This window comes from Eschscholzia californica, unplaced genomic scaffold, assembly GCF_041429995.1.
Source record: "Eschscholzia californica isolate CP2 unplaced genomic scaffold, dmEscCali1.0.p SCAF_3, whole genome shotgun sequence".
Lineage (NCBI taxonomy): Eukaryota > Viridiplantae > Streptophyta > Magnoliopsida > Ranunculales > Papaveraceae > Eschscholzia > Eschscholzia californica.
The window spans coordinates 30,122,091-30,194,179 of record NW_028238420.1 but is presented as its reverse complement, the minus strand read 5'-3'; the positions used below and the strand labels follow the sequence as shown (position 1 = coordinate 30,194,179).

At 37.1% G+C, this 72,089-nt stretch overlaps 2 protein-coding genes and 1 long non-coding RNA gene across 3 annotated transcripts; 2 read left to right on the top strand and 1 right to left on the bottom strand.

The window, feature by feature from the left end:
• Window positions 1-3,094: 3,094 nt before the first annotated feature.
• On the bottom strand, window positions 3,095-7,715 carry LOC147549451 (beta-1,2-xylosyltransferase-like). Its single transcript, XM_086670535.1, has 4 exons — window positions 7,469-7,715; window positions 5,866-6,639; window positions 4,902-5,051; window positions 3,095-4,198 (listed from the first exon to the last, which is right to left on the bottom strand). Exons 2-4 carry the CDS (start codon window positions 6,553-6,555, stop codon window positions 3,473-3,475), a joined length of 1,566 nt encoding a protein of 521 aa, XP_086526661.1. The 5' UTR covers window positions 6,556-6,639; window positions 7,469-7,715; the 3' UTR covers window positions 3,095-3,472.
• Window positions 7,716-36,343: 28,628 nt separating this feature from the next.
• On the top strand, window positions 36,344-36,898 carry LOC147549450 (uncharacterized). The gene is made up of 2 exons (XM_086668303.1): window positions 36,344-36,700; window positions 36,788-36,898. The coding sequence occupies exons 1-2, from the start codon at window positions 36,344-36,346 to the stop codon at window positions 36,896-36,898; spliced, it is 468 nt and encodes a 155-aa protein (XP_086524429.1).
• A 15,620-nt stretch (window positions 36,899-52,518) lies between these two features.
• LOC147549449 (uncharacterized) lies at window positions 52,519-59,649 on the top strand. The gene is made up of 2 exons (XR_015238383.1): window positions 52,519-52,689; window positions 59,414-59,649. It is a non-coding gene; the product is annotated as an uncharacterized LOC147549449 (long non-coding RNA).
• The last annotated feature ends 12,440 nt before the right edge of the window (window positions 59,650-72,089 follow it).

Genomic DNA, 72,089 nt, shown 5'->3' with positions numbered 1-72,089 from the left:
CGACATCTGTCGTTAGCAATACAACCCCTTCTTAGTTCGGAATGTTGTGTGTTGATCTGTGTGGTGCATTGCTCTCTGGTGTTAACCAGCAAAAGCATCCATTACCCTGAATGTGGCATGCTCGGCTCTCGAGCCGACCAGCTGATCTACTAAAGCTGAGGGAATACTACTATTTAGACAAGCCTGGTTCAGATCAGTATAGTCGACTTACATTCTCCATGTGTTTCCCTTTTTAGAGACTGGAGCCACGTTAGATGACCATTATTCACAGTACGGTTCTTCCATTACTTCTGAAGTCGAGTGTTTTCCCACTTGTTTGGCGATTTCAGCTTGTTATTTGAAGCCAAATTTTCTTTTTTCTGTTTAACAACTCTATGCTCAAGTTTCAGATTTAGTCTATGGCAGATCACAGAGGCGTCTATGTCTGGTGCCTCATTAGTGTTAAAGGAAAACAATGTGCCTATAGCTTCTAAGAACTCAGCTAACTCTTCTGCTCGACGTTTGTCAAGGTACTGTCAATGTGCATAACCTCTACCTAAGGGGTCCCAATCTGGACCAGTACTGTCATTTGTGTCGAGGTATTTAGCTCCACTGTCTATGTTACTCAAACCTCCATGCTTTTAGAGCTCGGTTCGACAATCTTTATTCTAACGGTCATCTTCCGTCTTGCCTCTAGTTCGGTTTCTTTTATCTCTTCTCCATGGTTTTGGTCAGCTTCTACATTTGAAATTCTTTTGTTGGTTTTATCTCAATTATCAGAGAGGTTCCTTCTTAAGCTCATTGATTGCCACATTAATTGAGATCATGTAACAGTACCGAGTTATCTTTTGATCACCTCTGATTGCCCCCACCAACTTAGCATCTGGAATTGGAAATTTTAACATCAAGTGACATATCAAAAATATAACACCTAAAGATAAAAGGAAATACAGTCCTAAAATGAAGTTTTAGGCCGGTACGTGGCACATTCACAACGATAATTTCCAGCATGACTTCCCTTTGTAGCTCATTTTCCCCTATCATAACAGAAAGCAAGATCATGCCTTCGACTCTGACTTGGTTTTCCCCGTACTCGAGCAGAGGTGAAGTATATGGCTTTAAGAATCTCACATCGATTTGCAACTTCTCACAACACATCTTTGACATAAGTTCGACCGAGCTACCACTATCTACTAGTATTCGTTAAATCTTCCAGTTTACTACAAACAGATATTACCAAAGAGGATCGCCATGGGGTGGGAGTGACTATTCCGAACAGATCATCATCGGTAAAGATGATAGGTGTTGTCTCAATTTTTGACCTTTTAAAAGGTGGAAAATAACGTTTTATCTCTTGAGCATATATCTTTCGTGCACTTTTGGTACATCCTCCTGATGTTGCCCCCCTCCCCCTAGAATAGTTAAGATGTATCCCCCTCTCGGGGACAAGACGTGGCCAGCGTTGCTTTTTTCGGATCCCCCTAATGAATTTCTGTCTTAGTATAATGTTTCAATTTGCTTTCATTTTTGAAAAAGAAATAAAAATTTCTCTGACGCATCGTGTTTCCAATAACTTGGGTGCTTTACATACAGTAGCTATACCACCCTAGTGATACTTGTAGGCCATGTTTGGTACAGAGGGAATTGTGTGGGAATGAAATGTTATTCCTCCGAATCACAATCCAAATTACTGTTTGGCTTGTGGGGATGAGGGGAATCTTTTTCCTCCGTGAATGAGATTCTCCTGAAAAGGGTAATAGCAAATCTAGAGAGGGGTGGGTTTGTGATTACCATTCCGAAATATTTATTTTAATATTTATGGATAAAATTATCCTTAATAAAATATTAGAATGACTAATATTAAAGTCGTCATTAATATAATATCATAACTAAAAAATTAAAAACTTATTCAGCTATGTCCACCACCAAAGCAATTCTCTCTCTCTCTCTCTCTCTCTCTCTCTCTCTCTCTCTCTCTCTCTCTCTCTCTCTCTCTCTCTTTCTCTCTCTCTCGTTCTTTATTTATTCCAGTCGATTTTGTACTGTTTTAAAAGAAGTTTCTTTTAAGCGAGAGCTTAATTGGGGAGATGAAGTTAATTTTTATATATCTCGGCATGAGGAGGATTTTGATTGAGTGAATAGATAATACTAATTAAAATATATAACAAATTTGACGTGTAATTATGTACTTTAAGTAAAAGGATATACCATAGTTTTTATAAAAATTTACATTCATATTCTTGTACAAATGAAACACCAAGTTAGAAATCTGTCAGGAATCAAATTCCTATTCCTGATCGAACCAAACATAACACTGAAATAATCAGATTCGCAAAAATCACGTTATGTTCCCGAGTGCCAAACATGGACGTAGGGTCTCTGGATCAATGTTCAGACAAAGATCATGCTCAAGAGTCCCCCATACAGGATATACTCTATATATTTAATGTATCCTGTGATGCGTCTAAATCTTCTTTTGAATCTCTCGGCAATTGCTCATTTGCATAATGGTGGGTTTTGTATAAAATCCAAGCAACAGGGCTTTCAAACGATCCTAATGGGGCTGCTTAAATTTTTTTCCCTCCATCCTCGCTTGAGTTTGTGATAATTCCACTTGGGCCCTTGTTTAATCATCAGCTTCTCCCTTATCCTTTTCAAAATGTGATTTTAGCCCTCAAAGCTTCTGTTAGTCATATTTTACTAGTTTGATTTTTCCAACTTCGTGTCTGTTCTCATCTTCATCTACCATTTCAGTGGACCTTCAATAACTGAGGTTCAGATTCTACTGACTATTTTATATCCCTCTCTCTTCTTTCTCATCTTTTCTTGAACAAATAATTTAACAGGATTCCCTTTTGTAGCCCCTTTGCTTCCCTTGCCAGGTTACGTGAAGGATTCTTCCCCTTCGCGACATTGAGGAAAAATCCGCCTCAGGACTATATTTATGAGAAATAAAGTTAGATAGCACTCAATAGTGAGGTTAATGCTGCAAGTTTTGAGGGTTTGTTAGGGTGTCGCTTCCATTCTTTCTTGGATAATAAAACCAACAATCGGATCACAGCCCTTTCACATGTCAAACAGACCAGATCGTACTCAAGACGATTCAACTTTCATATTGAATCTATAAAAAATTGACATTGATTATATAACAGTACGCTACATTTTTAACGTATAAATTGACTGTTGTTCTCATAAACTTATTTTGTTGCAGTAATATTCTCTGCTCAAAGCAAACCCTGTCTTCAGGTCCATAATCTTCTAGTCAACTTCAAAGATTTTTCAACTCCTCGTTGGCCTCAGATTCTTTTATGTACATTGATCTATAATGGGAAACTGCTCCCTTCCACAGTAGAATCACTTCTGCTTGTACTGAATCAATGATCATCGTGGAAAATACCCATTTTAGATGTTGAATGTCCCATTTCAATTTTCCAGTCATGTCAGGCTAGAAGCATCGAAAATCAGAAGAAAGAAACTGCTAACTATCTCAAGATTAATGGCATCCGAGGCTTTTCATTATGGCGCTAAGCTTGTCGATGACTACTTCGGGATGTGCATATGATCCATCAAGATTAATGGCATAATATTCTAACCCTCTCCACTGTGAGATCAATGCGAAATGAGGTCTTCTAAAGAAACTGCTAATTATCTCAAGAATTACAGTTTTTGGTTTTGCAGCAATTATGTGCGTAAGACCTGCACCATGAGCACCTATAATTACTGAAGCTTCTTGGATGGCAGATACTTGTTCTTTCATGGACATGTGAGCAAATAATCCATTAACAAGGGTTATGTTGCATTTCAAATTATCATCGATCCAATTCTTCAGAGAATTGAACACTTCTTGTTCATTACTTAACCTTGATTCTACTTTTCCACCATGACGCGGGTGAGCTAAATAATCTTCTCGACGGACAAAAAGAATGTTGTATTCTGATATCCGCTTTTCTTCTCTGTTTTTGTCTACTGGAAACCCAAAAGAAGCCCTTATCATTTCTCCGAATTCAGTTAACCGTGCAGTCTTCTGGTCATCTGCATTTTGTGAGAGGTTTTGTGCTTGGATTCCTCGACAGTTTATGACTTCTGATAACCCCTTAAACAATGCTGTCTCGTACCCCAACGGCGATAGAATTGCATGACGAAAACAAACTGAAGTGCTGAAGTTCTTCGCGTATTTCAGACTTGAGAATAGTGCCTCCCAGGTTTCTTCCAGTTGTGCCTGAATGAAATCATAGAAGAGAAATCAGGTACTTAGAGATTGTTATAGATCGGTTCTGGATTATGAGTTGATAATGAGTGGAACAGAGTAGATCTTTTGATAAAAACCTCAGATAGGGCAGTTTTCATACAGAACCCCATTCGAAGTAATGATCCTTAAGTTACACACCTTAAGAATCACCCACTCACCAGAAACAAATGCTGGGCAGTTTCACTTTCCAAAAAGTCAATGACGGATCTAATTCAATCAAATGGAAGTCTTTATAAAAACAAAATATGATGTGAAATTACTTTTGCTGCTTGAAATGAAAACATGTAGCAAAAGGACACAAGCTTCCACAGAACCAACGTTGCAGACACAGTTACCCAACAAAGATCGCAGTAAGATAAAATTAGTGGTGAAAAGAAAAAGTGACTCTGTCAAACTAATAGGTTAATAGAATCAAGTTGCCCAAGAACAAGACCGTTCTATAATTAGTTACCTTTAATGTATGAACTAATATATCACTTTGCCCTTCTGACCCATATAAACTAAAACATCTTAAGGGTCTTCTTTTCCATTTTAATGGAAATCAAACCACTAGTGAAAATAAAAACATCAACGGAAAAGAAAAAAAAAGGATTGATACTAGAAAAAAGAAGGGAGCTTACAATGTGACCGTCCACAAAGACCAAATGGGATAACAGAAGTTGAGCATACATACCTTACAGTGACCATCCACAAAGACCAAATGAGGTCTACTAGGTAGACCTGTTACTCTTGAAGCTACATATGCACTATACCAATCTGTGACGGTGTGGAAAAGGTTTGCATACTCGAAGCGTGTCACCAGAAGTGTGGGCTCCTCAATCCACTGGCATCATAAGTTATTTCAGAATGAAGGCATACCCACAGTGAAAAGTATAAGTTCAAAAAGACTGTATAATAAGGCAAATAAACGAAACAGGTTATCTCGACACTCAGAAGGTCAGTGCATAACTAAGATGCCTCAGAAGATTGATGATTAGCTACAACAAATTTACTCTATAAGTAGCTTTTTCGTAACTCACTCTCTTGGTTATGGTTAACCAATTGGGCATGCATGCCGTGAACTCGAAGTCCCACGCCTCGTCTCTTTTCCTTTCTTGTAAAACAGCATAAAGTTCGAGCTTCTACTAATTTTACGAAATGTCGAAGTCCTTGAATTTTTGTTATTAACATAAACAATGAAATGTTATCAAGAATAGCTAAACAATCGAAGTCCCACGCTACGCCGTCTTCCACTTATTTGTCCAATTTTGGCTACGCCTCGTTTCTTTTCTTTTCTTGTGAAACAACATAAAACTCGAGCTTCGATTAATGTTATTAAGTCCTTGAACTTAGTAACCAAGTTCACCGAGTTCGAGACAATCTTCAGCTTTTCTATTCTCCATAAACTTTTTGGCTGACTTCTTTAATGGTTTCCAATTTTTTTTTAAATTTTTTTAATAGGTTTCTCAAAACCTAATGATCTTTCATAAAATATTCAAAAACTCAGATAGGAGTATAATTTAATAACCAAATTAAAAACACATAGTACTTATATTAAATAACATTGAAACAATTAAAGAAATAATCAAATACCATTAATGACAAAAACTGATAAAAATCCAAACTTTAACAAATAGAGCATAAAAAAAAAATCTCACCTGTGAGCAATTAAATTCATTAGAACTCAAAGTTCGAATTGAATCAATCAAATTACGCATCGTGTGTTTTCCAATTGCACCTTGAGGAACAAAACGATCAAGAAATTCTTGATTCACAAGTTTCTTTCCAGTTTCATTTTGATCAACTTCAATTTCAAAAGCTCCTGAATCAAAAGCTGGTAATTCCTCTTCTTCATCTCTTCCTATAACTAACTGTAAATCTTCCCCACCATTTGACATTCTAATTCTATTAGGATTCATCTTTATACTTCCACCTTCACATATTGAACTCTCTAGGGTTTCACTATAAAAACAACGAAACCACCCACCACCGCTACCATCACCATAATTCGATCTTCTTTTAGTATGAATTTTACGAGATCGAAGTAGATCAGTACGTCGATTGAATCCATTCCCAAAATACCCTTCACATGAATGTGTACGGACATTAGGGTTTAATGACCAAGGAAGGAAAGAAGGAAGAATTGGCCATGGTTTTCTTCTATTTAAGGAAGATGGTAATCTTTCCTGTGAGGGTTTTTTGTGGGGAAATGAGTTGGTGTTGTTGAGTTGGGAATTGAAGAGGAAGTGATTAAGATTTTCCTGGAAAGATAAATAAATGTAAATAGAGATTGAATTGATAATGACGAGAGATATGGTGATTTTCAAGAATGCTTTTCTTCGCCTCATACTTTCTCTCTCTAGAAAAAGTGAAAAAAAAAACTTGGTCTTCTTGTGGTGGTGGTGATGCCAAGAAAGGGTTGAGGAAAGAAACTGAAAGGGGGAATTTGACATACACCCCCACTATTATATGAATATTAGGACTACACCCCCACTTTTTCAAAACTTTTGATATACACCCTCACTTGGACGGAAACCGTCAACTCAGAGTTAAGTTGGGTGTGTGCGAAACACACGCGCCAACCATGACGATTTTACCCTTTTGTAGTTGTTGAAATATTTTGAGCGATTTTGACATACACCCCCACTATTATATGAATTTTTGGACTACACCCCCATTTTTTGAAAAAAACAAAATTTTTCAATTTGCCCTCCAACGATCATCTTTTACCGTTTGTCTTATAAACTTATTTATCTTAGACAAGCTAAAAGGTCAAAGCGAAAGAACTATTTGAGATATCAAACTATAGAAAAGATGGGAGGAACTATTTGGGATATCAAGCGAAAGAACTTATTTATCTTATATGGGAGGAACTTATTTATCTCATTTGACATATAAGATAAATAAGTTCTTTCGCTTTGATCTTTTAGCTTGTCTAAGATAAATAAGTTTATAAGAAAAAAGATAAAAGATGATCGTTGGAGGGCAAATTGAAAAATTTTATTTTTTCAAAAAATGGGGGTGTAGTCCAAAAATTCATATAATAGTGGGGGTGTGTATGTCAAAATCGCTCAAAATATTTCAACATCTACAAAAGGGTAAAATCGTCATGGTTGGCGCGTGTGTTTCACACACACCCAACTTAACTCTGAGTTGACGGTTTCCGTCCAGGTGGGGGTGTATATCAAAAGTTTTCAAAAAGTGGGGGTGTAGTCCTAATATTCATATAATAGTGGGGGTGTATGTCAAATTCTCCCAAACTGAAACCCAGAATTTAATTTTGTTTATTAAAGTTTGAACCCCTAAAGTTGGTCTTGCTATGGTGGTTGTGCTCCTACATCAAGGTGGAGCGGAGGTCACCTTTCATCAGGTCTGTAGGACAGTTTTGTTGGGCTCATAGACCTTGGCCGGCGCTTTGGGGAAAGCTAAATAGTTTCGGGGGTATGAAATTTTAAAAGGAATATGTAAAATTTTGAAAAGTTTCCGGGAAAACATATTTTATGGGGAATATGGTTCAAAATAAAAAATCTCCCACCTCACCTCTCTCTCTCTCCACCTCATCTTCTCTCTCCCTACCATTCTCTCTCTCTCTTCTCCGATTAGGTCGTCGGCCGGAAAATTTCCGGCCGGCGACCTAATCGGAGAAGAGAAAGAGAGAATGGTAGGGAGAGAGAGAGAGAGGTGAGGTGGGGGATTTTTTTTTTCCTTCTAACAACTTACAAAATAAAATTGTCAAACAAAGTTGACCAATTTTTGACCAAGTCTTCACACCCCGGAAATTATTTTGCTTTCTCCAAAGCGCTGGCCTAGACATTTTATCCTCTCGCACATTTAGTAATTGACTCCTATTTATTTAGCAATATCAGGATTACATTCCGTATCGATCTTGATTTTTTAGGGGTCCTAGGCGAACGTATTGACTGGGACGTCCAGTGGCACATATTAGTTTTTGTCTTTGTGATAATTTTGTATTTTAAATTTCTTATTTGTTATGGTGTGCTTCTTTTTTTGTTAAAAGTAATTATGGTGTGTTTAGCACTGTAACTTTAATTGGTTTCATTAAACTACATATTATGACAGTTTAAAACATTTGTTCTTTTAGTGCCCCCTTTAAAGAGAAAAAATAATATTTAAAACAATAATGTATTTCACAAGAGTCGAACCCTAAACCTTAGGTTTTTAAAGAAATTACTTTGCCAACTCTACTGCAAAAGGAACCACATGTGCATAAAAAATGCATATAATAATGCTATCTATATATAAATATATATTGGGACCTCTTAAATCCGGGGCCCTGGGTCGCCTAGGCTCAGGGCCAGCCCTGACTACACCCCTAAAACGATTATCGTTTAGGCGTTAACCCCCAAAGACTATTCTCCGTCAAATATCTGTTATATGAGAGGCGTGCGAGTCACATGCTTCATCTCGGACGAAAATACCTCCGTCCCTCTAAACCAACCAAAAAGCAAAGAATTTACTTTGAAAGCTCAAAGCCATCAACTCCAAATGGTCCGGAATACTCTCTACCATTATCATTACGAATGCACTTCAGCTTCTTACCTATCTGTCTCTCAACCGATGCCACAAACTGCTTGAAATATCCCAAAACCTGATCTTTGGGCTTCACAAGATAAACCCACAACTTTCTAGAGTGATCATCAATGAACGTGACAAAATATGATGCACCACCAAGAGATTTTATCTTCGTTGGATCACATACATCTGAATGCACCAGATCAAGTATCCCGGGTTTTCTAGAAGATCCAGAAGACTTGAACGAGACTCTGTGTTGTTTCTCTGCAAAACAATGTTCACACTTTTGTAATTGCAAACCAAAAATACCTGTAATGACATCCCTCTTGGATAACGCAGACAATCCCTTCTCACTGATGTGGCCGAGTCTCTTATGCCATAACTCCATGGCATCACCATTCTCCACTGCCATAACAACATACATGGAGACCTTAGTTTTCATCCAGTAAAACGATGAAAACTTATCACCTCGAGCCACCACCACAGAACCCCGTGAAAGTTTCCACTTACCCCCTCCGAATAAGTTATAAAAACCTTCATCATCAGTCTCCCTGTAGAAATCAAATTCTATCAAATGTCTCAGACATGCTTAACTCCTTTAAGAAACAACCTAGTACCAATACTAGTCTGCAAGCAAATATCACCAATGCCAACAACCTCAGCTAAACTATCATTACCCATCTTCATGGAACCATAACTACTCAAAGTATAGGAATAGAACAAATCCCGTTGCGATGTAGCATGAGTAGTCGCTCTACTATCAATAAACCAACTGGATTCATGGCATGCAACATTAATACCATCACCCTCACAGAGTTTAAGAAACTCATCTTCAGTAACAGTTACTCTCTCTTCATTATCTTCTTGCTTCTTTCCTTACTCTCTTTCTGCAACAACCAGTAATTCTTCCTTAAGTGTCATTTCTTATGACATTAATGGCACTCTACATTAGCAAATTTATTAGATTTGCTTCTGCTTTTGTTCTTCTTCGACTCTCTTACTGAACTTCTCCCCCGCGACTCAGTAACCAGCACATCTGAACTCGAAGAAATAGGATTTGACTGCCTCCTAGTTTCCTCATTCAAGACACTGTTCTTCACTAAATCTATTGAGATAACTCCTTCGCAAGTAGAGTTACAAAGAGACATCCTGAACACCTCCCAATAATCTGGTGACGTACCAAGAAGCCATAAACTGTGAATCTCCTCATCAAAGTTTATTCCCATTTCAGATAGTTTATTGAGTAACATCTGGAACACATTCAAGTGATCAGTCATGGGAGTTCCCTCTCGATACCTTAACTCGAGCAATTTTTTCATCATATACATCTTATTATTTCCTGTCTTTCGAGCAAACAACTACTCTAGCTTCAACCACAACGAACGAGAATTAGTCTCATTCTCAATATGATGCAACACGTTATCATCTACCCATTGCCTCATCAAACCACACACTTGGCGATGTAGCAATGTCCACTGATCATCAGTCTTCTCATCGAGTTTCTTTTAATAAAACACCGGAGCGTGAAATTCCTTCACAAATAGCAAGTCTTCCATCTTACCCTTCCATAGATGATAATTAGCACCATTTAAACTTATCATTCTCCCCATATTTTCCATCACTAACACAAATAAACCAATAACCAAAGTTATCACAATCCAAAGAACTCTCTAACCTAGAGCTCTGATACCACTTGTTGGGAAAAAGGGGTCGAGTCGACGCAACGGAATATAAAGTTTTCCCCTTTGTGTTAGTTACGAGGATAATATAGAAGAATAGTGGGAGCAATAAACAAAGAACTGAAACTAAATAAGACAACGAATTTTAACGTCGAAAACCTCCTCAAGATGAGAAGTAAAAAACCACGGGACTCGTAGTCCAACCAAATCAACTATAATAAGCAAAGTAGTTACAGACTACGTCTACCCGAGACTCAGACTCCAAAAAGAAATCGATCTCAAACACTAAGAAACACAGACAAACCCTCACAAGCAAGAACAAAACAACCCAGAAATTTGCAGTCCAAAACGATCCTAAATTCACTAGGATTCCGGCCACCAATCAACGATCCCACCATACAAATACTATATGGATATGTCAAGAACAGTTCTGCCAAATTGCAGCTTAATCGGAGAAGAACTCACCATCAGATTTTCCGAACAACGAAGACTGTGCGTGTTGAAACAGATCATCCCTGCTTTTCTCAGCAACCTTCTTCTCTCTCGGGTCTGGGCCCTTTAAACTCTGCTTATCCATACAAAAAAAACCTTCTTCTCTCTCCTTATTCTCTTGTGCGTTTCTAATTGTACAACTTACTTCTAATTAAGATTAAGGGAGTATTTATAGACTTCCCTTAACCCTGATTCACCGACCTTAGTAACCGACCTAAGTCACTGACCCAAAGAAGCTCGACTTGGGCCTGGGTTTGGTTTCCTAATCAAAACCAACTAGGTTTCCCCACTAGGAGGAAAACCCAACACATAAACCTCTTTCTCGAATTAACTAAGGCTCCACCGGTTAAAGCTGATTTTTCTGGAAGAAGAGTTTTGTTCAGTTGATTCCTCAACTCGGGAATGATCGAACACTATGATGCCCTTGTAAGTTTTAAAGATTCTTGACTAGGTTTTTTAGTTCAGAGATATGATTAGAGAGAGACAAGAGATTTGGGTAGTGAGAAAGTATATTGTTTGCTTCAGTTTCGAGCTCTAACAGAGCTTTGATGGAATGTGTCTCTTACATCTTCCTGTCTGTAATTAGATTTGGTTTTGAGATCTTGGGAAGCTTTCCTCAGATCTTCTAATACTTATTTGTTGGTTCCCTTCTCTTTGAGGTTCTAATAAAAAAGATCTGGGTCGTCTTGTTACGTATTTGCTGACCCTCAGACTAGAGGGGTAATTTTGTTTGAGAAGAAGCATGTGAGTCACACGCCTCTCATGTAACAGACATTTGACGAAAATAGCCCTTTGGGGGTTAATGCCTAAACGATAATCATTTTAAGGGTGTAGTCCTAGTATAGCTAAATAAATGGGAGGCAATTACTAGATCTCCCTTATCCTTATGACTGAGGCTGGGAAAACAATCCGTAAACCCGCAACCCTGTTCTCACCGTCCGAACCGCGAAAATACGGCGACCGAAAAAAGCTTGGGGTAAAGCGGTCGGGACTCGGGTAAGACTTTTTACCCAAGTCCCGACCCGTTATACCCGTCAAAGAACCTGTGCCTTTACACCTTCAAATAGAAATTTTGGTTAGAACTTTTTCACTCACGCAGGTCCCGTTCACATTTTTTATAATAGTAACAAAACTATCTTTTCGTACAAATAGTTGTTTCTTTTCTAAAAATTGTTGTCTTTACTAGAAAATCAAATATATTCTTAGTTAGGATGATGTTCTTCGATTTGTTCTGAATTTGGGTGAAGTGATCTGTTTGACTAATGTGACAAACAAGTTACATTGAAAAGAACAAAAAGGGAAAAAAAGTAAAAAAAAATAAAATAATGAACAAGAAACAGATTTTAAGGACAACCAGTATTTTGTTCAAGACAAACTACAATTTTAGATCTATGCCATATAACACCAAAATGCATTACAGATTGAAGATACAAGCAAATATATTACACTCCTAATTTTGGACCCACAAGCTTAGGGTTTTGGGCGATTTGGGCGATTTCTACGTTCCTTGGGAACGAGTTCTTGAGAAGAAGGAGCTTCTCACCGGAGACTATTACACAGGGATTAGTCGATCGGTACACAACTACGTTGTCTTTCCAAGATACGTGTCGATGGAAAAGGAGTTTGATGATATGATAGCTCTAATGGGGAACCTCATGGGAGGGGAAGTTGATAGAAAAATTCTATTTGAACAAGAGGATGCTAAAACTGAAGATGAAGGTTGGAAAATTCTTGCTATTAAACTTATCTCAGGTAGAACCCTAAACTTGAATGCCTTGAAGGAAATACTAATTGGTACTTGGAAACCAATTGGGAAAGTCTGGTTGAATGAGTTCCATGAAAACTCATACCTAGTTAATTTTGAATTAGTTACTGATAAGGAGAAGGTAGAAGAAGGCTCTGCTTGGTATGTACAAGATGATCTACTTATATGGGAAAGATGTGATAGGAACAAGGTTCCATCAGATTATAAATTCAACAAAACTGATTTCAATGTTCAAATTCATGGCCTTCCGGTCGAGTATCTCACTGCTGAGGCTGCTATGAAAATTGCAAAAATGATAGGGGAGCCTTATGAGGTGTCTGACAGCAGTATTTTGAAGTGGGGGGAGTACGCCAGAATTAGAGTATGCATAGACATCAAACAAGCGCTAAAATCAGAAATAGCAGTAGAACTGGTGGGTTCTAAACCATGTACTTTGAAAATCAGATACGAGAAATTATTTAAATGCTGCTATTATTGCGGAAAAATTGGACACTTATTGACAGATTGTGTAGTCCGAGCAAAGATTCGGGAAGCCATATCCGATCAATGGCCCAATAATCTACAGGAACAAGCTAAGAAACTGTTACACCCAAGATTCAATGATGACATTAGAGCTGAATTAAAATATAAGGTGAAATCGGAACGTGGCAGATCGACAAGTTTTGACAAATCTCGTAGTAATCAAGCTAGGAAAGAAGTAGAAAGAATTGATCATATGGTAGAGAATGAGGCTGAAGTTGTGGGTACTGATTTAGATATGTTGCTACAACCTCAACACCTAATTAGAGAACCCTCTCAAATTGTTAATTTGCCTTTTGGGACAAGGATTCCATATAGTGTTAATAATCAACTTGATGAGGAGTCTATCACAGAGGTAATAGTGACTCCGATTACTCGACATACAGAGTTATTATCCCTGGATGACCCTACTACTACATCCAATTTGGATGGAGAGTTTGGTAGAAATAAAGATGTAGAGTCTACGAAGTCAGATTGTCATTTATCTAACACAGGAAAGTTGGGTTGTACTATTAATAAATCAATTAGCTTGGTACAGAAAGAAAAGGTAGTAGTTACTAAGAAGGAAGAGTTGAAGGAAAATATTCGGTTTGTGGAGAAGGAATCATTATCAGTTCTTAGCAAGACTAGGGAAAAAAACCTTAATTGTGTGAATTTTAGTGCGGCCGAGACGACAAAGGGGTTGGAGAAGAATATGTTCGGGATGGAGACGAAGTATTCTGCTGAAGTAAAAGCAACGTCCACCGTCCGGAAAGTTCCATTAAAGTCAATGAAAAAGTTGGCAAGAGGGGGTAATAACACAGTGAGTACAAAATTTAATTATGTCGGGAGTAAAAGAAATCGCGACATGAGTCTCATGGAGGTAGATTGGTCAGATAAAGATGGAAAGAAAAGTAAACTTGCTAGTGATGTTACTACTAATTCTGATCGGGTTAAGGCGGCCAGCCCTCTAAGGCCGCTCGATAAATGATTATACAAAGTTGGAATTGTCGGGGTGTGGCGAATGACCCGACTATTCTGTCCTTGAATTCATTCCTCCGGGCGATTAAACCTTCCATTGTTTTTTTGTCCGAAACGAAGTTGTCACAAAATTCTACGGATGTATGGATACAAAAGGTGGTGTATAAGAATTCGTTTACTGTTCCTGCTATTGGGGTAAGTGGTGGTTTATGGTTGTTATGGGATGACGATGTGCGTATTGATATTATTTCTCATTCTATTAATCATATACATGTGCGTATTAATGAAGTTGAAAATTCTCAAAAGTGGAGTTTATTAGCGGTGTATGGCCCTCCATGTACCAATGACAGATCTGAGTTCTGGGATTACATGAGGAGATTTAGCACACAGGTGGGGGAGCCATGGTGTGCAATTGGTGACTTTAATGCTATTTCAACGGCATCAGAGAAATGGGGTGGTTCAGGATTCAACCAGAAAGCTGCTAGCCTATTTCGGAATATGATTAATGATTGCAATTTGCTAGATATTGGGTATTCTGGTCCGGCCTACACTTGGGCGAACGGACGAAGGTTTCAGGACCATATTCGTGAAAGACTAGATCGAGCAATGGCTTGTACAGATTGGCGGATTAGATTCCCGAATGCTCATGTGAAACATCTCCCTAGGTTCAACAGTGATCATGCACCTATCATTTTGAATACAGAGATGGGGAAATCTAGAGGGAGATTGCCGTTCAGATTCGAAGCTCATTGGACGGTACACGAGGACTTTATTCAGGTTATGGAAAACAGTTGGAACCAAACTCATGGGGTTTTCACAGAAAAACTCCCACAAATTGCGAAGAAGTTGAAAGCTTGGAGTAGATCAAATGTGGGACAATTATTTGCTCAAATTAAGGCTGTCGAGGAAGAGCTCTTATGCATTCAAAATCAACACCCTTCTAAAGATGTTATTAAAAAAGAAAAGGATGTTTATGATCGCTTGGTCAGTTTACGAAAAATGGAGGAGGTTTTTTGGACCCAAAGAGCTAAAAAACATTGGGTGACTGATATTGATAAAAACACGAAATTCTTTCATCTGTCAGTTCTCAATAGACGGAGGAAAAATAACATATGTGCTGTAAGATTAGATGACCAGTCTTGGTCAGCTGATCCAAAAATTATTTCTAACGTTTTTGTAGATAATTTTTTCAGGGTCTCACGAGCTGAAGCAACTGTGGAACTCCCGGCAGCCGTGGCATTGACTGATAGGCCCTTGACAGAAGCCGAGAATGACATGCTATCTGCTCCTCCATCGAAAGATGAAATCTGGCATATATTGAAAGGCATGAAGGCGTGTAAAGCACCAGGTCCGGACGGATTCTCGACAATCTTTTATAAAAAATGTTGGAATGTTATAGGTGATGCTGTTACCTCCCAAATTCAATCAATCTTTAAGTCGGGTCAATTACCAAGTAACCTGAATCATACCTATATTGCTTTGATCCCAAAGGTTCACAATCCAGAAACTCCGGTGGATTATAGACCAATATCCCTTTGTAATGTACTATATAGAGTCATTACAAAGATATTGACTTGCAGATTTCGACCCCTACTAGAAAATCTGATTTCAGTAGTCCAAAATGCTTTCATACCTGGTAGACAAATATCAGATAACATTATTGTGGCACAGGAAATTTTTCACTCTATGGCTAAGACCTCAGCTGCAGATGGTTACTTTGCACTAAAGGTAGATATGGCAAAGGCATATGATCGGGTAGATTGGAAATTTTTACATGATGTTCTAACCCGATATGGTATTCAAACGAAATCATTACTTCTTATTATGAATTGTGTGACGACAGCATCTTTCTCTATTTTACTGAATGGAATACCTAAAGGTTTCTTCTATAGTGAGCGGGGGTTAAGACAAGGATGTCCGTTAAGCCCTTACTTATTTATATTATGTTCAGAAACGCTCACCAAATTAGTGGTTCAGGCAGAAACTGACGGTATATATAGTGGGCTGAAATTGAATCGATACGCTCCAAGTGTAAGTCATTTGATGTTCGCTGATGATTTATTCTTTTTTGGCAAGGCATCGGAAACTAATGTTACACAGTTAAAGCAAATACTGGATTCTTATGCGTCTTATTCGGGACAGCTTATAAATTATCATAAATCATCTGTGAAACTTAGCAGGAACTGTGAGTCTACTAAAAAGGAGATGGTGACCAATGGGTTAGGAGTTCAGGAAATGAAGAATGATGATAAGTATCTGAGAAATTTTCTTCTCAAACCAAAACACAAGATCAGATCATATGATTTTATCGTGGACAAAATTGAAAAGAAATTAACAGGTTGGAAAAGGAAGACACTCTCACACGCGGGATGAACGGTCCTTCTCAAAAGTGAGTTGTCCTCCATACCTATTTATTTTCTATCTACTAATATTGTTCCGAAAGGGGTGATCGAGAATATTGAGAAACATCAAAGAAATTTTTGGTGGGGGCATGATACAGAATCCATGAAAATGCATTATCTTAGTTGGAGGAAGTTACAAGCTAGTCAGAAAAACGGAGGACTAGGAATCCGTAATATGGGCTTGGTGAACAAAGCAATGGTCGGCAAATTGGTGTGGAGATTCATCACAGAACCAAATGCTTTATGGGTTCGACTATTGAGAGCCAAATATCTTAAAAGCTCTGATTTTTGGTTACATAAATCCAAAACTCCTTGTACACAAACTTGGAAAGGTATGTTATCAATGAGAGAGTTCATTAAGGAAGGGTTCTGTTTTGCGGTAGGAGATGGTGCGAATATCCGTATTTGGGAAGATCCCTGGGTTCCCACCTTGAGGGGTTTCAAGCCAGGAAAAAGAGTGGAGGAACAAGATATACCAAATCTGTTTCGAGTTAAGGACTTGATTAATTCATCCGGAGAGTGGAAAAAGGAAGTAATAGATGATGTGTTCGATGAAATCTCAGCAAGAGCTATACTTCAAATCCAGCTGAGTACACGAAGTAGGATTGACAAAGCCATATGGGTGCATACAACAAAAGGAACTTTCTCGACGAAATCACTTTACAAAACAATTGAGAAAGCTATCCCCTCATCAGCCGAAACTTGTGAGTTATCTTCAACTTTCTCCTGGCATTCTTTTTGGAAAAAATTATGTGTGTTGCCTAGAGTCAAATTCTTCATTTGGCGGTTACTACATCAAGCTCTTCCCACAAAAGACCGGGCTCTTAGGTTCGATGTTGTGGTTTCGAAGCTCTGTCCTTTTTGTAATCAAGAGGAGGAGACTATAGATCATTTATTTAGATCTTGTAGAGTGGCAAGAGAGGTCTGGAATTGTTCATTATTGTCTCTGCGATTAGAAGAGGCCTCTTGCATCCAAGAGGTGTTACTAACCTGGTTTAAAGAAGAAATAGATGAGTACAAAGTGAAACTGAGAATTTACACTATGTGGTGTTTATGGAAAGCTCGAAATAAACGAGTATTCGATGGGGTGTTACCTTGTGTTTTTACTATAGTTCAACAAGCTATGAAAATGGGAGATGACGACAAATTATTGGTCTTTGAAGAGGCTCCTGTGAAAGAACCGAGGCTACTATCTAATTCGGCACGTTGGTCCCCTCCTCGAGAAGGTAGGATTAAAATTAACTTTGACGCAGCAGTGAAAGACGGCAGGGCTGCAATCGCGGCGGTAGCTAGAGATTGCAAAGGATTGTTTTTAGCTGCTATGACAGAAGCTATAGTGGTGTCTGATGTGCTAGTGGCAGAGACAATGGCAGCTAAATTGGCAATCATTTTAGCCAAGAATTGGAACTACAGGAATGTTAATTTGGAGGGGGATTCGATACAGGTCATCTCGGCATGTAAACGAATGGAAGAACAACCCCCATGGCGCATTGAGCATATCATTTTAGATATACGGTTAGAGGTTCAGAACTTCGTTGATATTGAATTCGGGCATTGTGGCCGGATGAAAAACACTATTGCACATTTACTTGCAAAATTTGCGTTTTCAAATAATGTAACTCATAGTTGGGAGTCTTCGGACATCCCATCTTGCATTGTAAGTGAATTGGCGACGGATTTAGCCAATATTTCATTTGAATAAAATTAGGCTTCTGCCTTTCATCAAAAAAAAGAAGATACAAGCAATTGTTTGTTTGTAGCAAACACATATATTTCATAGTTGGTTTGTTTTACGCATTGAACAAACTATTGTTTGTTTCCATCCAACGTCAACACACTGAACAAAATGTAATAAACATGAAGCAAACAACTGTTTGTTTTAACCAAACTAATGTTTGTTTACAAAGTTTGTTTCCACCAAACTACTCTTTGCCCGTTTACATTATAATAAAAACAAATTACGATTTGTTTCCACCAAATACAAACATGCTTTAGCAACAAAATGAAGCAAAGTAGTTTCTTTCGACCAAAATCGAATAGTTACCACACATATATGTAGGACACTGGTCACTGGTGAAAACAAACTAGAGATATAAGTGTCGTTACGGTTGGAGTGGGTTAAGATGAAGCAAATGAGATTTATAGCCACAACTCACGTGTTATTTTTTAAATTTCTTATTTCATTTTTCCATAATTTCTCTTCTAGTATTTTTTTTTGCCATTTCTCAACTTATTCTAATTCAAACTACTACCTCCTTGCAACAAAATATCATACGACATATTATATTTGTGTGATGTTAATTGTTAAACTAGTTTTGTTTGGCAACATTCCGACTGGTTACTCAACAACATAGTTGTACATGATTAAACTCAAGTAAAATGAGTATCACTATTTACAATCTATTTTAGATTATAAAAATGGTACTAATAATTTTTATTTTTAGAAGTAGAATTTATTTGTATAGTCGCTATAAATTTATAATTTATAATTTATAACTTCTTTTAGCGTTTTAATATGTGATTGTTTGAGTATCTCCAAACAATTGATAGAACAAAACTGTAATAGATTTATAATTAAACTTTAAGGTTATTTTTCAAATAACCCCCAACTTTATGACCAGCTTCCTGCCTAGCCCCCTACTTTATCAATAATTCTCGTATGACTCCTTTTTTCAGATTCCGTTATAACACCGTTAACCAGTCATCATTTCTCTCTCTTCCATGTCATCACCTCTCTCTGCCACCTCATCTTCTCGCCACCTCATCGTCTTCTCCGACAAGATCGCCGGTCGGCCAAATTTCCCGCTGCGACCTATAATTTTTTTTTCTCTCTCTCTAATTTTTTTTTTATTTCCTCTCCATCTCTCTCTCTAAAACTCTGACGAAGGGGGAAGCTTTCGTCGAAGATCGAACAAACCTTCAAGATCTATTCGAAACAGACCTTCAAGATCTACTCGAAACAGACCTTCGAGCAGACCTTCAAGGTCTGCGCAAACAGATCTGGGTAGACCTTCAAGATCTGTTCGAACAGACCTTGAAGGTCTGTTCGATCTCCGACGAAGGATTTCCCCTTCGCCGGAGTTTTAGAGAGAGAGGGAGAGGAAATACATTTTTTAGAGAGAGAACGAGGAGAGAGAAATTTTTTATTTTATTTATGAAGGTCGTCGGTCAAAAGATTGCCCGGCCGGCGACCTTCGCCGGAGAAGATGATGAGGTGGTGAGAAGATGAGGTGGCAGAAAGAAGAGATGAGATGGAGGAGAGAGAAATATTGACTGGTTAACGGTGTTATAACGGAATCTTAAAAAGGGGGCCATACTAGAATTATTGATAAAGTAGGGGACTAGGCAGGAAGATGGTCACAAAGTTGGGGGCCACTTGAGAAATAACCCTAAATTTTATTCCTCTCGATATAATTTTTTTTGATAATTTCGTTCATTATTCTTATACTTTCAAAATATGTTGCAGTAACCTTAGAAGTTAAACTGGTAAGGGAAGTATTTTTTCTTTTTTTCTTGAAATGGACTACTTCATGTGGGAATCAAACCTAGGACCTCCGGAGTTTTGGAGTTTATGCCAACACTTTGAACCACATGGGCAACCAAGTGTTGACGTATTTTCTTAAGTAAATAGTAAAAGAGTATTTTTCTTTTAAGAAATCGACTACAATCTACGTAAGTCGTTATAAGACAGACATTGATATATCATGAAGATGTGATAAGCACGATAACTGCCTAAGTTAAACCATTAATAAAAGTGGCCTAAAACCCAAGAACATGAAAGAGGCTTAAAGCCCGACAAATTTGTTACATTATTTATACCTTTAATAACTCACGTTTAATCAACCATAGATTCCACTTTCTCTGAGAATCAAACTTGGGACCTCTCGGATTTCAATGTTTATGTCAACACATATAACCATTTGGGCAACCAAGTGTTGACTTTAGTAAAATAGTATTGAAAGAGGTCCAAATGAGATATTTGAGACATTCTCTCTTTCTTTCATATTGGTATATGAGACCTTTGGAATTCCAACCATTTTATTACCTTTTTAATTTTTTTTTGTTGAACTGAACCTTTTTAATTGATCTTAACTAGAAAGAGACTACACTCAGTAAATTCTGGTTGTCGTACATGCATCGTATAACAAAAATTAATAAAGTAATAGAAAAAAGTGCTTATAGAAGTTCTTGTGTCTGTCAAATTAAGATAAAAAACAAGATCTCATATTTAAATAATACAACTCACTCAAAAATAAATAAATTGAATAATACAAAAACTAGTATAAACTATAAAAAAGAGATTATGAGATATCATTCACATTCCCTTGAGAGACTACTTTTAGAATCTTTGTTTCTAATGTTTTCTCCGTTATGTCTGTTTCTTGACAAGTCTCTTCTTCGGTAGTTAATTAATTATCAAGTTTCATTTTTTATTCTTTAATCTTGATTGTGGAGCGAATAACAAGTGATTTATACTTTCAGAACCAGTACCAAAAAAGCTAGTCAACATAAACGAGTGGCTATGACAGTCTCTTTCGCAATCACGATGAAGGTTAGAAAAATAAATTTTTTTGATTAATTTATATAACAAAACAAAGAAGTTGTGAGTAGGACAAAATAAATGCATCATTTTTCTTACTTGGACAACCATGTGCACATCTGACTATGATGAAGTAATTGAGCAGGATCCTGCCCTCCAGGGCTGGCCCAAGTTGATTTCAGGCCCAAAGCCAATTTAAAAATGGGGGTAGGTACAATGAAAAAGTAAAATACAAAACTTCATCTAGCTTGAAGGCGTTTTCAATCCTCTGGCCATCACCACCCAAACTAAGTTCCAAGCAACTGAGCTATATGTGGTTTTTTATGGAAAGTCTAGTTCTAATTTTATCTATTTGAGTCGGACAAGCCTATTAAACTTAGAAGTAAGAGGCCCTCAAGTATGTCGGGGCCCAAAGCAGCTAAAGCGGCTGCTTTCGGTTTGGGCCGCCTCTGCTGCCCTCTAATCTAAGGTGGATCCTAACCCTTGATGCAATCTAATGCCCCACTCGTTGTCACATTTCTACATGAACTTTAATGCCGAAACCCCTCATCTCCCTTCGTGTCCGATGGTGTTTCTCCATGAATTTGCTGCTTCATCATTATGTCATCCATTTACTCTTCTCATCCTTATGTTGAACTCTACACAATTAATTCAAAAAGTCGGAATCAACAACTGGTAATCCTTATGAAGAATTTAGAAAACAAGAACCAACAAACAAGATAACAGTAAAAAGCTCATCAAACAGTTACAAATCTTTTTTCTGCTTTACTTTTTTCTTCATCTTCTTATTTTTCTTCATTCTCTCCCCATTTCTCACTTGTTCTTCTTAAATGATGATGGAGACAATTTATATAAAAGATATAAACTTTTATTTTTCCGTTTGTCATTTTAACATTCTATTTTCATTTTGCTTCCTGCATCAAAGCTTATTATATTTTACCCTCCAATGAGAATCAGAGCTTCACTAGATGTTTTTACAAATTACAACATGTAAATCTAAAATTGGTATCAAGATGTTTGATAAAATATCTCAACTAGAATATGGGAAAGAAGAAAATCTTTTGAAGGAAGGAGAATTAATGGTAGTAGTGAGATTACTCAAGATGATTAAAGGCGTTTCTGAAGATGACAATAGGAAAACAATATAGGTGCTAATCCTCTTTATAAATAAAGGTAAGTTGAGATCAAAGTAAATAACATTGATTTTGATTTTTGGTTATGGAGATTTTTTGTTTTTTTGTTGTTCGTTTGCTAATGATCAAATTCTGGCTACATTCTTAAATTTTTCAGAATAAATGTTTATCTTATATATAAATTAAATTTTCTTTGATTCCAATTTCAGAGTATACAGATGGTCTTCAAGCACTGATTATGAAGCATTATTACGTATCTATATAACAAAACATGACTTGTATAGCTGTCTGGGATAAAATAAATGAAGCTGACTAGGACAAAATAAATGACCTAAGACTTATTCTAGCCCATTGAGCGAGATGAACAACCCCAAACCCTTTGCAAAACTAAATATACGAATTTTGTTTATCGGATGGAAGGATTCCTATTACTAATTATTTAATATCTAATTAGTTTATTAAAAACTTTAAAAACAAATATTTTTCTTATACATTATGTCAATCTCTTCAATAAGATTAATTTAAATTTTAGATTGTAATAAATATATAATATTTTATTTAATAAACATTATATTTACTTAATAAAAATATATCTATTTTAAAACTAAATATAGTAAGAAAAACATGTTTACTTAAAATAGAAAGTAAAATGTTTACTTTTTTTTAAGACAACTGTAAACATCGTATTATTTATGGATCAGGAGTTTACAGAAGAGAAACAAAATTACAATAATGGAGTTCAAACTGAAAAACAAATTGAAGCTTATACTCCTAATTGTAACCTTCATGGCTATATCATAAGACGTGGGACAAACTATCTCATATGTCGCTGGTCCAACTTCCTGTCAAAGCAAGAAAAATTGGATACCTGGTACTTAGGGTCACTGGTCCACTTCAAGTCGAAAGACCCGACTGAATCAGTAAAAGGATGTAGCGAGGCTACAAGAGGTGGAGAGAGTGTTAACCAATTGGTGATCGACAACAAGTAAAGAACAAATCCATGTCGAATAACAACTAAAAGGATGTATGTAACTCAAAGACATGAATACCACAACTCTAGTAATAACTTGACTAATATAACTAAATAGTTTGCCAGGATCAAACGGTCGGCCCATCAGAAATAAGGCCCAAACTCGTGTATATATCCCAGGATTAAAAGGGTGCCCAAGCAGTGAATTATATAGGCCCAAGAGTAGTAAAGTAAGTTGGGCCCAACACATGCCATCCAACATTTGAGAATAGATTTGTGACTGACACATGTCGGAAAAGAAGTGCATGTACTGTAACACCTGTCAAAAAGAGGAGCAAGGGTAGGTCTTAACTCAACACGTGTAAGGGTCCATAGCACCCTCGCCTTTCCTTCTGGTCGGCCGGAGAAACACAGACCGGAGAGACAACCGGAACGTTCTAAACGTAAGGGCAAAGGACAGAGATATGAGGTGAACATGATAGTAGGATCAAGGGCAAGCATAGAAGCCCCACTATCACCAACACAAGAGATGCAAGTCATTTGAAGGCATGACTAGCCATTGCTTCCGACTGAACGAAGCAACTATAACGAAGGTAAATGAAAAGATGAAGACCTAGAGCCTCTTGAGTACAAACCAAATGATAACAGTAGACAGGTCCAACAGAACCACAAAATAAAGCTTAATCTCAAATTAGTATTTCCTCTTGGTGTTGAGCTCTGTTGTTGGTAGAGATAATCAGATCTGGTTTCTCACTCTAAAAGGTAGAAATAGATGTCGATAAAAGGTAGTAATAGTTGTTGATAAAAGGATTTAACGGGAGAGATCACTAACAGAGCCACAAATAACAATAAAGATCAGACGAGATTTGATCCTTCTCTTCTAGTGTTGAGTTTCTGTTCTTAATAGGAATACTAGATCTACTTTTTCTCTCTAAAAGTTATAGAGAGAAGCTCTCATTACTAAAAAATGTTTACTCAAACTTTAATTGCAATAAAGTAGTAGACCAAACATTCTCTACCCCTCTTATCTTTATTGCAACATGGTTACAACTAAATCTAAGTTTTTACAAATCATTAAGGAAGAAACGTTATTTTTATTTTTTTGTTGAAAGGGTGGAGGAACAGTGGTTTGGTATAAGGATTTCAATTCTCATTATAGTCACGTTATTACTAAGAAGATTAAAATAATAGTAGGTTACCATTTTTTTTAACAAAACTTTTTGGAGATATGTATAAACTCTTGATTGAAAAATTATTTAAAGATTTGAAAAACAAAATCTAAGTTGAAAAGGATGATGATAATGGAAAACAATACTAACCTTCATATTCAGTTAAAAATTTATTTTGGTAATAATGTTTATATTCTTCTAATCTCATTAAATTTTTTTTATAATATTTTTGTTATTTAAATAGGTTTTATATAGTAACAAAGTAGTTTATATATACATGTCATTAAATTATTACAGTAGTTTATTAAAAAGATAAGATTGTACCGTTACACCTTTTATTTTTAGTAAAATTGCATTTCAATTATTTAATATTTAATCAGTTTATTGAAAACTTTAAAATTAAATGTATAATATTTTTTATTTGATAAGATTAATTTAAACTTTAGACTATACAAAATATATAGTATTTTTATTTAACAAAAAATATCTTCACTTAATAAAAATATATCAGTTTTAAAATTAAATATAAGAAAAAAACAAATTTACTTAAAAAAAATAAAAATAATGCTATTATCTTCACTCAATAAAAACATACTTATAATTGCTTATTTAGTTAAAATGATAAATATTTTAATTTTGATAATTTTCTAATATCTAAATTTTTATTAAAATAATTTTGATCATGACTTATATAGGTGTACTATATAATGGAAGTATTTTATATATACTTATTGTTGAATTATTTGGTTATTAAAAAAAAAATATGTAGAAAATATTATTGATTAATCATTCTTACCACTTACATTACAAAATAAAAACATAATTTTTTTAATGGTAATAAGGGCCAGTAGAGAAATGGACTTAGGGTAGCGTAATGACGAAAGTTTGAATTTAAATAGCAATAGCTTAGCTCTAATGTTAATCACTATGTTTTTGTTAATATTTTTTCTATACTAAGACACTTTTTATATGTTTATCCTATTGGGGTTATGATTGGTAGATTGCGTGTTTTGTCTATGATTACATTAGTATAATAGATGAATTGAGTTTATCTTATTTTTCTAGACCTAGGCTCTCTCTCTCTTACTTCAATTAAAATAATTGGATCCCTTGTGTTCAATTTTGAATCAAATTGTATCTCTCTAACTTTCATATTGATCGATCATTATGGTTTTTGTATTTTATATTTGAAATAACAGTTGAAATATCTTTAGGAGGGATTACAAGGTACTTTCGACTTTAACATTACTAGACTGATATTGAACCTAAAATTATTTCTCTTAGACCTGTAGTTTAGGTTATTCGTTTTGTATTTCATATAGAGCTTCGAAGCATAACAATCTACAATTTCAGAAAAAAGAAATCAACCAAGAAAAATACTCCTAAATTTTTAAGCGATCGATTAAGCATTTTCATTTTGCTGTAATACTTGAACACGGTTCATTTTGTCGAGTTAGTTTTACTTAGATTTTAGAATATAATTATGTTAGATTGTTTTCATAGATTTTTGAAATGGCTACTAATTTCTTTTTCTACTCTATGAAATATATTAAATCATATTCTATTTCATTTTACAAATTCAGATTTACTTCTTATTTATGTCCATTTATCTGGTTTGATTGTCAAAGGTTGGCTCTTCCAATTGCCTTTGATTTCTTCCGTATTTTGTGAAATAACCGGAGACAGTTCAGGCAAACGTTCAAAGAGGAGAGAACGCAATAACAAATCATTCGGTGATGTAAGATCTTAACTTCAGACCGAAATTTACTCTTTAAATATCTCTTCATTGGTGATAATCGAACACGATTTGAGTTCAAAAAAGTAAATCTTTGTTCTACTTCGCTTCGAACGCTTTCTTTATTAATGCTAGGAGTTTTTCAACTTATTTACAGGTAGCAAAGGATGACCGTAAAAGATGGACATCAATATCTTAATCTGTAAGATAACTTCTTAACCACCTTTTTATCCAAGCTTTTTATCCAAGCCACATCTATACAGTCTTTAAAAATATTCAAATCATGTACTTTTTTTTTTTTGATGAAGAGAAATACCATTAAACAAAAGCGTCTATTACAAACCAACTAAAATTCAGAAAAAAAAGATGCGACATCATTCCAAGTTTTCTTATGACCGTGAGTTCGCCCCCATTTAGCTAAAGCATCTGCATAAGTATTACAATTCCTAGACACGTGTGTGAATATAATTCCTGTAAATTTGTCCTTGATGTCTTTGATCTGTCGGATGATACTTTGAGATTGCCATTGAAGACTTCCTCCATTGCCATTGAGAGCTTGGATTATTGCCTGATTATCACTTTCTAAATGCACATAAGATAATTGAAGTTGCATCGCACATAGGAGACCAGATAATATCGCTAAGCTTTCACATTCTTCCGCATGTTGCCCTCGTATAGTATCTGCTACCGCAATTATATAGTTGGCATCTGCATCTCGTATAATGTAACCGATTCCAGCCTATTCATTTAAATTAACAAAAGAGGCATCTACATTGATTTTAATATATGGTGTCGATGGAGGTCTCCATGTTTGAATAATCATTTTTTCCTTACATTTAGTGGTAATGCTAGACTCAGTTCTGAGTGGAGTAGTTGTGGTGTTGTTTATCCTTTCTATCATCTGTAATGGATTTTGTTTATTCGTCGTAAAGCAGTTCTCACATCTGGCTTTCCACAGAAACCATAGAATTTTAGCATATAGATTAATAGTTTCTTCCTCTAGAGGTTTCCATTGTTGAATCCATTGAATTGTGGTAGTGATATGATCCGTTCTAACTTGGAAATGAAACCAAATTGCTTTCGCAAAAGAGCAATGCAGCATAACATGATCAATAGTCTCTTCCTCATTACAGTTAACACAGGAGTAATTATTACCAATAAACTTGCCAATTTTTGCTTTTACTGGTAAGCTATTCGTACAACATTTCCAAAGAAATAATTTAATCCGAGGCATAGTGTTCATATTCCATATAAAGAACCAGTCCAACTGGTCTTGAGTAGTGTAAAGTGTATTATTACGTAAAAAATTGTACATGGATTTAAGAGAGAAATTACCTGATTTTGTCAATGTCCAGATGGCTTTATCCTCATCGTTAGGGTTAAGATTGATGCTGAGTATAGCACTGCAAATATCATTATTAAAATACATATTTATGACGTTTAAATTCCACTTACCATTCGTAATAAGTTGAGAAACCTGAACAAAAGTACAACCTCTATCATTCGGAATTGGTGGTGGATGATTAGGTATCCAATAGTCAGTCCAAATATTGACTTGCTCACCTTTGTTTATGTTCCAAAAAATAAGACTCTCACTTTGATGATAGTGTTTCGATATTGATTTCCACTGCCAAGAATGGTGATTCTTGGGAGGCTTGGGTTTATGAGAGTTATGAAAATACTTCCCTTTAAGCACTTGAACCCAAATAGCCTTCGGGTTGTTGATAATACGCCAGTTAAGTTTGTGCAAAAAAGCTTGATTGTCGAGTTGAGGTAGGCGTAGACCAAGCCCTCCATGTTTGCGAGGTTTGCAAATAGAATTCCAGTTGATAGTATGGAAAGTTTTGGATTTTCCCCACCAAAAAGTCCTTTGAATAGACTCAATGCTGTCACTAATGCCTTTAGGAAGGGCAAAGCACTGCATTTGGTATCGGGGAACAGCCGCTGCGATAGTTGAGAGAACTACCGAGCGGCCAGCTTGAGAGAGGAGATGAGTTTGCCATTTGGCAAGTTTATTTTTGATTTGGGTGATGAGGGAGTTAAAAGCTTGTTTCTTGTTACGATCGATAAAAAGTTTAGTGCCTAGATATTTATCCCCAGACGACGATTGATGAACCTTAAGTTCTCTAATAATCATACGTTTGAACTTAGGGTGCGAATTTTTAGAGAAAAAGATGTTCGATTTAGCATAGTTAATCATCTGGCCTGATGCTTCGCTGAACTCCTTAAGAATTTGTTTAAGATTAAAAATATTCTCAAGAGAGTTATGCCCGAAAATGATGCAGTCATCAGCAAAAAGGAGATGTTTGATCGAGAAGTTCGCGTGAGGAATGGGAAAGCCAATGAAAGAGGAAGCATTTTGATTTTTCTCTAAAAGACGACTAAGACCTTCCATGGCTATGGCAAACAGAAATGGGGAGAGAGGATCACCCTGCCTAATACCCCTGCTCACATTGAAAGTACTGCCAGGATGCCCATTGATGAGAACCGCCATAGAGCTAGTAGAGATACAAGTTTGAATGAGATTGATCCAAGTGCTTGAAAACCCCATCAGATTCATAACATTCTCCAGATAGCTCCATTCAATTCTGTCAAAAGCTTTAGACATGTCTAACTTTAAACCAAAGTAGCTTTTGGCTCCCTTAACTTTTTTGAAGGAATGGATGAGTTCTTGACTGATAATAATATTATCAGTGATTTGTCTGCCAGGAACATAGGCTCCTTGAAAAGGAGAGATGATATCAGCCAGAATGGGTTTCAGTCTATTAGCCAGAATTTTGGTAATGATTTTATACGTGGTGTTCAGCAAGCTAATAGGACGGTAGTCAGCCGGCGACTGGGGTGTTTTAGTTTTGGGCAGAAGGCAAATATGAGTGTGGTTAGACATCTCAGGTAAGGTAGCGTTCTGAAAGAAGGAGGCAGTCATGAGTTGAATGTCATCCTTGACTGTCTCCCAATTAGACTGGTAGAAATACGGAGGGAAGCCATCTGGACCCGGAGCCGCCCCTGGCTTGAGAGAGAAAGTGGCCCTCCGAATCTCATCGTAATGAGGAAGCGCAATGAGTGATTCATTCTGAACAGCCGAAATCTGAGGGTAGAAGCAATCCGTAATAGTAGAGGAGATCGTAGATCCCGCTGTGGTTGAAATCTGCTGAATATGATTAGAAAAGAGCATCGAAATTTCCACTTCATCATTAGCCCAAGTATTATCCTCCCTCTTAATGGCCAGGATCTTATTCTTACGAAGTCTAGTAGTGGCCTTGGCATGGAAATATTGAGTATTTCTATCTCCCAAGTTGATATTAGCTATTCTTGATTTTTCCTTCCATAGACTCTCTTGCTGAAGAAGGAGATTTTCGATCTGGGAGTAAGTATTTTTGAACTCTTCAGCGTTTTTAATCTTCTGAAGATTTTGGGTGAGCTGCTTAATATTAGTATCCAGATTTCCGAAGACTTCTTTATTCCATTTAGAAAGTTTAATGGCAAGGGAATTAAGCTTGGATTGAATCGGGTTGGGAATAGTGAGCCAATTGGTATTGATAAAGCTGGCGCAATTGGGGTGAGACATCCAAGTGCGAATGAATTTGAAGGGTTTACGGCCAAGAACCGACTGATTCTTGGTAGAGAGAAGAATAGGGTTATGATCTGAACCAAGAGTGGCGAGATGATTTTCAAATCATGTACTTAGTTATCTTCAACTATTAACTGATATGTTAAACCTTATGCTCGTTCATCGATATAAATGTAGGATTTCTCCAGTTTGTTATTTACTCTTCGATACTATGTGAAGTATGAGTACAATTTCATCTCTAATTATTTTTCCATTAAGGATTCTTATGTAAATGATGTAATGATTTAATTTTTTTATCAAATGCTTCTTTATTTTTCTATAGTAAGGTCATCCTTTTAAGATGTGAAACTCACACAAGATAATATTGGTTAATTAATTTGAACCACTTAACATTTCATAATTAGGAGAAAGCTCTTGATTTTTTATCAAACACTTCTTTAATTTTTTTATCAAACGCTTCTTTATTTTTTTTTTATAGTATATCTCTCTATTCTCTTTGGTAAAAGTTAACCAAATAATGTTTCATATTTCGAAATACTCTATTGTTATTTTTATATAGTTTACTAATCAATTAGTAGAAAGCTCTTAATTAATTTTTTTATCAAACGCTTCTTTAATTTTTTATCAAACGCTTCTTTATTCTTTTTTATAGTATATCTCTCTGTTCTCTTTGGTAAAAGTTAACCAAATAATGTTTGATATTTCGAAATACTCTATTTTTATTTTTATATAGTTTACTAATCAATTAGGAGAAAGCTCTTGATTATCTTTAAATTGGCGTTTTGGAGTATTCATTATGTCGCTACCAATCATTTCAGAGGTAAATACTACTTGAAGCTAAAATCACATAAAAGTATAGGGTGACTAAAGATATAAAGGGTTAATCTTAATTTTTGAGAGTACTACTAACATAATAGTACCATTATTACACTTAATGTTGTGATGAAATCAAGTAAATCAAGCAAAGCAACCGATATTCAAGACACTTTCAACACGTAGTTTATTTGAAGTATCCAATGGCGGTTGTTGAGCCATCTAGAGAACCTACTCGTTACGATCTCAAGGCTACATCTGCATTTCCAGTTCTCCCCCATCATGCAATCAAATGACCCACTTTTTAGCAGCTTCTACTTAACGGCAGATGGATGAATTTACATGGTGTTAGCTGTATTTCGATTTGGTCCTAATTTTACTTTTATCTTTCAGAACTCTTACTATGGATCAATTTGACAATTTGTAATGTCTTTGTTTTATTAATATTAGGCCTATTTCAAAAAAAAAGAAGCTATCTTAGATGGCTTTCGAGACACTTGTCATAAACTCACTATCAGTAGTTTTTCGACCATGATTAAGCTCCATCCTTGTAATCCCATCCATTATAATGATTATAATGATAATAGCTCCTAACAAAGGGTAAGAGATAATTCAATAGTAGGGGTTTGGACTACCAAATTCGCATTTGGGAACCCAACCTCCAGCCGCCGTGCTTGAAGAGAGAAGCCTCTTAGTTAGGCTCCTCAAAAGGCCCAGAGCCTCTCCCAGAGCCCATCCTCAGTTGGCGTGCTTAGAAAGGGGACCCTTTGGGTCTTCTCAGTGCTTAATTTAAAGGCAAACATTATTATTAACTTTTAAACTTTTTTTTATAATTGTTTTATATTTTTGTTTTCTAATCGTTTTGTTTATAATTTTTGAGTCTATAGACCAAAAATAGGGTCCTAATAGGAGATTTAATCCTCTATAATCCTAAAAAGGATTTCAAAACCTAAATAATAATTTAAATGGATATCTAGTCCTTTTGGTCTCATCTAGAGAGAAAACACAAATCCATATAATACATATTGAAGATTTAATGCCTATATTAACCTTCTTTAATATCAAAATGTGATTTACATTCTAAACTGGTAAAGATATTTTTTCCATTTTTATCTCAACTTTCTCTCTCCAATCACGTTTGAATTGTAACTAACTACTATGTTGATAATATTCCGTAACCGAAATCCGGTAACTTTCCATCTCTCTCTCTAAAAACGAAATCTTCATTAAACATAAATTAAACTCTCCACCAGCTGTTAAAAATTCCATTGTTTAATATTCAATCAAGAGCTTTCATCAAAACCTCCATTGTTATTTAGGTTTTATACTGTTTATCTCTTTTTCTAGCCATTGTTATTCAGGTTTAAAATCTTATCTTTATTGCTTTATAGGTTAAAGATTCATATAGAATCGTTGAAAACATCAAATCTTGATTTAGGTCTTTCTTTTCTTGTTTTCCATTTCAGAAACTTTGAATCTGTTTTGCTGTAATCTTAACTACCTTCGAATGGAAGATTTATATTTTCTCTCTCTAAAACTTTCATAACTCTTTAGGATCTTTGATGTTTATTTCTTATTTAATGATTTGTTCAATGTTAGTATGTTATTTCTCCTTCCAATGTTCATTGTATATTTCTTCAGATCTACGTTAAATCCTCTTCTTTTTTTGTTTTTTTTGCAGATCAGAATCATCTGTCCGTACAGTTCTTGATCTTTGTGATTATCCACACTTATTCCTATAACAGAATATAAAGTACAGGTACTTTACGATAACTTTTCATGTTTTCTGATAAAATTTGCTAATAATATCTTGATGTTTATCCTTTCTGATTCTTGTAACAGAATAAAAATTACAGTTACGTTACGATAAATTACCATACTTTCTGATACAATCTGCATACATTTCACGCAAGATGATAGTATTAATGATCAAAGGTTCGTAAAGTATGAAAAATTTATCCAACATTACACGTCCTTTTTTTACCAGAACAGTGGCCATGACAAGCATATAAAACTTCTCTTAACCTAATAAACAATTGTACCTTTTCATACATTATACATAATTTATTGATCTGTACCTGTTATTTATGATCCATCTCATTTGATTTTTATTAAATGTTTCATTATTAATGTATGTAAATTTGATTATAATTTTTTTTAACTAATACATATGTTTTTTTTTCTTGTAGTAAACCAGCACTGATGGAATTTCTTACAGAATCATCACATAAACTATAGAAGTATAAATTACGATGAAGAAGATTGTTTCTATGATCCTGGTTGGACAACGGAGTCTTACGTGAAGACTTACAAGGAACATATAAACCCTGCCCCTAACTTCGATGAACCATGTACATTTAATGAAGAGTAAAAAACACTACCATGTTTGATTCGCCGTAAACTTGGAAGACCAAAGACAGTAAGGATCGAGAGATTGGGCAACATTCTGACGGAGTTTGTTTTTAAGTTACCTAGTCTACTATGTTCTTTTCATTTACAATAAAACACAAATTACTGTTCAATAAAATTTCCGTTCAGTCGTACAAAGGTTGTGTTATTTTCTATACAGTATACATAATTTATGATAAATCACATACTTTATAACAAAAAACATGATTTCAGATTTACATTTCCTAACAAGTTACTATAATTTATGGTACATAATGGATAATCTAAGTATTCAATGGTACATAATGGATTCAATGGTACATTTCCTAACATGACACAAAAAACAAGTAATTTATGTCAGAAAATAATCTAAGTATTCAATGGTACATAATGGATGACACACACGCATATGACAAATTACGTTGTATACATGACAAATGATGGTTTCTTCGTCATAAATAACACATAATTTACGAACTTGTTTCATAATTTGTATTCGATGTGTGTTTATGTATGAGTAAAAAATGAAAGTTAATTGAGAGAAAGTTGATATATATGTTTTGAATATTAACCCCCAAATCACGCTAATTGATCTCAGAAAATATACTCTTTCCAAATCTGAAAATTAAGTGAGAGAAAGTGATATATAGATATGGTTTCCAAATCTGAAAGGATGAGAGAGAAAATCTGTTTTGGAAAATATCCGTTTTCCAAATCTATTTTGAAAAATCTGTTTTGGAAAATATCCTTGATCCGTTACTTCCTATTAAATCTTTTCAGTTTGTAACCTAAATATCTCCCCCAAATCACGCCCCCTGCTTTGGGAAACTTTCCGGATTCATTCCGAAATTTAACAACCCCGGATTTTTTAGACGAGGGACATGGAGGGTATTTATCAATAAAGTATGAGTTATTTATGCCCTTATTGTAAAAGGACTAAATGTCCATATTTTGGGAAGATTGGTCTATATACCTATTATGAAAATGATTTTGGTCTATATACCCATGGACTCTTTTGTTTAGTTTTTCCTCAATTTTTCTTCTTTGCTATCCTCATGGATTTAAGACAATCTCATAATGATGAAACAAATGATTGTTATTTCAAATTTGGAGCTAGTAATTCGGTAGTTGAAAATTAGAATTAAAGTTGAAAATTAGAAGTAAAGCCTCGCCCGTACGTTAAAACACGCAGTAAAGAAATTATATTTGGGTTGGATCACGCGTTTGGGATTCCCTTGAATTTGGGAATCCAAGAGACTCCCAAAAATTTAAATATTCTCAAAATGAGATGGGAGCTTCCCACTTGAAAGTCTCTCTTGGGTCTGGTCTGTATTTTATTTCTTACACCCATACTATTAATACATCTTTTACATTTTGTTGCCTCATTGGCGAACCCTCAATGAATCTAAACCATTTTCAGAAAAGAGAAAAGAATAAGTCGGTATTAGAAATTACTAGTACATTAGTTAGAGAGAGAGAGAGTACAATAACTATTCTCTGTATATTATCAGTGGAAAATGATACAAGTGTATATAGGTGTGTATGGGATAAGTAACAACAAAGATCACATGAAATCATATCTAAGTAGTTAATTGACCGAGTCTACTATCTCATGCACTCGGTTATGGATCAGCAGTGGGTATGTGAAGTGGGTCGGGTCTTGATCCGTGATACCCCCCTCACGTTCGAGCAGATGGAGAGAGAATGCCAACTTGCCAAAAATGTTCCGAAATGCGTCGGCACCTTATGGCTTCGTGAAGATGTCAGCAAGTTATTCTGGGGTTGGTGTGAAGCAAGGAGCAATAAGTTTACACTTTATCTTTTCACGAACAAGGTGGAAATCGATCTCTATATGTTTGGTATGTTCATGAAAAATCGGATTCTTAGCAATATTTAAAGCACCACGATTGTCGCATTAGACAAACATGGGAGCCACATGTTCAATTCCGAGATCGTGAAGACGATACTTGAGTCATTGGAGTTCACAAGTAAGTGAAGCCAAAACCCGATATTCAACCTCAACCGAAGATCTAGCAATCGTAGATTGTTTCTTAGATTTCCAAGAAAGCGGGCTAGACTCTAACATAGTTATGTAACCAGTTGTGGATCGTCGCGAGGAAGGACATCCAGCCGAGTCAGAATCATTGTAGCCGGAGATGTGAAGTGGACTAGAAGAGGATAAGAAAATTCTATTTCCAAGAGAGCCCTTGTGATGCAGCGCATAGTAGGCAAGAGATTAAAAGTATAGAGATCGCTCCTCTTGATTGATTAAATCAAACAAAATTAATTAAGTTCCCTTAACAATGAACATCAAAGGCTTATTTATAGGATTGAAACCCCAAACTAGTAGAAGTCTAAAATTATTAAAACTCTTCAGATTTCTCTTACTTATCTACATGCATACTTTAGTATATCTATTTTCGTCCACTATTAGATGTCGTTTGGCAACATTAAAATAAGTTACTTTTTGACTTATTTAAGAAAAAAAAGTAGAAAGTAGATTTGGTAGTAAAATAATATTGACTTTTTTAAGTCGAAAATTACCTTTTTTTTAAGTTAGTTTTTTTTAACTTTTGAATTCAAGATGAAGTCATTCTCTGCAGAGGGAACGGCCAAAATTTTGCGCGTACGGGAGAGGGAAAAATTGCATTTTGTAGGGAACAACATAAACTTTAGCGTTTCTTCATATTTTGTTTTCTTTTTCAAAAGAAAACCTAGATTTTTTTTTTCAGCAGATCGATTTCCTCTCCTCTTCTTCATTATTTCAATCATCTCCAAATCTTAAAAAATTGTAGGTAAGTCTCTCTCCATCTCTCATTTTCTCTCTCTAAATCAAGTTGTGAAACTTATACTGTTTTATTGGTGAGATTTATATCTTATTTTCCCTCTCTATATCAAGTTGTGAAAGATATTCTATTTACTGGTTAGAAATATTGGCTTCTGAATTCTTTTCCCCTATTTTTGTTGTTGAGGTTTTACTTATCATCATTGTTGTAGAATTTTTCTTTTTGATGTTGTTCTTATTGTGAAGTGGGTTATTTTTTTAATGAGCTTGATGCTATTGAGAATAGTTGAGATAACTTATGACATCTTGAATCTATAGTTGCTAATTATGTTGATGATGTTGGATTAAAAGATAACTTATTATGTCTTTTGTTGCTAGATCAATTGTTTGTTCTTCTTGTAAGGTTTCAAAAAGAATTAGATGGTTGTATTACTGTGTATGGGAAAAAGGGTAGTAGTAGTAGCATTAGTATAGGAAAGAGGGTAGTAGTACTGTTTATAGGAAAGAGGGATTGATACAGTAACATCACCACCAGATTATTCTCTTCTCCCTCATTCTTTTAGTAGTACTTTGGTATTGGTAGATGTTCTACTAGTGGTCTTAGTGATGGTGATAAAGATTACTTAGATGATTTTTTTTCATTTCATATCCATACACAACTAATTTTGTCGATTTACTTAAGATGACTTCCAACCATCATACGTTACCTCCTTATGAACCGACAATTGCAACTGGTGCCTCTTGGTCTCAGTTTAACGAGACATATTTTATCGATCTGATGGCCGATAAAGTAACTGCTTGTGGTGAAATTAGAGTGATAGGAACATTCTCAAAGAGCGAATGGGTGGACATTATGAAGAAGTATTACCACAGGTTTGGACTGAAGCACGATTTAAAGACATTTAAAAACAAGATGAATAGTTTGAAGGAAAGATACAAAGACCGCAAGAAACTTGTTGACAAAAATACTGGATTGGGTTGGGATTCGGTATTGTGTACTGTCAGTGCAACAAGTGAATGGTGGGACAACTATGTTAAGGTAAACTTAATTTTTTATAGACTATAACCGTATATTTAGCATAAAATATTATATAAATCATTTAAATCCACTTTTTTTATATAACAGACGCATCCACGGGCAAGTAGATTTCGGAGATATGGTTGTCCTGAGTATAGCAAGCTAGCGATTGTATTTAGAGATACTGTCGCAGATGGGCGTCTTACAGGATCACTTTGACTCTTCTGATGATGAAATCAGGCCAACTCAGCATCGATCTCTTAGTTCTAATGGTAGTAAGGAAAGATATCAACAGTCCAAATGAACATATAGGAAATGAGACAGTAGAAGAAAACATTAATTCACTCCAACCTCCTTCTCATACTAGTAATGGCGTAGCTCGACAAGGAAAAAGAGGCAGTAGAATGTCTGAAGTAAATGAAACATTAAAAATATTAGTCGAGACATCTAAAAGTAGAATTGAAGAAAAAAACAAATTCATGATGACAGAGTGTATTGAAATATTAGATGCCATGGTAGAAATGATCCACAATGATACCTATATTAATGCTTTAAAACTACTGTAAGAGAAGGAATGGCGAGAGGCTTTTATCCGCATGCCTGGCCGCCGAAGGATGTGTTGGATCAATTCTCCAGAAACAGACACATTTAGATGCATTTTTATTATTATATGTATTTCTTTACGTATTATGACATTCATGTTTGTTTTGGAACTTATATGTTTTTTTTAATATTTTTGTTATGTTTCAATTACAATGGTTTATTTAAATTTTCTTTTGGGAAGTAATTTTTGTTGTTTCCTAACATTGTATTTTTATTGGTTCACAGGTTTGAAGTTTTTGAAATGAGTTCAGATAGTGAACACAAGTACTGATAGAGAACAATACATTTTCTCGAACAGTATAACTTTAGGTACTTCTTGAGACAACCATTTAGGAATGGTTTGCTCACTGGAAGACAATATGTTTATAATGTACTAAATGGGTATGTTGATCGATGTCCAGATATGTTTCGTTTGAAGGCATATGTATTGTATGACTTGTGTGATGCACTTAAAGATCATGGACTCTTAAGAGATACTCGCTATGTCACTGTTGAAGAACAATTGTGTATATTTTTATACACGATTGGACATAATGAATGCAACCGAAATGTTGCAGATAGATTTCAACACTCACAAGAAACGATATCTCGTCACGTAGGATAAAAAATGATAAGAAGAATAAACTAAGTTGTGAGAAAACTACGCCAAAAATACAAAAGTTGTTGCCAAACTGACTTTTTGACTTATAAGCAAGTGTTTTGCCAAACTAGCTTTAAATCATTTTTGACTTTTTTAAAGTAAAATAACTTCTACTACAAGTTAAAGTACTTTTACTTTTTGTTGCCAAACGATCTCTAAGTACCGAAACAGAACTTGAAAGTAAAACCACAAAATGGGAACTGCTGGGTGTTTGTGATATTTACTCAATTGAACATTTTGTGGATCAACATGTTCTTTGGGCGCATCTCAACTGTTGGGTTTAGACAATAGTTGGGCCCATTTGGGTGATTCCATGGTTGGGCCCATTACCATCTAATAATTAATTGAGAAGTGAGCCTCACCCACTCACTACTAGTCAAGACAATTTGTCTTCTAGTTAGCACATGGGTGGGGTCCACCTCTAGATGTAAGATGGCATTCAAAGCTCTCTTTCTCTAGACAATTAATGTCCCACATCTCTCAACTAGTGAAACTAAATGTGCCTTATAATAAGTTGCTTGACAACTCATTGTAAAGCACATGGTGGAGTAGAGAAGGCTCCCACACGCGCGCGCACACATGTGAGGCATTTGGGGCTTTTTAACCAATTTGGTCTCTTTGGCTATTTGGGCTATTTGGACCACTTTGGTTATTTGGGCTATTTGGGCCACTTGGGTTGTTTGGGCTATTTGGGCTTATGGGCCTTTGGGCCGTGGCCCGTGAGCCCGTGAGCCCGTGTGCCCGTGTGCCCGCGTGCCCGCGTGCCCGTGTGCCCGTGTGCCCGCTTGCCCGTGTGCCCGTGTGCCCGGGTGCCCGGGTGCTCGGGTGCTCGGGTGCTCGGGTGCTCGGGTGCTTGGGTGCTTGGGTGCTCGGGTGCTTGGGTGCTTGGGAGCTTGGGAGCTTATAGTGAAAAGACTCTTTTGCCACGAAGAGTAGTTTTACTCAAACTCAGATGTTGACTAAGTCGGTGGGATTAACCTAATCAGTATTTGAGTATATCTCTAACTGATTTCGTAGGGTTAATCAGTTTCCGAGTTTATCTCCCACTCCCTTAACTTCTCTACCACGTTTCCTAGGCGGTTAGGGTTTTCTCAGAGGCTATATATACCGGCCGAACTCAAGAGAGAAAATACACAACTCAATTTCGGCTATCTTCCTCTTTCTGATTGTTAAAGCTTTCGAGTTCTGTTATCTCCATTACTATCTCTGTTAGTGCAGACAGAGGAAGTAAGCTGTGGTCAATCCTTGGGGAGTGATCGGAATCAAGTAATTAGCACCCCGGTTACTCCGAAATCACTTTCAAGGCAGTGGCCTCCATACCACGACACAGTGAATCAGTTGTTTTCTATCCGACAGTTCCATTGATCTACCCTAGTTTTCCAACAATTTGAAAGTGATTTTCTGATCAATGGCTGCTGTTAATCTCAAAACCCTACCTGATATGTCAAAGATGATCCCTCTTGATGGAACTAACTACAAGAGGTGGTCACAGAAGCTACTTATCTTCTTCGAACAACTCGAAGTTGATTATATTCTGTTCGAGGATTTATCTACTGGTTCTTCAATCGACATCGACATTACCCCTGTTAAGGATAGGTCTTCTACTTCGAACGGTGATGTTGTCAAAAAACAGAAAGACAACAAAATCGTTCGAGGACATCTGCTGAATCATATGGACAACAAGTTATTCGACTTGTTTGTCAACTACAAATCTGCTAAGGATATCTGGGATACCCTTCAAAAGAAATAAGGAGCTGACGATGCTGGAAGGAAGAAGTACATCGTGGGAAAGTGGTTACAGTTCCAAATCAACGATGACTCTTCCATCATGGAGCAGGTTCATGTCTATGAGAACCTGGTTGCTGAAATACTTGCTGAAGGCATGAAGATGTGTGAAATCCTTCAAGCCAATGTTCTGCTGGAAAAGTTTCCTCAATCCTGGAGTGACTACAGAAACCATCTGAAGCACAAGAAGAAGGACATGTCCCTTCAGGAGTTGATCAGTCACATGAGGACTGAAGAGGCAAATCGCCTCAAGGATAAGTTTGCTAACCTCTCTTTGAATTCCCCTTCTGCTAACTTAGTTGAATCTGTTCCCTCTGGAAACAAAGACAGGTCCAAAACTAATAAGAAGAAGAGGAAGTCTGGAAAGAGTAAGACTGGAGGAGTCAAGTCTAACTCGAAGATCCAGAAATCGAAAGGTCTCTGCTATGTCTGTGGAAAATCAGGACACAAAGCATACCAGTGCAACCAGAGGAAGGACCAACGCTCAAACGTTGCTGTACTGAATATCGCTGAACCTGAAGAGATCATTGCTGCAGTAGCCGAGACTTGTTTGGTGGAAAGCAAACATGAATGGGTGCTAGACACAGGAGCTTCCAGGCATATGTGTGCAAACAGAGAGATGTTTCAGACCTTCGAGGAGATGAACGATGGATCCAGCGTCTACATGGGCAACTCTGCAAAAGCTGGAATCATGGGCAAAGGAAAGGTTCTTCTGAAACTCACCTCTGGAAAGAATCTGTCTCTGAACGATGTTCTCTACGTGCCCACCCTAAGGAGGAATCTGATCTCGGGATCTCTTCTCAACAAAGCTGGTTTAAAATTAGTTTTTGAATCTGATAAAATTGCAATTTCTAAGAATGGAGTCTTTGTTGGGAAGGGATATCTGAGTGGGGGCCTTTTTGTAGTGAACGTCGATTCAGAAATTAATAATACTTCTAGTTCTGCTTATATCGTTGAGTCTTCTAATTTATGGCATGGTAGACTAGGACACGTTAATTACGCTTCTATTAAGAAACTTAAAGAGAATGGAATCATCAGTGCAGATGATCTTGATGATCACACTAGATGTCCCATATGTGTAGAAGCTAAACATGCGAAACTATCCTTTAAGAATGTCACAATTAGAACGACAGAACTTTTAGAACTAGTACACTCAGACTTAGCTGATTTCAGAAACCTAGCTAGCAGAGGAGGTAAGAGATACTACATTACCTTCATAGATGACTACTCAAGGTACACGAAAGTTTACCTCTTGAGGTCTAAGGATGAAGCTGAAGAAGCTTTTCTGAATTATAAGGCTGAAGTAGAAAACCAACTAGACAGAAAAATAAAGAGGTTTAGGTCTGACAGGGGAGGAGAGTATAACTCTAACACCCTTAAATCCTTCTGTGAAAAACATGGAATCATCCATGAATTTAGTGCTCCTTATACGCCACAACAGAATGGTGTTGCAGAGAGGAAAAACAGGACACTCAAAAACATGATGAATGCCATGCTTCTAAGCTCAGGATTACCCGATGAACTGTGGGGGGAGGCGATCTTATCTGCCTGCCACATACTCAACAGAGTACCCCACAAAGGGCTAGACAAAACACCTTATGAATTATGGAAAGGTTATGCACCTAACCTGAAATTTCTAAGAGTGTGGGGGTGTCTGGCCAAAGTGGGTATACCTGACTTTAGGAAAGTCAGTGTCGGACCAAAGACAGTTGATTCTGTATTTATTGGTTATGCTCAAAATAGTGCAGCATATAGATTCATGTTATTGGAAGATGAAACAATAACGGAATCTAGAGATGCTGAATTCTTTGAGCATGAGTTTCCTATGAAACTACCTGTTGAAAATATTCCTATGAATGATTCGTCACTTACTGATTTACCCACACATGAAGGAGTGCCTAACAGTATGCTCCCATCTATCTCCACCACAGATAGTGTAGAAGATGGAACGGGACTTAGGAAAAGTAAGAGACGTAGGATAGAGAAAACTTTTGGTCCCGACTTCATTACTGCTTTTCTATCTGAAGATGTAGACTGGCTTAACAATGAGTTTGTATCTAGTTTCTTAATTGAGACTGATCCAAAGACTTATCATGAAGCCATAACTTCAGTAGATGCAAGCTTATGGAAAGAGGCCATAAAAAGTGAGCTAGACTCTATCCTAGTTAATCATACGTGGGAGCTGGCCGACTTACCTAAAGGGTGTAAACCCATTAGCAGTAAGTGGATCTTTAAGAAAAAGATTAGGCCAGATGGGACCATAGATAAGTATAAAGCCAGACTGGTGATCAGAGGCTTTACACAGAGAGAGGGACTTGACTACTTTGATACCTACTCCCCAGTGACTAAAATCACCACAATTAGGTCTCTTATCGCGTTGGCTGCCATGCATGACCTGGTAATACATCAGATGGATGTTAAAACGGCCTTCCTGAATGGAGATCTAGATGAGGAGATTTACATGTCTCAACCAGAGGGATTCGTAATCCATGGTCAGGAGAGTAAGGTATGTAGACTGAAGAAGTCCCTCTATGGTCTAAAACAGGCACCCAAGAAATGGTATGAGAAATTCGATGATACCATGTTGAGCAATGACTTCACTGTGAATAACTCAGACTCATCTGTATATTCTAAACGGTGTACGTCTGGATATGTCATCATATGTCTGTATGTTGATGACATGCTCATCTTTGGTGCCAATGAAGATGATGTGAATGAGGTAAAAACCTTTCTGTCATCTAAGTTTGAGATGAAGGACTTAGGAGAGGCAGATGTTATACTAGGGGTTAAAATCAAGAGAACCCTAGATGGCATCTCTCTGAGTCAACCTCATTATGTTGAACAGATACTGAGAAAGTTCAACTCCTATGATGTGAATCCTGTGAGAACTCCCTATGACCCTAGCATAACTCTGGTGAAGAATGAAGGACTAGGTGTCTCACAATCCGAGTATGCTAAGATCATAGGAAGTGTGATGTTTCTGATGAATCACACAAGACCTGACATTGCGTTCGCAGTAAATAGACTCAGTAGATACACACACAACCCTAGTGAAGAACACTGGAGAGCACTTCATCGCCTGCTTAAGTATTTAAGAGGCACAATTGATCTAGGCCTGCATTATGGAAAGTTCCCAGCAGTGCTGGAAGGCTACTGTGATGCTAACTGGGTCACTGACAATGATGAAGTCAGTTCAACTAGTGGTTATGTTTTTGTGTTGGGTGGAGGTGCTGTGTCATGGAAGTCTTCCAAACAGACATGCATAACACGTTCCACCATGGAGTCTGAGTTTATTGCTCTTGAACTGGCAAGTCAGGAGGCAGAGTGGTTGAGGAGTCTCTTGGGAGACATACCACAGTGGGGAAGGGAAACTACACCAATTTCCCTTCATTGTGACTCACAGGCTGCCATTGCTGTTGCAAAGAATAATGTGTTCAATGGCAAGAAGAGACACATCAGGATAAGGCATGCTGCAGTGAAGCATATGCTGGAAAATGGTGTAATAGCCTTGGATTATGTGAGGTCAGAACAGAATCTGGCAGACCCACTTACTAAAGGCTTAACGAGGAGACTAGTTCTCGAGACGTCTAAAGGAATGGGGCTAAAGCCCCTGTGCTGATTTTCCATTCCTGCGACGTGGAGCGGAGTCAGCTAGAGTAAAAACTAGCAGAGCTCCATTAAGGGGTCAGAGTTGGACCTGAGGATGAGCCTAAGGCTCTTAATGTATTCATAGCCCTTTGTGGTGGTTCTAATGAGACGGACTTGATGAATACACCGATAGCTAACATATCCATTACCGTAATGGTGGTCCTATTGAGACGGACTATATGGTGCTTAGCTGCTGATGATGATGATGAGGATGAACTTCCAAAGTTCTTAATGATTTCAAGACCCGAGCAAGGGGTCAGAGCCTGCGATGAGGTAGACTCAAAGAGATCACCTAAGTGAGCCCGAGGGTGTAAGGCCGCCCTCTATAGAAGACAGACAGCAGTCTTCTTAAAACCTCACCAGTCCCAAGGTATGTTCAGGGCCTACTTAATGAACATGAACGAATCGCGGAGAACGCAGAACTCACCGGGTATCGTATATGTTGTGGGGGTCTCAGCCAGAAATCTCCAAGTTCAAGAGTAATTTCACTTGGTTGCTTTATTTTTGGTTGTTGCCTCACTCCACTATGTGTCAATTCAAATCGAAAGATATTCAACACTTAAGTACATGTCCCACTTCCAGCTTAGCAGTCAGAAGTCTTTGATAGCCATCTTGTGGGGGATTGTTGGGTTTAGACAATAGTTGGGCCCATTTGGGTGATTCCATGGTTGGGCCCATTACCATCTAATAATTAATTGAGAAGTGAGCCTCACCCACTCACTACTAGTCAAGACAATTTGTCTTCTAGTTAGCACATGGGTGGGGTCCACCTCTAGATGTATGATGGCATTCAAAGCTCTCTTTCTCTAGACAATTAATGTCCCACATCTCTCAACTAGTGAAACTAAATGTGCCTTATAATAAGTTGCTTGACAACTCATTGTAAAGCACATGGTGGAGTAGAGAAGGCTCCCACACGCGCGCACACATGTGAGGCATTTGGGGCTTTTTAACCAATTTGGTCTCTTTGGCTATTTGGGCTATTTGGACCACTTTGGTTATTTGGGCTATTTGGGCCACTTGGGTTGTTTGGGCTATTTGGGCTTATGGGCCTTTGGGCCTTTGGCCCTTTGGGCCGTGGCCCGTGAGCCCGTGAGGCCGTGAGGCCGTGAGCCCGTGTGCCCGTGTGCCCGCGTGCCCGCGTGCCCGCTTGCCCGTGTGCCCGCGTGCCCGGGTGCCCGTGTGCCCGGGTGCTCGGGTGCTCGGGTGCTCGGGTGCTCGGGTGCTCGGGTGCTCGGGTGCTCGGGTGCTCGGGTGCTCGGGTGCTCGGGAGCTCGGGAGCTTGGGTGCTTGGGAGCTTGGGAGCTTGGGAGCTTAGGAGCTTATAGTGAAAAGACTCTTTTGCCACGAAGAGTAGTTTTACTCAAACTCGGATGTTGATTAAGTCGGTGGGATTAACCTAATCAGTATTTGAGTATATCTCTAACTAATTTCGTAGGGTTAATCAGTTTCCGAGTTTATCTCCCACTCCCTTAACTTCTCTACCACGTTTCCTAGGCGGTTAGGGTTTTCTCAGAGGCTATATATACCGGCCGAACTCAAGAGAGAAAATACACAACTCAATTTCGGCTATCTTCCTCTTTCTGATTGTTAAAGCTTTCGAGTTCTGTTATCTCCATTACTATCTCTGTTAGTGCAGACAGAGGAAGTAAGCTGTGGTCAATCCTTGGGGAGTGATCGGAATCAAGTAATTAGCACCCCGGTTACTCCGAAATCACTTTCAAGGCAGTGGCCTCCATACCACGACACAGTGAATCAGTTGTTTTCTATCCGACAGTTCCATTGATCTACCCTAGTTTTCCAACATCAACTCAAGAGACCTAACTACTCCTAACTCTATTGATGGTTATTCTGTGGTTTTGGTGCAGTTCTACTCATTTAAGTGGAATATGCCTGTTAGTATCCTTCATAAAACTTGAGAACCTACGAGTTTTGCATATTTCCGGCTATCTATCTTAATGGTATTGTTCTTGACTGAAACGAGGATACCGTTTCAGCTAGATTTTGTTCTGACTTGGATTAAATCTAAACTTTGTGGCCAAGAAAGATTATGTCTCTTAAGGGTGCCTAGTGCCTCTGGTAGACTTGGGTCTTCTAGAAGCGCACACATCTTCTGTTCTTTCTTTAAGATCTCTTAGTATAATAAAATCATAGTGTTACGACGACTAAATCTTTTTTTTATGAATGACTACTAAATCAAATGTCCATAAAGGGTAGCCACGGACCATCATTACACGTTCATGACTGCGGTCATCTTAACAAAAGTCTCAAAGGCATGCAAGATTTCAATTGGAAAAATCTTGGAAGCAGCCTACACCTCTTTTTCTTTACGCACCGGAGATGCGTTATCAACAGACTCTCATTACCGATGATCTTTCATAAAAAAATCTTTTTCGTCCTCAATTCCAACTCCCTTCACCACTGGTTGACTACCACTTTCTTTCATAAAAAGTTTTTGTTTAAGTTTATAAAAAGTTCCTTTTAAATTCTTTTATGGCATCTTCTAAAAATTTAACTTTTTTAACTCCAATATTGAAAGGCCTACAGCAACAAATAAAGAAGTCAATTTCAGTTGACCAGTTTTCTAGAAAAATTTTATTCTCCGGAGATTTTTCTGTATTCCCCAAAGCTGCGGCCAATTTAAAGTCTTCCTAAGTGAAATTGTAGTTATCTTTTCGGTTGTTTATACCATGAGATTATGTTTAACTTTAATTTGTTCAGAGGTGATAAGTTAGAGAAGCTTTTATAATCATAATTATAAAATTTTGTTATGTATTTGCATTTCAAAGTAGTGGATGGAAGTTATGAAGAATATACAAATGACTTTAATTTATGGTTCTCTTTTCAGTTATTTGTTTCAATTTTCATACAGTATTTTATTGTGTCTATTCAGATTCATTCTGTCATAAGACAAATGGATATCTAAAGCAATAAATGGAGACCGAATCCTTTATTGACACCCACTTGAAATTCTGAAGAAACCTGTTGAGAGCTTGAAACACAGTCTATTTTAAAATAATGATAAGTGAACTGTGAGATAGGTGGATTAGGCCAATAGAATGTCAAGGATAAAACATAATGATTAAGCCAATAGAAAGTCAAGCACAATCTTTATGTCATATGGTATTTATATCTTCTCTTACCTTTTTAACAGATTTTTGGTTGAGCACATGAGTGAAGCTCGCAAAGATGGAAGATTATGATTTTTCTTAATCCTTGGATAATCACATTATAAGATCAAAGTTGGACTCTTATCGTGCCGGAGGCACGAGCTATACCTAGTAATTTGTTTTCTCTCCATCATTTGATTTTTTTTTTGCCAAGGTAGTAATTTGTTTTTTTGTCTTTAATCGATACTATCATCTTTCTTTCTTTCTTGAGCGACAAATTGATTGGTCTAAGATGATTCTAAGCATTCCATCTCACTATGAACTATGGGTCTCATGAAATCTTTCAGTTGGTTAGATGTTCTTGTTTTTTTTTTTGTTGAGAAAACAGAAAAAAGCCAAACACAAACCAAAAACTAAACAGAAAGAAAAGCCTCTCGATAAGCCTGTTCCGAAAGCCACATCCAGTTGCCTTCATGCATACGACCCCATTTTGCTAATTGATCCGCCTTCATATTCCTCTCCCTCGGGATAAAAGAGAAGACTACTTCACCTACTTCATCTGCTAGCTGTCGAATATTGATCATAAGATTCTCTGATTGCCAGTAGCCCATCGCTTGATAGTTATTTATGCGCCTAATAATATTGAGATTATCACTTTCGATACGAATGCAGGGAATGTTGTTGTGTTTAGCCCACTCCAACGCCTTGATGATAGCCCAACATTCACATTCTTCGGCATTTTGACCCTTGACCATGTAAGCTGCAGCTGCCATAAAGACTGACTGATCGTCTTGCATGAAAAAACCAACTCCAGCATTTTCCGTTACATCAGTGAACGATGCGTCAACATTTATCTGAACAAAAGAAGATGAAAGGTGGCTCGACTGCTCATTATCCTTCAGCTCCTCAGTAGCTTGACCTAAACTGGTAAGCGTAGGGGAACCTCTAATCCTGGTTATCATCATCTCATGAGTCGTGTCATTATGAGAGAGACATTTCTCACACCTAGCCTTCCAAATATGCCACAGAATGGTTGAGAAAAGAACCTGCGTGTCTTCGTCTATTTCCTTCCAAGAGATAATCCATTCCTGCAAGCTGTTTATGTTTTCTAAAATGATATTAAATAAAAACCATACAGATTTAGCAAAGTCACAATGGAGAAGCACATGTATCATAGTCTCCCTGTCATTACAATAACCACAGTTGTACATTTCACCAATGAATTTTCCAATTTTATCTGGAACTGGAAGGCTATTAGTACAGCATTTCCAGACAAATAATTTGATTCTCGGGATAATAGGCAGATCCCATATAAATTTCCACTCCTTCGTTTCATTTTGGTTTCTCGCTGATCGTAAGAAGTTATACATGGATTTTATTGTAAAGTTACCTGTTTTGGTTAATGACCATCTAGCAATATCCACCTGGTGTGCCTGTAGATTAATACTCAAAATTGCATTACATATGTTAGTATTAAAATATTGGGATAAAATATTCGTATTCCATTGGTTATGAGTAATAAGTTGCTCCACTTTAGAAAGCGGACAATTATGATCGTTAGCCAACGGGGGAGGATGGTTAGGAACCCAATAGTCATGCCAAATATTAATATGAGTACCTTGATTGACATCCCAGAAAACAAGTTCAGACACCGTGCTGATGTGTTTGGATATGGATTTCCAAAGCCAAGAGTGGTGATGTTTAGCTTCTTTCGGAAAATGCTCTTTATTGAAGTATTTCGCCTTGAGAATTTTTGCCCACGGAGAATCCGGGTTTTTAAGAAGACGCCAAACTAATTTGCTCAGGAAAGCTTTGTTATCAAGATCAGGAAGCCGAAAGCCTAGGCCACCAAGCTTTTTGGGTCGACAAATAGCCTCCCAGTGAATGGTATGAATGGTTTTGGATTTTCCCCACCAGAAAGCCCTTTGTAGGGCTTCAATGCGTCTGCTTACTCCTTTCGGGATGGCGAAGCATTGCATTTGGTATCAGGGAACAGCCGCAGCTATCGTGGAGATCATAATAGAGTGGCCAGCTTGAGAAAGGAGAGAAGCTTTCCATTTGGAGAGCTTGAGCTGGATTTGGTTTGTGATAGAAGAAAAAAGTCCAGTTTTGCTAGCACCAATGAACAGATGGGTACCAAGGTACTTATCGAGAGCTGATGATTGATGAACTTTGAGATTTCTGATAATCAGACGCTTGAATTTAGGATGATTATTCTTCGAATAGAATACAGAAGATTTCTCGTAATTGATCAGTTGGTCCGAAGCTTTACAGAAAATATCCCGGATGTTATGGAGCGCAAAAAGATTTTCCAGAGAGTTTTGACCAAAAATGATGCAGTCATCTGCAAAGAGAAGGTGTTTGATTTGAACGCTAGACCGAGGAAGATGAAAACCCTGAAAAGTGGCTGTTCCATTGCCGCTCTCAAGCAATCTACTAAGACCTTCCATGGCAATGGTGAACAGAAACGGGGAGAGAGGGTCTCCTTGTCTAATACCCCTGGTAACATTGAAGGTAGAACCCGGCCTACCATTAATGAGAACCGACATAGTGGACGTCGAGATGCATTCATGGATCATCTGAAGCCATTTATCAGAGAAACCCATGCGGCTCATCATAGTCTCTAAAAAATCCCACTCTATACGATCGAAAGCTTTCGACATATCCAGCTTAAGGGAAAAATAGCTTTTAGAACCTCTAGTAACCTTGAAAGAGTGCGTCAATTCTTGACTGATAATGATATTATCAGTAATTTGTCGACCCGGGACATAAGCAGCTTGAAAAGGAGAGATAATATCCGGGAGAAGCACTTTAAGACGATTAGCCAACAATTTGGTGATGACCTTATAAGTGGTATTCATGAGACTAATAGGTCTGTAATCAGTAGTAGTTTGCGGAGATTTGGTTTTAGGAATAAGGCAAATATGCGTGTGGTTAACCTGGTGAGGAAGAGAGCCATTGTGGAAGAAGTCCACAACCAGCTTAGTGACATCACCTTTAACCGTACTCCAGTTTGCCTTATAGAAGAGAGGGGGGTAACTATCTGATGAGACATGAAAATGTCCCATCTAGATCTCTTAACTTGGACGAGTTAGTCCATTTCGAGCAGTTACTTTTGATGAATTGTGTGTTTCTCTTGCTCAGATGTATTTTACGGAGTTCAATGCGAAAAACAGATAAAATCGGGAAGAAGACGTACGAGGGGCATTTTGGTCATTTGTGATTCTGGAAAATTTGGCCAACGTTGATGTCTGGATGAAAGTAGAGTCCGAGACGAATCCAGTGGAGAAAACGGAAGTCGAATCGGAGTCCGGACGAGCAATTTAGGCGAGTCAAAGTTCGAGTCAAAATCAGTTGGGCAAAGGTCAACCCAAATCTTTCAACAACATGTGGCGGACAAGACAGATGGCACGGATTACTTTTGGGCTTTTTTCTGTCACAGAGGGCGGTACGTCCGGATGTTCATGGGGTACAATCACATGCAAGACATTGCCGCGCACGTGAGCATGTTTAGCAGATCCAGCGGTTGATTCATTTCAAGGGACACGTGGCTCCTTCTGAGGTTGCGTTGTACCAGACGTAACTGTCTCGCGATGCACTGAATATTCCACTTTAACTGCCAGCATGAACCATCCAGCAATCACGCATTGGACCCATGATTCATACGGTCTTTCCTTCTTTCTCTCTCTTATCTCTTTACAAATAGAGATTCTCAGAGAGAGTTGAAGATAGAAAGAAGAACCGAGATAGAGCTGGGTATATTTTCTCTTATAGGAAGTAATAGAGAGAGAAGAGATGGAAACAAAATTTAAAACCGAAAGAACAGAGATGGAAGGAGGGGATATATTTTCTAGAGAGAGAGAGACGGATGCTCTCGGCTATAAGAAACAGAGGGGTGCTCGGTTTTGGAATATACTCGGGTTTTGGGAGCAAAAATTGATCATCTTCTCACGGCCAAGAAAAAAAACCAGGGAGCTCGGCCATTGGAAGGAATCTCTGGACGGCAAAAGAAAGAGAAAAAAAGAGTTAGAGAGAGAGAGAAGAGGATACTCGGCCATTAACAACTAAAATCGAGGTAGTGAGAGAGAGGAACTTTGGAGCTTTTCTTCTCTGTTTCTTCTTATTCTTTATGATTCTTATCTTAGTGAGTGAGAGAAGATCATATTGAAAGAGTTGAAGAGAGAGTAAGATATTGATTTGTAGAGAGAGAGATTGAATTAATATTATAAAACTCCATTAAAATCTCTTTTTCTTCTTCTTTCTTTTCTGTTTCGGTCAGATAGAGAAAGAGATAGTTATATTATTTTTATAGAGAGAGAAAGACAAAGTTTAGAGAGAGAAAGAAAGAGAAAACAGTAGAGAGAGAGAAAATTCAAGTAAGGAAAATAACTTTCCCACAGAGAAGTATTTTCCGAGAAGACGAGAAAACAATTTTCCCTTAGGGTCTGTTTGGCTGCACAGAGTAAAATTTCGCGAAATAAGGTGTTTTCTTCTCCAATTCTTTTCCTTTCTTTAATGTTATTCTTTTCCTTCTTTTTAATCATTATTATGCTTTCGTCCATCATGAGTAACTAACTTTCCCGATCTAGGGTTAAGGTTAAGCTTTAGTTTTATGTGATTTTCTGACTTAATCTCTTTTAAGTACTTAAATACTTTTATTTCTTCGCGTATCTTTTATGATAAACCCCTTTCATTAGTTATACTTATGTTTGATGGTTCATATTTAGGCTTTAGGTCTTTAATGTATCATGCTTACGTTTGATATCTAATAGTTAGAGTACCCGTGATTTTATGTACCGAAATTGAAAGTTTTAAAGTAAGTGTCCTGAAAAGTAAAGACGATCCGAGGTTGGTTATTCTTCCTTGAGTTATAAAAGAAGAAGATCTAAATTGCATAAGTCAGATGTCATATTTGCTAAAGTGGATCCTGAAACCCTAGATTCTCCCTTCTCATAGGTTCCCTTTATCTGAATATCAACTTTAGTATTATTTAATTTTTAATTGCTATTTATCTTTTTATTATTTGAAAAAAAATATTACCAATCAAACCACTATTTTGAAGACATAATAGTTTTAAGAATAGAATTGAAATTTGACTTGGTCTCTGAGGAACGAACCGGACTTACCGGAATTTTACAACTTGACACCCGTGCACTTGCGGGTGTAGACCTATTTAGGAAACTTTTTAGGCCCATCAAGTTTTTGGCGCCGCTGCTGGGGATTAAGTTTGAATTTGTCTTATCTTATTTCTATATTTGGAAAGTTTTATTTTTGGTAAGTTTTTATTTTTGGACACTTTGACTTGCTTTTCCATTTTTGGTGTGTAGAACGCTAAGGAGCAAAGGAAAAGGCGCAACAAGGAGAGGAGCTCAAGAAGGAAAATTTACATTTTATTTTTAGTATTTTTTATTTTTGGTGAGAAAGAGACTTTTAGACTTTCTAGTTTTTATTTTTGGTTTTTAAAGTTTTGACCCTAAATTGGAGGGCTTTATAAATTGTAACCGAAAACCAAAACGAAGCCTCGGGTTGGAACACTCACGGGAGAGTGGCCCGGGTCGTCTGCAAGGGTCATCGCCCGTCTTGAACGGGAGGTAATTTCTCTAATCACCCACGAAGCCCCTGTCAGTGGGTAATTGTGTGTTTTGTGTGCCTAATTGCTTGATCGAATTGTTTAGTATAAGCATTCTAGTAAGGGCAATAACCCAATTGAAAGATAGGAGACGGATTTCATCACCGTTCTCTTGCCCAAATAGGTAACAACATTCACGATCCTAAACCTCACCTAAAAACTAATTAATCATTTTTGTACTTAGGGTTCTTTGAGTTTTACAAAATCTTGTTGTTGCAGTACTTTTGGAAGGAATTTTCTATATCGGAAAGATATCATTGTTTGCATATCAGTGTCACTTGGATGAGTAATCATTGTAGGGCAGTGGTTCATAACCTATATTTAGGCATTGGGTGTGATTTAGAACAAAAAGAAAATGAGAAATAAGGTTGTTATTTTGAATGTTTTGTTATATATAACTTTACGATTTTTTATGTGAAATCTGGTGGGAAAGTTGAAAGTTTTGAATAAGTTTGAGAACGCAACTGAAGCATTTTCAACAACAACTTTGGTGTTCGTGGCAAGCCAACCAAGGGTCTCTGGAAGTTCTTCCCTTGTGATGGAGAGACATTGGGTAGAGCTGATTCAAAGCGGGTATTGCAATAAGGAGAAATTGGTTAGTCTGATACTCTCTGCAACTTTCATTTCATTTTTGAGTTATTTATATCGACCTTTGATATTCAACACTTCCTTCATTTACTTGTTTCTTCGTCTAATTCATGAAAAATCTAGGGGTTCAAAAAGGTGGGAGAGGTGGAAACCCAAATAATTGCTCATAAATTTTGAGACCGGGAAGTTATTCTTTTCAATTATCAGTAATGAATCTTAGTTTTTAGGATTTTGAGTATGAAATTGGTGAAGAAATTTCTGATGAGTACTAGAGAATGTCATCGTCACTGCCACTGGAATTGGTTACAAAAACTTTTTATTGACCAATGAAGTATTGGGGGTATCCCATTTTTTCCCTTCTCTATTTTTCTTTCGATTATATTCTTAACCATTCTCTTTTTGGTTTTCTTTTATTGATAAATTTCTTGCCCTTAGTTAATATAAATTTCTAGCCTTTAGATTATCTGTGGGCTTTCGAATAATTTCTCATTTGTGGTCTGTGATCTTCTTATTTGAACTGTAACTAAAATGAGATTTTATTACTCCAGTATCTAACAATTCAACACCAACAACAACCACATATACTTTTGAATTTTTCTATTGGTTTGATTTTCGAAATACCTCGTGATAAGGCTTTTATTCGTTTCTCATTATCCGATCATGATTGCAGATCTTCTTATTAACTGGGGTTTCCTTATTTATGTCAATCTGTCCATTCCTTCTATTCGTCCCTCCATTTGCTCCCTCCCCCAACCCTCTGGCTGATGTCGCAAAGTGATGCAGCGGAAAATTCCGGAAAGAATTAGATCTTCGTCTAAATTTAAGACTCAGAAAAAGTCTTAGAACTCCGTCTAAAGACTATAGAACCGAAACTCTAAGAAGTAATACTAAAATATTGAAATTTTATTGATTGAATTGAATGAATAAAACAACTCCTAGATCCCCCCTTTATATAGACTTAATCTAATCAAACTCAAATAACATTTTCTAATAAATAAAATACTACTTTCCTAAACCTAATCAAATTCTAATAACAAATTCTAAATAAATAAAATACTATAATATAAAACCTAAAAGGTTTCCTAAAAATATAAAACTGCTAAAAATAATAATTCTCTACGAACAAAAATATTATACTACTAAAATAACTAGATTTTAAGATATCCAAGATACTTAGAATATCTCATGAAAATTTCCCTGCATCAGTCTCCTCCACTTCAAAGAAACTCGCCTCGAGTTTACTGATTGATTGGAAGGTTGTCTTGAATGGTACACACATGAGAAGACTTTGTCGTGAATTGTGCATGGGAATCACCAAACTATCAAATTGGACGGGAGACTTTATTAAGTCACAGAAAATTTTCGGACTGTAATTGTGATGTGATTCAAACTCCCTTTTCACTCCAAAAATAAACTTGTATAGATCATGAGTATAGTGATTGAAAATTACGAACTTCGATGAAGACTTTCTAATAAAACTACTAATCAATCCACGTGAAACAATTTTAGATTCGTCAAATTCTGAGAACGGATCTTCGTATGAAGGAACTTCAATTAGACTAATGTTTGACTTCAAAAGTTTTTCACCGTCCTTTGATTCAGCTTCTTGAACAATGTCCTTTGTCTCAATTTTCTGAACAACGTCTGTTGTCTCAATTTCCTGAACAACTTCCTTTGACTCAATTGGTTGAACCACTTCCTTTAACTCAATTTCCTGAATAATTTCTTCAGAAACAAATTCCTTACCGTGTAAATTGATATCATGATGCAGGGGCACCCGGCGTGGAGGCTTTTCCCATGGCCAAACCGAGCCATAGGCCATCCGACCATGAAGAGTAGTTTTTAGGAATTCCCAATTTTCGTATGATTCTTAAGGAATTTAGGTTTAGGAATTTATGTTATTTTAGTATTTCCAATAATTGGAAAGGTCCAGATTTGAGTCTAGCTATTTAGGAAGTTGCAGTCTTTTAATTATTTAGGAAAGTCTAATTCAAGTCTATCTAGGAAAGTCCAAAATCCTATAAAAGGATGTCTAGTTTGTCCATTATTCTCAGATTGAAGAAAAACCCCTTTGAAGTTTTAATAAAGTTGAGTATTTTAGAGTTATTTCGTCTTTATTGTATCGTTCTTATTTAGTTTATTCATCTTCTTTAATTCCGCTGCGATTCCACATCAAGTGGTATTCAGAGCCATAAATTTTTCTCACTTTTATCACAATGGTTAATACTACTACCACCGCTACACCAGCTAGGGAGAAGACACCAACCTTTTCATCCGAATGGGACAACATTAAAGAACGACTATCTATGGTTAAGAAGTTGGAAGAAGGTTTCAATGAGTACAAAAAGAAAAACACAGGAAAATTCGATAAGATCGATCAACGTTTCGATCAACTCAACGACTCCATGAACATCATCTCCAAACAACTCGAAGGTATGTGTAAAAATCAAAATCCACCTCCCACCACCATCACCACTCAACAACCCTACCACTACCGACTACCACCAACATCACCCGACTACCACCTCTCGGTTTTTCTTCCGAAACCACTACACCACTCTTCGGCCACACCATTAGCAACCCCCCTCCAGTTATCACTCCTCCCTTCATCACGTCTTACTCACCAAACACACCTTTACAACCACCCACGTACCCCTCCTATGCCTACACATCAACACCACCATCTTTTCCCTTCTCCGAGTCAACTACCGGCCTACATCGACCACAACCCGAACCCTTTATCTCAGTCGAACACCAACTTCTAACCAACTCCCAAACTGACAACCGAAACAGTGCAAACCACCACCAACCAATCGGTCCTTTAGGACCTACCCCAACTTACCAAGACCCTCGTCTTCATCACCCGTATACCCGATACACATCAAACCCTAACAACCAAACCGAGAACCAATCACAATACCAACCTCATCACACCCACCACCACCTCCAAACCGAACCCAGATACAACACCACCGTTCGTGACCCCGTTACACCACCTATCCACCATTGCCGCCCACAAGAAACCATACAACAATTAGGCAACCATGAAACCAAGACTACCCTTACCTTTCATCAACAACCCGACCACATACCAATCCCACGTAACCGAGAACCATACCAACCAATCACCCGAAACCGAGAACCCAACCTAGTCCTTACCCAAACCCGAGAACCCAACCTAGCCCTTACCCAAACCCGAGAACCCAACACACCGTTCCACCGTACAAACACCCAAATCCAACGAACACCCATTGTTTCCCAAAACCCTCAAACCGACCTCGAACACCACACTTAACCAACAGAAACTGATTGTCACCATCCAAATTTCTCTTACCGTATTCGAATGGAAGTACCATCATATGATGGTTCGATAAATATAGAAGATGTCTTAGATTACGTCTCACAACTCGAGATCTTCTTTGATGTTATGCAAGTGGAAGGTCCTGAACAGGTACGTTGTGTTACCGGTTACTTATCTAAAACTGCTCTTACTTGGTGGAAACAAGAATCCGAAAATCGACGTTTATTACACCTACCTCATATCTCTTCCTGGTTAGAACTTAAACCATTAATGTTCTCGCGAGTCCTCCTTCCGGATTATGAGAACCAATTGTGTGTTGATTATCTATGTTGCTGTCAAGGTAGACGTTCAGTTGAGGAGTATGCTTCGGAATTCCAACGACTAATTACAAGGCTTAATCTCCCCGATTCAGAATCAATGAAAGTGGAAAAATTCAAAGACGGGCTTCAGAATGATATTAAAGATTTGGTTAATTTAAGGTCTTTCAATTCCGTATCTGAATGTATCAGTGTATCTCGATGTTTTGAATCGGATTCACGTTCCATCTTCCGGGGACACAATACTAGAAGTCAATTAGTTAGAACTTTACCGGATGAATTTGATCAAACAAAACAATCGGAGGAGGGAACTAAAACAGTAGCCGAAAATCCTTATAAAAAACCTCCACCAATAAAGTGTTATCGTTGTTATGAAATGGGACACTATTCTAATGCTTGCCCCTCTCGCGGTAAAGAAAATATTGTAGAGAAGAAATCAGATTCCGATTCAGATGAAGAACAGTTGGAATGTATTAACCTTAATCCAGACAACGGTGATCGAGTTATGTTACTAACTCGGAGAGTTCTTTTTACACCTTTCGAGAAGACTTTATCTCAACGAAAGAACTTGTTCGTTACACGGGGAACAGTACTGAATAAAGTATGTACTATTGTGATTGACAATGGTTGTGTAGAGAATTTAATTTCTACCAAGCTTGTCAACTTCTTGGGTATTTCTACAATGATTAAGTCAAACCCGTATAAAACCGCTTGGATTCAGTCAAGAACTACTACTCGGGTTGATCGCATGTGTACTATTAATCTTTCTATTGGTTCTTCTTATTTGTCTACAGTTACTTGTGATGTCACAGATATGGATTTATGCCACATCATATTGGAACGACCATGGCAATCTGATGTAGATGCTACTTACCGTGGTCGTTTGAATGTTTATGAATTTCCGTGGAAAAAGAAGATTGTGACGTTGTTACCAATTGAAGATGGATCGGAGGAACTACATTCTCTTCAAAAACAGTTCGGGACTAACCTCTTGAGAGAAGGGGATGCTGATGCAGGGGCACCCGTCGTGGAGGCTTTTCCCATGGCCAAACCGGGCCATAGGCCATCCGGCCATGAAGAGTAGTTTTTAGGAAGTCCCAATTTTAGTATGATTCTTAAGGAATTTAGGTTTAGGAATTTATGTTATTTTAGTATTTCTAATAATTGGAAAGGTCCAGATTTGAGTCTAGCTAAGTTGCAGTCTTTTAATTATTTAGGAAAGTCTAATTCAAGTCTATCTAGGAAAGTCCAAAATCCTATAAAAGGATCTCTAGTTTGTCCATTATTCTCAAATTGAAGAAAAACCCCTTTGAAGTTTTAATAAAGTTCAGTATTTTAGAGTTATTTCGTCTTTATTTTATCGTTCTTATTTAGTTTATTCATCTTCTTTAATTCCGCTGCGATTCTACATCATATCAGGAGACTTATTTGTGAACACAATAATGTTAGATTTTGATTCGTGAGTATTATTACTTGAATTTTCTATGCTCACAATTTGTGGTGGTTCAACATTCTTTAAGGGAACTGTTTTTACCTTTTTTATGTTTAAGCGAGGTTGTTCTTCCCTTCGAAATCCAAAGTTCCTATATTCCCGCTCCTGAGCTTCAATTTTTAGGGCTAGGTTGTACGCAGCTTGAATAGTCCATACTGTAACTATCCCCACCTTTTCTCGCAGCCTAAATTTTAATCCGCTTAGAAACCGATTTGCTACAACATCTTCATATTCTGCAATGTTTTTCATATTGTTTCTTTGAACCAATCTTGAAAACTCTTCATAGTACTCACTCACTGAACGTAACCCTTGTCTACAGTTTTTGTATATCTTGAACAAGTGTTGTTGATAATTAGGAGGTAAGAACCACTCCTTCAAGTTCTCTTTCATAGACGGGCAACTCTGAATTGGAGCTCTTCCTTGTCTCTTCCTTAGAAGTTGTAATTGATCTCACCAATCTGCAGCACTCCCTCTAAGTCTATAAACAATGATTTTAACTACCTGCTCATTGAGAATAGTAGCACACTTATTGGTGACATGTCGTTCGACTTTATCTAGCCAATCTTAAAACTCTTCAATAGTTGAATACCCATCGAAAATTGTTATCTCTTTGTTGATCTTATACTCATTATACTCTCTACGTGGGTGCACTTGAACTGAAAAACCGTTACCATGATAGTAATTCTCCATACTGACTGATTGATAACAACATAGAGAATACTAATAATAATCTGATTCTTTTTTTTTTTAACCAACTTTAGATGCATCTTTGGCAAATCCATCGATGTGTTCTAAAGTGATCTTCGCGTAGATGATATCGAACCAGGCAAATCCTTGCTCTTGATGCCAACTGACGCAGCGGAAAATTCCGGAAAGAATTAGATCTCGTCTAAAACTTTTAAGACTCAAAAAAAGTCTTAGAACTCCGTCTAAAGACTATAGAACCGAAACTATAATAAGTAATACTAAAATACTGAAATTTTATTGATTGAATTGAATGAATAAAACAACTCCTAGATCCCCCTTTATATAGACTTAGAATTTCCTTAATCTAATCAAACTCAAATAACAATTTCTAATAAATAAAATACTACTTTCTTAAATCTAATCAAATTCTAATAACAACTTCTAGATAAATAAAATACTAGAATCTAAAAACCTAAAAGGTTTCTTAAAAATATAAAACTGCTAAAAATAATAATTCTCTACGAACAAAAATATTATACTACTAAAATAACTAGATTTTAAGATATCCAAGTTACTTGGAATATCTCATGAAAATCTCCCTGCATCACAAAGTCCCACTTAAGCGTGGAGCAAATGAAGATAGAATATGCTCAAGTGACATGTTCCGTGATGGAGGGTTGGGGAGGGAGCAAATGGAGGAAAGAATATAATTTCTCTTCAATCATTCTGTTTTACCACTACATGATATGATTGTAATGATGAGAAACTCATATTATTGTACATGTAACATCTCTTCTTTCATATACCAGTATCATTTGGTTCTCCTTTCATCCCATTCCAGTATTTTGTTTGTTTGTGTAGTTCTTGCACATAATTTGTTTGCGAAAAGGCACAAGAGATATTTCCTTATGTATTTTTTGAATTTGTTTTTCAGGTTTAAACTCTAGAATGTTAGCCAGGTGATAACTCTTTCATTTGTTTGGGAAATGATGTATTTTTCCTAACAAATCTAGCTTTAGGAGATTTTAGCAACACATTTTATTTGTAGGATTGTTAGATTGATTGAAATTAATGTGTATGTTGAAAAGTCATCTTACAAATTTAGAGTAAAATGAAGGTATTTTTATACTCTACGGATTTTGTTACCCATAATTATATCTCTCTGCTGCATCTTCTTGTGTCTCCTTGATGAATGTGGGACCTTCACTTAGTTCATTCTCTTATGTATATTACTCAGACATCAAACAAAATATAAAGCTTATAATGTCATTAATTCCTAATTTTAGTAAAATGAGTTATGGAATATGTTAACCACATTGAAGAACATTTCAAGTACGTTGGTGGTACTCATAACTGCAATTTTAGATGCATAAAGTGCAGCCCACTGTCATAATAATACTAACTATTATATTACAGGTCATTATCATTGTGTCATAGCTATGTCACCCCGATTTCATACTAGATCACGATTCTTAAAATGCTTATAAGTTAATAGGCTAACGTTGTGTCATTATCAAAGTGCAGCCCACTGTGATAATATACATAAAAAACTTCTTCTCTATGTCCAAGTTCAAAGAATAGGTTAACGTAATACTCTTTATATTATAATAACAATTTCATTTACTTTTTTTCGATTTGGTTAGTTAAAGTGCGTCTCACAAAATTAGTGCACTCATGTTCTCGAATATTGACCCTATGAATTACATTTTTCTGATTTTGACATTTTATATTAGTTCATACTAAAAAACGTCTTTCGAAGTATATGTATTTTTATATTTTGTTTTGTTCTGGGTGTTGGTGGAAGTATATATTAAGATTCTTTTGTTCTTTGTATGTCAAAGACGATTTTTTATTCCACATTTTTTATTGTTCCACGCAAAATAGTGTAGTTTGCATGACAGTTTCCAATAAGGTTGCTAGAGCTTGAAGTAATTTTTTGATTATATACGATGATGCTTTCTTTTCTTGTGGCATTGCGGACGAGTCTAGTCTTAACCTAGATTCTCTACACTGTGGATGAGACATTCCTGTCGAATTTGATACACATTCACATACAATTCTATATGTATCCCTTTTGAGTTATGGAACTACATGATCAACTTCATTATGCTTGCATCACTGCATTTGTAACTTCAATAAACATATTGATATATCACAAACACAACCAAGTTATATGTTTGTTTATTAGCGTGAAGAATCTAGATATTATCACAAATTAACAAACTGACACATAACAAATTTTCAGCAGATAATATCATGAGGTTTTAACGTCTTAATCAAATCTTTTATTCGTCATTGTCAATTGGTCTCTCCATCTCTAAGTACTTCCTCTTGAATGTGTTAATTGTTTAACGGTTACGGTTATGGGTCTTCCACTCTTTTAGTTTTTTTGCCTTAATTTAGGCGGTTATCGTGTTTATCACATCTTCATGATGTATCAATGTCTTGCAATGCTAATGTAGGTCGTAGTTGATTTCTCAAAAAAAAAAATAATAAGATAAACAAGATAAGAGAGTTGCAAAGATATTTTATAATGGATTATTAACAAACCTAAGAGGGGTCACTTTATAAGACTAAAGCAACACAAGTTGTATCACAGTGTAAAATTCCTAAATATCTGAGCTGTCTCTGGTTGTCGGTTAGGGTGAATGGATCAGATTCGTAGGGCTTGAACCGTGATGGCCTTCATCATATGCCTCCTCGGAGGCAAAACTCGTTCTTCTGTTCATCAAATGGTTCATTTGTATGAGAGGTAAATATCGGCTACATTATCTAAGAGATACATTTCGGAAGGGATGATGTCAGAAAGTGGTTTACCGTATCCTAATGCTAGTAGCGAAATATTAGACGTCTACATTCGAACATTAGATACTCCAGGATCACAGACACAAACATGGCATGAACGAATAAAAGTAGGAATCTTATTTTCTTTCGGTTCCCTCGAACTAAGTTGAATATGTTCTTTTTGTCCGAAGATCGAGAACTCCAAATGTAATTCCTCTACTTGAGATACACGAACAATTGACTTGATCACCAACTTAGAGTTAGCAAGAAACTAATCCAAGATCCTCTTGATTCCTCTTTAGATGGTGATACTCTACCTTGAATATCACAACTCCTACTGAATTATTTGATGACTTTTATAAGAACTATTGTTTATTTTCTTTTGTTCTATAGTAACTAAAAGAATAATTTTGAAATTTTTTACATTTTTTTCTGATTTAATTTTCTCATTTTATAAAGACTTAAAAGTCATCAATCCGATTGGGGTTCCTTAAAAGACCCAAAATCAACACCATATTTAAAATCTTAGATATTACTTAATCAAAGCACTTTTCTGATCGAGATCCTCAGATCAGTATTAAACTAATGCTCATCCCAATGAGATTCTTGGGTGGTCAGGTGATTTTTCATCTAATGGGACTCTCGGCCAAACTTTGAAGAATCTCATGGAATGTGATTCCCTTAGGCCGACCAGCCTATGCACGGCCCGAACCCTAAAAGGGTCATGCTCAACCAACTTAGGTCCGACACTTTGTCAGGTCTTGTGCATCTTTAGTGAGAAGATATATAGTTCGTATCGACTACCTTCTTAACTCATAATGTGAATGGGACTAAATGAAGTACTTTGTCTTAATTAACGCAACCGAAAAAACATTTCATATAACCAAATTCAACGATGTTGCTTGGCTCGATAAACATGACACGGAATTGGGCTGGCAAGGTAAATTTCCACGACGTCAGCATTTTGTTATGTTGAAGTCATTTTTTGTAGGGCCAACTAGAATTTTATGACCAAATTACAACACTTTCTTTTATAAGGTTCTTTTGTGGTAAAAACAATTTCCTTACCTCATTTGTAGTCATTCTACTTTAATTCTAAAAGTTAAAATGATACAAACAAAAACAAATCTTTTGTATATCTTTTCTTTTGTTGAAGAAGTCTTATGTGTAATGGGTACGATTTGTTGCATCAATAATGGAATTACTCAAAAAAGCTATATAATTATTACTTCACTAGTCTACAGCATTGATAAAAACCCATATTGTTCATATTTATAATATTATTAGATCATGTGCGTCAGTGTGTGTGCTAAGTCTATCATATTTGCGATAAAAATTGAGGCTGGTATATCTCAAGTCCAGAATTGCTTCTATATGACAGTCTGACTGTTTTAAACCAAACAATTCCGCTTAGACAATACTTCATGAGGTAATTTCTAGAAAGGTCAAAATAATATTGAAAATGAGTAGAAAAGCAAAGAACATTTGAAAATTATTATTCAGGTCAAAAAATGTGCAAATACTAAAATACCCCTGCCAATCCCAATTGGAGGCTCTGCCCAGAGTCTTAAGGCCTACTCCACCAACAATTCGAACAAAGTCTATTAGCATCTCGCCGAAGCAAACTACAAGTTCTTTACTGTCTCCATTTTTTTCCATCAATTGAGCTTCAGCTACACCTTTCAAAAGAACCCAACTCTTAAGCTTCATTATGAATAGAAATAGACCGCAGCTTTGGGGAATAAAGAATAATTTCCGGGGAATAAATTCTCTAGGGAATTCATATTTTTTTGTACATTCTCCGGGGAATATTTTATTTTAGTCCAAAAATTCACTTGATCTAACATTGGCCCATAATCTTCATCTTCTTTATCACGTTCACCACCACAATAAAAATGAGGAAGGATATTCAAAAGTGTATACAATTCCAAACCCTAGTAATATAATAAAAAAAAAGTATACAATAACCCTAAAAATACAATAAAAAAGAGGAATGATATTCAAAACCCTAACAATACAATAAAAAAGAAAAAGGATAACCCTATTGCCGATTCTTGAAGAAGTAATTTCTTCCTTTTCCCCTCATTTCATTATCACCTTGATAGTTTTGGCTAGAAACCAAAAGAAATAAACTTGAGGTTTTGTTGGGTTGGTAAGGGGAAGAAAGTGAGATACCTTTTTACATAACCAAGGTTGTCGTAGTTTGTTTGCTGGTTAAAGATGGGTTTCATGTCGAGGAAAGTTTTGCCGATCTGCGGGAGCCTCTGTTTTTTCTTCCCCGTCATGCGAGCAAGATCTAGACAACCTATAATCGATATAAGAATATTATTGCAGAGATTTTTCCTCGAGGATCCGGTTAGATCATCATCAACATTTTCAGTTTGGAGTCTAAGTTGTTTATGTCATTTTTTTTTTACTCGTTTTGTTCCTATTGTATTAGTTATCCGTTCTAAATTTTGAGTTTGTGATGATGATAACGATAATGATGATGGATGATGTGTGGATGATTGATGGGTGTATGTATGAATGGTAAAAACAGATGATGAATAGGTTCAGGAAATCTAGGAGAAGGGAGGAGGAGATTTAGAGGCCATTTATGTTTGGGTGATTGTTTGTTTAGAGAGAGATATAGAGAGAGAGAGAGAGGGGAAGAGAGGGAGAAGATGAAGATTAAGGAGCAATGTTCGATCAACTCAATTTTTGGACTAAAAAGAAAATACGTTTGCGTGTCAATAGTTATTTATTATACTTTTATTCCCCGGAGAATTTTTTTTATTCCCCAAAGCCGCGGCCATAGAAATAATGGCTCTCCAAGATCTCATACTATATGAATGAGTTTATGCCAAAATATGAAAATGGGATTTGAAATCAAATTCCATAAAACAGGTGACTAGTATTATGAATTATTTATTGACCTAAACAATTATTTTTTCTATTTATGTAACTCATTAATGGATCAAACTACTCCATGAATTCCTGATGTATGTTTGCCAACTTTAGTTGGATCAGACAAAACTTGAAGTTTCCTATCAATACATGTTTTGGAGTTTAGCAAGGAAAACATGAAGCTTTCTTTCAATCCAAGTTTGATCGATAAAATATCTATTCAATCCACTTCCAGTTTAGCATGATAACTCGAAAGCTTCCATTCATACCAGAAATGTGTTCCGAAATTTACCGAGAGATAACTTGAATCCTTTTAATCTGGTCTCTAGCAACAAGTTTCAACTATATTCAGATCTTGAAGCTTTGCAAAACTTCTATAACAAACCGGAATTTCAGAGGAGAAATTGTTTCCCGGGAGATTTACCGGAGCAAATTACTATATTCAGGCGAAAAATCCTATAAATATTGAGCGAATTAGACTACCTTGATGGAGAAGAAGATGAATGCTAGGGCATTCTAGAGAGAGAAAGTAAAGCTGGAGAGAAAAGTGAAAATAAGGAGGATAAGGGTATTTCTGGAACGATTTTTGTCAAAATGACCTTAAAAATAATTAACCATATTATTTGAAACAATAACGACAATTATATGTAGTATTATGGTAGATATTAGTTATTTGAATAAGTTCAGTGCTTTTTTACTCATTTAGTAAAATATTTTGACCCATACACTCATTTTCTAATACTTCGTACCCCTAAAATTGAACATAATAAGTAAAGGCGTGAGAAAATAGCAACATACCAAACTAAATTTAACTTTTTTTTGTTGAGATAAAATTATATTGAGTTAATTCCTATATGGCCCCCTACTTTGTGACGAGCTTCTTTTATGGCCCTTTTTTTTTTGTAAATTCAAATATGGCCCCCTATTTTTAGATAAATGTCATTACTACCCTTGTTAATAATAAATTTAAAACATTAAAAAAAATTTATTTCCACCTCACCCCTATCTCTCTCTCCACCTCATCTCTCCCTACACCTCACCCCTCTCTCTCTCTCCAACTCACCTCTCTCTCTCTCCAACTCACCTCTCTCTCTCTCCAACTCACCCCTTTCTTCTCCGGCAAGGTGACCGGCCGGAAAATTTTCCGGCCGGCCACCTTCAAACCCAAAAAAAATTTCCGGCCGGCCACCTTCAAACCCAAAAAAAAAAAAAAAAAATTCACGAACAGATCCTCCGGCGAAGGGAAACCCCCTTCGCCGGAGTTTTAGAGAGAGAGAGTTGAGAGATTTTTAAAAAAAAAAAAATTTAGAGAGAGAGAGAGGAGAGAGAATTTTTTTTTTTTTTTTGGGTTTGAAGGTGGCCTGCCGGAAATTTTTTTTTAATGTTTTAAATTTATTATTAAGAAGGGTAGTAATGACATTTACCTGAAAATAGGGGGCCATATTTGAATTTACGAAAAAAAGGGGGCCATAAAGGAAGCTGGTCACAAAGTAGGGGGCCATATAGGAATTAACTCAATTATATTTAACTTAAGAATAAAAATTTTATCCCCAACTTTAATTTTTTTTTTTTTATGAAATACCAACTTTAATTTTTTTTTTGTTGAAATACCAACTTTAAGTTAATGATGGCTTGAAAAAGGGACTGCCAGAAGAAGAAGGTTTTTTGAGGAAAGAGAGAGAGAGCGCAGTGACGTCAGCCACGAAAACTCATCCCTTTCCTTTTCACCTCAAGATCCCCAATTCCGAAACCCTAATTGAGGCTTCTTCAACTCTAAATTCTCCACCATTAATTAATAGTCAAGAGAGCATTCAAGATACCCCAACTACTTCCTTCTCTTAAATCCACACAAACGACAACAAAAATCTTTTGCTGAGCACGCGAATTTTGCTTCCCAAGACAACAACTCTAGAGATTGGGGGAGACTCGAATCGGATTTCAACTCGAGGTATAATCAACGCCAACCCCAAGACAAGCAATCAATTGGTTTTAAACACGTAAGTACGCTCTAATTCATCTCTCTTTATTATTACGCCGGTATTTCTCCTCGTCTCTCTGGTTTATGTCTCTCTCTCTCTCTCTCTCTCGTAGTTTTCTTTTCCTCTCTTTCTCTCTCTAGAATGTCACCAGTCACGGCCGGATCAGGTGAGTAGACGAATCCGAGGTGTAGTGTATTCCCAGACCCCTTTGCATGTCGTGCAATGATGTTCTTTCGGCCGGGTCTCTTCGTCTCCAACCTGCTTCCCTTCCTCTATGTATACTTGTGTCCATCCTTAACCATCGTCATCTTCTTTCCTCACATCACGGCAAACTTACCCTCAAATTTACTAAACCTTCTTCTAAGCAGGAGTTTCAACCAATCAACTCTGTGGTCATTGGACGATGGGTTAGTCCTTATGATGTCGGTCTAACCTTCATCAAGAAAATGCTATACCCACAATCCAGGTTCTTCAGGGATTGTGACTACTACCCTACCCAAGTTCCACTGAACACCTTTCTCATTAAACCCAAGAATTAATTCATCCTTGACGCCCTCAACTTTGGTCGTCCCAGGATTCTTCGATGGATGATGTTAGTACTTAAGGAGGTTGAATTTCCTCTTACTGATTTCACTGATGACTTGTTTTTTGAACCAATGAGATGCACTCTCTACAAGGTTCCTCAGACCCTCAAAAACAGAGGGGATTTCGACTTCATCTTTGGTTGCATGGGGAAAATCATCAGTATTAAACCTAGAAACTTTGGCCGGGTCAACAACAACACAGTCAGAGTTCACTTCCTTTACGACGTCTGTTCCCCTCTACTAGCAGTCATCAACCACATTTTCTCTGATGGGGAGAAAGCAATCAAAATCAGCTATCAAAAGTTCCCAGGAGCCATATGCCAACTTTCTCGTATCATTTATCATCCTCTAAACAGCTGTCCTATTTTTTGTTAACTCTTCTGAAGAAGGCAATGCTTCAGATCCAGATCTGATGGAAACCACTATGGATGACTCCCTCATCTTACTTCCTGAACTTGCTCAGTTGTTAGCACCACCAGCCTCTCCTGTTCACAACACTGTTCCACCCATCAGCTGTTTCAACCAACAGGTAAGAGAAGAAGAAACAACTCCATGCACCCCTCTACTAACCCTTCGGATAATTCAAAAGAGAACATGCAAGCGGATACCATGATGTTGAAAAACGTCGAGGCCAGGAGACTACTTCAAGAATCATTACTTCTCACTCATTGCCTGAACATTATCACTAATGCAGGGGTGGAGGAAGATGCTACACCTTCAGTCTCGTCTTCTCACTGATTGTCTTGTCTGTGTCTGTTTTTTCTTTTGTTAGGTTTACCTTTCTTAGTTTTATGTTCTAGTTAGTCCTGTTGCTGTCTATAGTCTTTGTGAGAGTCTGGTTCTATTCTCTAGCTGGCTATCATCCATATTTGGATTTTTTTGAAGGTTTAGTGTTGGTTGGCTGAACTTGGCTGGTAGTAGACACCCAAGTTTCAGTCACCATTATTGTAGTAGTTTCCTTGAGGATATTATCAGACTTTTGGTCCTGTTCTTCCTTATATGCAGTCTTTCTGTCCTTTCCATTTTTAGTTTATTTACTGTTCTTCCTTAGTTGCAGTCTTTCTGCCCTTTTCTTTATTAGTTTATTTTTTGTTATTCCTTTTGTCCCCTCCTTTCTCTTTGAGCTCGTTAGATTTAGCAGTTAATTTTGTTTGCCTTCTTTAGTTCATCCTGCAGATTGAGGTGTTGCTTTTCCGGCGGTAACCTACTTTTGCCTTTTATTTCGGCTTCGACCTTCTCTTTCTGGCCTTTTCCGTTTTCTTTATCTCGTTTGGGTTGTTTGTTTGGTGGATTGCCTTTAATTTCTTTTCGTGTTATGGGCCCTTTGCCCTTGAATTATAATCACACCCCCATGGACCTGACCGTTCTGGCCTGGAAGGTTAGAGGGTGCGGTAACTTTGCCAACCGTAAACACTTGATGCGTCTCATTAACGAAACTAACCCGGAGTTTATTTTCCTATCGGAGACGAAATGCATCAACACTTACCTCGATAAAATTCTTAATCTCAATAATATTTATGATAAACATGTTGTTGACCTGATTAACAAAGCCGGTGGGCTGACCCTGTATCGGTCCCCATTTACATCATTGACATTCTTTACGCATACCAAAACATGATTCATGCTAAAGGCACCCAGGTGGATAATAATAGTCAGATCTATATTACGGGATTCAATGGGTGCCCTTACCACAATAACAAAGTGAAACCCTGGGAGATTCTGGCCAGACACACCCCGGAGGCCCAATACCCGTGGCTTGTCATCGGGGATCTCAATTGCATTCTGCACCCATCAGTGAAGTCGGGTGGCAAAGAGGCCCATAGTTCTAACATGTTTAATTGTAAGCAAGCCGTTAATGGGCTAGGTCTCCATGATATAGGCTTCTCGGGGTATCCCTACACTTGGTCCAACAAATAATTTAAAGGCAACCTCATCCAGGAAAGACTCGATCGCGCGCCCCTGGTCAATCATACGTGGCTTCCCATTTACCCTCAGTCTAAACTCACTCACCTACCTACTCTCGGCTCTGACCATAACCCCATTCTCCTCACCACTAAAGTTAACTCTTCTTTAGGGCGAAAACCTTTCAAGTTCATCCGTACTTGGATGTCTTCCCCCAAATGTGCCCAGTTCATCAAAACCAACTGGATCACACTCCTTAATCCCATTCAAGCCCAACTGAACTCCCTAGCCATCAGGCTTTCGAAATGGAACAAAGAAGTCTTCGGCCACCTGGATACTAATATCAAACTACTCACAAAAAAAATTCAAACTATTCAAGATCCAGAAGCTTTCAAGGAGACCTTCACCCAGATAGAAGACAAATTGTGGACCAACGACGAGGCGGAGATCTCAGCCATCTTTTCCAATCATCTCCTCAATATATCCTCGACAGCTGGCTCCAATGTTTCTCCCAATCTTATTGAGTGCTTCTCCTCTCAAATCACCAATTTTCACCAATTTTCGAAACGATTCTTTGATTACTATCCCCACTTTGGAGGAGATACGGAAAGCCACTTCCTCCCTTAAACCTGGGGTTGCCCCGGGGCCGGATGGTTAGCCCGGGGCCGGATGGTTACCCCCCATTCTTCTATCAGGCCAACTGGGACACAGTGCAGGAAGATATAAAGAACACGGTCACTCACTTCTTTGGCACTGCTACTCTTCCACCCCAGTCCAACCACACTCACATCTGTCTACTCCCGAAACTAAAACCCCCAAACTCCAGCGGATGACAGACCGATAAAATCATTACCAAAATCATGGCAAATCGTCTCAAACTCATTTTGCCAGATCTCATCTCCCCTTTTCAGGCAGCTTATGTGCCAGGTAGGTAAATCACCGATAACATCATCATCAGTCAAGAGCTTATTCATTCGTTTAAAAAGATTAGGGGGCCAAAAAGCTACTTCGGCCTCAAACTTGACATGTCTAAAGCGTTTGACCGCATTGAATGAAGCTATCTGGATAAAATCATGAATCTCATGGGCTTCTCCTTGCTTTGAATTAACCTCATCAATTCCTGCCTTACTACCAGCACCATGGAAGTTCTTGTCAATGGTCGTCCTGGTTCAGTTTTCGATGTCAGCCGAGGGATCAGACAAGTTGACCCTCTTTCGCCTTTCTTGTTTGCCATTGCCATGAAAGGCCTCAGTCGATTACTTGAGAATAACAATAACCAAACCCCCTTCATCGATTTCCCCATCCCCAACTCCAATCTCACCATTAAACATCTTTTATTCACAGACGATTGCATCATCTACGGGCAAAACTCTCTCGAGAATATTTATCACCTCAAACAAATCTTAAGGGAATTCAGCGAGGACTCCGATCAAATGATAAATTACTCGAAATCTAACATCTTCTTCTCTAAGAACTCGCACCCCAAATTCAAACGTCTTATCATCTGCAACCTCAAGGTCCATCAATCCTCATCGGGAGATAAGTACCTTGGTACTAATCTTTTCATCGAAAAAAACAAAAAGCAGCCTTCAAGCCTCTTCTCACCCAAATAAAAAACAAACTCGCTAAATGGCAAACCAACCTCCTCTCTCAAGCTGGTCGCTCAATAGTTATATCGATTATCGCAGTGGCCATTCCTTGATACCAAATGCAGTGCTTTGCCATCCCTAAAGGCATTTGCACCAGCATTGAGTCCCTCCAAAGGACTTTCCGGTGGGGGAAAATCCAAAACCTTCCACACTATAAACTGGTCTGCCATTTGCAAGCATCGCAAATTAGGCGGACTAGGGTTTCGTCTTCCCCTTCTGGATAATCAATCTTTCCTCAACAAAATTAACTGGTGGTTGTTTAACAACCCTCGGGCGATCTGGGTTCAAGTTCTCAAAGGCAAATATTTCCCAAAATCTAACAAACGCACCCCTCCCAAATCGAACCACTCCCAAATCGAACCACTCCTGGCCTAGGAAATCTATCAGTAAACAGTTCAAACAAGTGGAGAGTCTCATCTTCTGGGATATAAACAAAGGTAGTAACATTAATATCTGGCATGATTATTGGATTCCCAACCATCCTCCCTCTCTCATTAATCAGAGCGACTCGAATCTTGAATGGGTAGTCAACTCATCACTAATAATACCTGGAATATGAATGTTAATAACCATTGTTTTGACAGTGATATTTGCAGCTCAATAGTATAAATCTGCAGGCAAACCAGGCAGACAGACCAACATGGACGCTAACAAAATCTGGTAATTTCTCTATTAAATCTATGTATAATTTTCTTAGAACAGGAAGCTCAGAACCTATGCATGACCAGAACGACTGGTTCTTTATTTGGAATATGAACACGATCCCTCGTATCAAGTTATTTCTATAGAAATGTTGCACGAACAGTCTATCAGTAAAGGACAAAAACGGTAAGTTTATTGGAAACTCTTACTCTTGTATCAATTGTAATGAAAATGAAACCTTAGACCATGTGATGCTACATTGTACCTACGCGAGAGCAATATGGTTCATTTTTCAGGTCAGAACGAAACAATTAAGTACGACTAATCTTTGGATCAAACAATGAAAAAACTTAGACGAAGATACAACCAATTTATGTGCCAAAGTACTATGGTTCATGTGGAAAGCCAGGTGTAAAAACTGCTTTTCCATCAACAAACAAATCCCTATACAGATGATCGCCCGAATAAACAACTCCTCGACCACTCCACTCAAAATTGAGTCTATTATAACTAACAAATGCAGGGAAAAACTAGAAAAACAAAAATAGAGACCTTCATCGACACCATTCCTTAAGTTAAATGTTGACGCTTCCTTCTCCAAACTCACCGAACCAGCTGGGATTTGATGCATTATTCACGATGACGAAGCAACCTTCATCATAGCGGCAACCGACTCAGTGTGATGCCAAAACGCAGAAGAATGTGAAAGCATGGCGATTCACCTCAGCATTTTATGGGCCATCCAACTGCGCATCTATCACGTGCACATAGAGAGCGACAATCAAGCTTTGATCCAATACATCAACGGTAACAGTGACGGGCTACACTAGCAATCCAAAAAGATCTTGAAACAATCTTTGGCTCTTAAAGATCAGTTCACAGACATTATCTTCACCTATGCTCCAAGGGAATGCAACGTCCAAGCGAATGCTCTTGCTAAATGGGGTAGACGCAATGGTCAGAGGAAAATTTGGAATGTAGTACCTCCTTTTGTTTTTGCGTTGAATTAAAGACTTCTGTATGAATGTTTATTGGGTTTTATGCGAGTTTATTTCATCAAAAAAAAAGTTAATGATGGCTCATGAAGCATTTATTGTACTTGTTAGAAACTTAGACTTTTAAGATAGGTGGTCAATACGCGGACAACCGTTTTTCTTATATGGACAACTATTTTCGGGTCCGGT

Bases quoted from the DNA above. Each gene is read 5' to 3' on its own strand.
- LOC147549450 (XM_086668303.1), top strand. From the start codon at position 36,344: ATGACTTCCAACCATCATACGTTACCTCCTTATGAACCGACAATTGCA. The intron at 36,701-36,787 runs GTAAACTTAATT...TTTATATAACAG, and splicing joins GGTGGGACAACTATGTTAAG to ACGCATCCACGGGCAAGTAG.
- LOC147549451 (XM_086670535.1), bottom strand. From the start codon at position 6,555: ATGAGGCGAAGAAAAGCATTCTTGAAAATCACCATATCTCTCGTCATT. The intron at 5,052-5,865 runs GTGAGATTTTTT...TTATGATGCCAG, and splicing joins ATGAATTTAATTGCTCACAG to TGGATTGAGGAGCCCACACT. The intron at 4,199-4,901 runs GTATGTATGCTC...GATTTCATTCAG, and splicing joins TTGTGGATGGTCACTGTAAG to GCACAACTGGAAGAAACCTG.